Genomic DNA, 72,089 nt, shown 5'->3' on the forward strand with positions numbered 1-72,089 from the left:
GCGAAGTGTGCCTTGAAACAGTTCCGGCGGAAAACACAAAGCAGCTAGGATGCGGGCACTCTTTCTGCGCGGACTGCCTCAGGGACTCGTTCGCCGAGAACGTCGAGTGCAGAAAGGTCAACATCACCTGCCCGGGAGAATCCTGCGAGTATCTTCTGTCCTCGGAAGTCATCGTCGAGATGCTCCAGAATGAAGACTCCCGTTCCAAATACCTGCGCTTGCTGAGCCAGTCCTACGTGGACAACAACGAGAGCACGGTGTGGTGCCCCGGTACCGACTGCGACCTGGCCATCAGGGGCTTGAACTTTAAAGGCGACCGCAACGTCGAGTGCTCGAAAGGCCACCAGAGCTGCTTCGGGTGCAAGAACGCGTGGCACGACCCGCTAAACTGCACCCAGCTGAAGAAGTGGCACACGAAGAACCAGGACACGAGCGAGACGGAGAACTGGGTGGCGGCCAACACCAAGGAGTGCCCCAAGTGCACGGTGCCCACATTCAAGGACGGCGGGTGCAACCACGTGAAGTGCACGCAGTGCGGCAAGCACTGGTGCTGGATCTGCTTCACCGAGTGGGGAGAGCACGACTGTAGCGTGCCGGATGAGGGGAGGAACGTCTCGGATGAGAGGTCGGCCCTGGACAGGTAAATTGAATAAAGATAAATTAAAAGTTATTTATAAGTTTTCAATAAAATAATTACGAAAGTAAATACTAAGTGTTTAATCATACTTTAGTTTTAATGTCAGACTAATATTTCAGAAGTAAATAACACATTATGCTTATCATACTACCTCTTACAGGAACATTTATCAGCGTTTATAATCTTGTATAAAACAATTAGCAAAGTTCTATTCAAATTTACATATGATTACTAATTTCATATTCAGGTACTTGAAATACTTTGAGATGTACCACGCGCACAAGCAAAGCATGGACTTGGAGAGCAGGATCACGATGGAGAGCGTCTACGAGAGGTTTCAGAAGAAACCCAAAAAAGAAGGTGGCGAGGAGGGCAAGAGCGAGCAGCCTGGTGGTGACCAGGAAGAAGGAAACAGCGAACAGAAACAAGAAGCTGAAGAAAAAATCTCCGAAGCTAACGAAAGAACTGCTGGCTGGGAAAAAAGGAGCTGCATCAAGCAGGCGTGCGAGGCTCTGAAGCAGGGCCGCAATACGCTGATGTACTCCTACGTGTTCTGCTACTACGCCCGAGACAACATCGCCAAAGAAAACTTCGAGGACTGCCAGAAGTACCTGCAGTCGGAGGTGGAGAGGCTGAGCGAGTTTTTGGAGAGGGAAGTGCACACGCTGGTCGACCAGGAGAACTTCCAACGCTTGAGCTCCATCGTCAAGTTCTGCAGGGAGCAGTGCGCCAAAACGGTTGGCATCGTGAAAGAAAACGAGTGGGAGTTTCTCGACTTGTAGACTTTGAGAGTTGATGAGGCCGGGTTGCTTTGTAAGCTGCTCAACTAGCTTTATAGTCACTAGACCAGTTGACAGGTCTTTGTTTTGAGCGTCAACTTTTTACTTTTTATGTTGTGTCCAGTAGGTACTTTTTTTTTTATATAACAATAAATCCACTTCACAGAAAATTTTATTGTAATAATATTTCTAGTTGTGTAAGTACGCTTTAAATTTTTCCTAAATTTGATTTTTTATTATGGATCCGAGTCTAATTTTGAGAAAATAGTGAATAGTCCACACTTATTTTAATATTTCTTTAAAAGAAAATAGATAGTAAGAGTAAAATAGTAAAATGAACCTGCACATTTTCTGCTACTAAAATTTACGTAGATTATCCTAAAACACCTATTAAAATACTACTGAACGTCAGCAAATATTATTTGTGATACTTAGTAAAGTTCTTCAAAAATACTATGCTTTTTCTATTTATAGGTTTGAGCTATTTATTTTAAGCTTAGTATGAAGAATACTATTGATTTTGTAAATATACTTATATTTTATCTAAGTAATAAACTATTAACGATTTTCCAAATAAAATATTAATCTATTATTTTGGAAGCTGTTTACTCAAGATCAGGGGTCGGCAGGCAGTTGGTGCTCGCGGGCCGAAGTTTTAGTTTTATCGGCATTAAAATAATTAATATTAGTTTTAGTTTTAGTCAAACAGAAGGAAATTTTACTTTTATTCAGTGTATTATTTTTAATGACTTTTAGCTACACAAAAATGCCTACTAAATTAAACATAATTATCGGAACAAAACTTAAATTGACCGAAATACTTTGTACTATCTTAATCACTTTAAAGTTAACTTAATGCTTTAATTATTGTATTTAAAACCTATCTCTCTTTTAAAACAGAGCTTGGAAACCATTTATGGGTCACTTACATTGTAAGCCTTATTTTTACGTTATGAGCCACTATTTCATATTTTTCAATTATTAACTTTTAAAAGAAATTTATGCGTTTTAAGTAATTTGCACTATTTTAAAAAATTCACTACTTAGTAAAAAAAAGTAAAAAAAAAAATAAAAGAAAGTTTATGCTCAAGTACTTTAATAAAATAGCTTACTAGTAATTTATAAGACTTTTATACGATTGCCACTTTAAAAGCAAAAATGTCTGAGTTATATTAAACCAGTCTAAGTTTATTAAAAGTTGAAAATGCTAAAAGCTTGCTGTTAATCAAGCAAAAATACCTTACCAGAATATCATCATTACAAAAAAAAGTAAACTATATTTAAGTATACTAGAAAAAATTACAATCAATAAACTACACTATAGTCACAAAAACTATTCTGGAAATTAGAAGATTTATCAAAATTGTTTGAAATAAAAGTTACACACACCTGAGTTTTTGAAAATGTCTTAAATAGGTCTAACCTAGTCTGATTTTTTCAGTTTTTTAAACTAGCCTGTTTGATTGACAAGCTTTTTAAAATAAATTTCACAAAATAAAGAAAAAACGAAGTTTATTAACCGTGAATTGGTAGTATAGCAAAAAGAAAATATTATAATTCAGCCTGAATGGACAATTAAGTTTTTTAATACTTTTAACGGAAGTATAAAAATAGTTAAGCCATTAATGATCCATAAAAACTTTTTTTTTATTGAGCATTATAACAATTCTTTATCTATGATAAAAGTTTTGCATTTAAAAAGAGTAAATGTAAAATTAAAAAACCTTAATTAGAAGTTATTCCAAGAAACAAAAAAAAATTGCTTAAATGAATTTCAACAAAGCACATAATCATTTTCAGTAACTACAGACTGACCAGAAGTTTTTTTAAGGAAACTTATAAAGTAGCAAAAGTAATTACTGTGCATTACTATAATTCCTATTATAACCTCTGTATAAGGTTCTACATACAATAAAAGAAGATTATACTGCGAAACCATATAAATCTGATTACCTACAAGGGGTTTTAAAGATAAGAAAACTAAATTAGTTAGTCGTTATACTTAAAACTTCCATTGTTACCTATTTAAAAAAATGTTTTTTCTGTGTTTTATAAACATGAAGTATGTCAAACAAAAGAGTATGTGCTATTTTTAATTCTTAGAAAGAATGTAAACAACCGTTCCAGGGTTGCCAAAGGTTTCTAAGAAAATATTTCAGGTTTTCTGATTTCTTCCATATTTTTGAAAGTAAAAGTTTTAGGGTCTATTTTTTATACAAAGTTGAATTTAAGATAAAAAACTACCTTGAATCGTTAAGCAAAACTAAAAAGATACTTTTAAGCTACTTTAAATGTTTCTTATAAAAAAAAAAGATGATAACAAAAAAAAATATTTATATGATAGATATTTTACAACAAATCGAAATTTCTTTACTTTACATGTAAAAATTATGAAAAATTCCAGATTTTTCAAATATTCTAGATTTCCAGGGTTTTCCAGATTTTTTTAACACAAATTGTCAAACTTTAAGCTTTTTAAGAACTCAAGGTTTTTTAGCAACACTGATTGTTCACTTATATGTAAACAATTAATATAAATAACATTTTATATTATAGCAGCTGCAAGACTTAAAATTCAACATACATTATAGTTCAAACCGACACTGTGAGTTGAACAAAACACCAGCATAAGTTTACTTTGCCGCTCTTTAAAGCAAAAAAGCCAGCGTGAGTGATCAATAACTAAGGGTATTTTAGAATAAACAAAGCAATTCAAGCCAAAAACTGAAAAAATGCCTAAATTGGCATGAGATTTGAAAAGTCTCCAAACTAACCTTAATTACTGTGAGTGTGTAGCAACGTTTACTTGTTAGTTTGCTTAAATTTAAACTATTTTGTTTAATTATATATATTATTTATTGTACGGTAAAAAGGGCGCTTAAAAAATTCGGTCCTACGACCTGGTATACAAAAGAACCTATCGTTTATCGAGTCGTACACCACAACTATACAAGTTTGATAAATTTACCATCCCTAAATCTAGTTTGTATGCAAAATTAAATGTGTATTAAATATGCCAAAAAAAAACACCTATGTATATTAGTATGTAAAGTATAGAAATATGTTTAATTTTCCAAAATATATTTTTTAAATAGTTGAAATTTATACCCAACAAAAACTGTTTTAATTTAAGTAATATACAGTGTTTTAAATGTGTCTGTACGCACTGAGATATTACATATATAAACAATAATTATAGAAACATGATCTTAACCTAACTAAATTTTAAACAAAATAATGGTTCAAAAAATTAGCATCTGTGTACATTGGTGTGACTAGAAAATGACTTAAAGTGCACAGAAAAATTCAAAAAAAAAAAATAGGTGTTCCAAAATAAAATAAGCTTTACTTCTTACCATTATGTTATTTTAAATGTTTTTGTGCACACTCAAACTTAACTTATAGTGATAAAAATATAAAAAATTTATATCTAAAATACATGTTAAACAAAATACCTAAATTGTTAAAAATAACATTTAGGTTAATAACTGTGTAGTACTTTTTTTACAAAACTGAAAATATGTGCATTTAGTTTATTTACTAAGTATGTATAATATAAATATCTTACTAAATCCAAGCACTCTTTTTTTTCATATAATAACTTGCTGTTGTAAAAAGAAAGTTATTACGAAACTGAGAAAAAAAAAAAACACTGGTCGAATGCTTATTTGTCTTTTAAAAATTTTAAAGCTAAAGCAGAAAAGTCTTTTGATTGTCTTAAAACTTTATACTAGGACTTAAAACGAAATTTATCAAATTAAACCAAGTTACCGTAAAAATTTTGAATTAAAATATATTTTTCTCAGCGGCCACATTTACCTGTTCGCGGGCCGCAGAATTTTCAAAAATTAAACGTGCTCGCGGACCGCAGTTTTACGACCCCTGCTCTAGATGAATGAAAAAATCCTATGGAAGTAGATGATTTATTTAATGTCAAATAAATTTATTTATTGAAATATAACTTTGTTTCACTATTAAAAAAAAACGAAAAAAAAACTGTAATTAGATACATTAGATAAGTTTTTGTTTTTTGAAAACTACTTGAGCACTAACATTTTATACTTCAGAGTAAAAATTATTATAGTTGTAGTGACCATTTTTTAGTAAATTAAATAATTGGCTTTAAGCATGAGATTTTAAAGCACAAATTTTTCAGTATTTTGTATATCCTTAGCTTTTGTTTTACTTAGTTTTGTATACGATAAATCCATTTATTTGATCAAAAACTTTTTCAGGATTATCAAACAACTGAATATTTAGAAGATAAAAAGTAATTTTCATGTCGAAATATGTCGTTTCTCCGATATCTAATTGGTAAAGAGCAAAAAAAATGATTAAAGTTCAGCATATAAAATTTCAAACTACTCATAAAACTAATTTAAACAAAATTTAATTAGAATCCTTATAAGATAACAAAATATTAAAATATTTAGTTTTTAAAGTCTTAAATAATTTCCTATCTCTTTTTATGCATAAAATATAAGATTTATATTAGTATGTTTAAGTTAGAAAAAAATCTATAACAAGTTAGTATAAATTGGTTTTAAGTTTTAAATATTTGCATAAAAAATAAAGTATAATATTGTTTACTTAACTTAATGCTTGAATAAGTTTTCGATAAATAAAACTTTCAATGATGTGATGTTAATTTTTCATATTTTTCAATTAACTCTTAAAAGAAGATAAACGCTAACCTTTGTTTTTAAAGAATTCAGCTAACTATTTTTTGTAAAAAAAGAGCAATAAACTATCTTTTTTTAAAATTATTTTTATTAAAACTAAACATACACTAAACAGAGCATATTAATAAAAAAAGTATAAATAAAAAATTTATTAAAACTAGCACTAGTAAGCATTTAAAAAGGCACTACTCACAACATAAAATATGAGCCTACCAAGCAGTTAGGTACTTAGTTAAATAAAAAAAATTATTCATATCTCAGATGGCTCTTTGTTAATCATAACAGTTTATACCTGGTTGGTCAGTTAAATTTTCACACAGCGGATTCAGTATTGCTGGATTGACTCGTCATTTGTTGGTAGTTGAGCAAAAAATGAAAGTTTTAAATCCAGCACAGCAACCAGCAGAAGTCTATGCTCAACAATCCGTCAAAAAGCTAAATTTGTTTTACACTTAGCCCGACCCTGCTATAATTAACATTAGGATGTTTTTTAATGACTTAAAAATTATAAAAATATAAAAATTCCTTAAAAATATCGTTAATAAAATGAAACAGTACATTATCATTGACCATCTTTTTATTGAAACAAAAATGTTCAAACTGTACCACATATTTGGTAAGTTAATCATACAAAAATAATAAAATTATTCAAAATGAAAATTAACAAAAAAGTTTGAACAGTTTTATTATGACGCATTTATGGTAGAACTTGAATTAACAACTAAAAGCGATCGAGTAAGATTGTTTTAAGCAACTAAGTATTTTCAAAACAAATTTGTAAATGTCAGATTCGGGTTATTCATCCTACGACGACGACGGCGTATCAAATTTTAAAGTGATTGGAGGAATTGTTGTGGTTCTTTTGATTGGCGCAGGATTAGCCTATCATTTTGGAGTATTCGGAAGATTTTTCGGCAACGCCTCAAGTATGTCTACTAGTATGTCTACAAGTATGTATTTTCAAGTTTTGAAGGCTTCCTATTTTACTATGCAAGGCACTTTAATAAGCTTACGTTTAACAAGTAGGTATATAAGTTTAACTGCACTTTAATAAAGCAGAACATTTTTGTTAAAAAAACTCACTTCTTGTAAAAAGTTTTAATTAAGTTTCTTAAGTTAAACCAATTGCTACACAACTCATTATCTTGCAGGTTTTTATTAGAAATCAATTTAACATCTTTTATATAGTATTTTGTATTTTTTGTAATTTATTGAAAGTAAAAAAAAACTTTAACTTAACATTTTGTGACGGGCAATAGGCTTATATTTTACATTACTATGTCAGTATTTAGATTAAATCCGTATTCTGGTAGAACGTGAAAAAATTATTTTCAAATAATTACTATTTCTTTTATGGTAAACTGTTTTTGAAATTGCATTTTTGTAGTCTCTCGCAGAAACACTGTCAGTATTTTTGTTTTTACAATCAAATCAAACATATGGCTTCCTTTTTTAGTATCATTACTTATAAAACTAACGGTGGCATTGAAAGTTTAATATTTGATTTGTGGAAACTGTCGATTTTAAGCAACCTATATAAGTTCGTTTTACAAAACAACAGTTATATATTATATTGTTATTTCAGTTCTTATATGTTTTTGTTAAAGTTATAAACTTTAATACTGTTCAAAGGTGACGGAAAATGTTACAAATTTGAAAAAGCAGCAGAAAATGTGAATAAAGAAGAAGCAGAAAAAGCCTGTGAAGCGATTGAAGGTGGTCAGTTGATAGGGGAAAGTTCGATGGAAAAAATAAATACTGAGTGAGACATTTTAATTTTTTAAAATTTTAGGTTTTCGATAAACTTTAACAGGTTGACTCGTAGTTTATCAATATTTCAGCTTAGGCACAAAAATTTGCATTAACAAACTTTAAATGTCAGAAAAAATTACAACTGTATTTAGGCTTGGTTCAAATTTGTATCATACCGGTTCAAGATAGTTTGAAATTTTAAAAATGGTCAAAGTTGAAAAAATATAAAATTTTGTTTTTATATATCACCTATAGTATGTGTAATAAAATTTTGTACTCGACTGGCCTGAATTATAAGAAACGTTTTTGCGGGTCAGTTATATCAAAAAACAAACTTTGGGGACTGTACTTAAAATATTGATAGTATAAGCATTTTTAGAGTTTAAAAACAAAACTTTGCTGGAAAAATAGTTTAATCATCACTTCTGTGTAAAATGAACAAAATTTATTATTTGTTTAAATCCTTAATTACAAAAACACTAAGTTTTAGCTTACTTTTAAAGTTGTTTTCAAGCTGAATAAAACATCGGATGATATTGATTTCTGCATGCGGGTTAGGTCCGGCCCACGTAATATTACCTATTTCTAATCTATGACTATGCTCCAGTTAATAATTAAATTATGTTTGATATAAAACATCTGTTTTATAGATTTTTAGTTCAATCAATTTTGTCATAAAATAGACCATAAAACATACCATTTGCAAGTAAGACCTAATATTAAGAAGTAAATCTAGTACTTAATTTTCTCCTATAAAGCTTTTAAAGCAACTTGGTTAAGATGTTTTATTATTTATATTTTTAACTAGATCATTTTACAATAAAAACACGTGCTCACCATACAGTTTAGTAAGGGTTATAGACAAAGTTAAAATTTTCCTTTATCTTTAGGGAAACCCCTAAGTCAAGGCAGTCAGCCCATCTGATGACTGGTAATTACAAAAAAAAGAATCCCTATAACCTTCAATAGCATCAATTTGTTTAACTTGATGATTTACTTGTGTATTTTGAGGGAACAAAACATACAGAAGTTGTTGTTTCTAAAATAAAATATGACATTTGCTCTTTTAGATTGTATCTTGATCTATTTTGAAAATCAAGCTCCAACCGGACTCAGTAGATTTATAGTTAAAACCAAAAATCAAATTAAGTATTTAAATAATAATACTACTAAGTAGTAATTGTTTGAATAACTTGATGGTACAGATCCTAGATTTTTTAAGAACCCACGCCCATTAACCCTATTGTTTTTTGGCTAACAAACCAATTGTTTTGGCAGGAGCTTAGCTGAAGTGCTGGGGGTGGGCATCACTTGGACCACTCTGTACGACAAATCGGAGACAAGATCCCGCAACGCAAAGGACCGGATCTTTGCGTGGTTTCCCAGCGGCAACATCTACGACGAGACCAAGAGCGAGTACACATGGTGCATCAAGGTATTTAACTCTAAGTGGGGAAACCCCTAAGCCAAGACGGTCAGCCCGTCTGATGGCAGGCAATGGCAAAGAGGGGATTCTTAATTTTTTAATATTATTGGTTTGTATTTTTTTTCAAACACAGACATTTTGTCGCTAAAAAGAAATAATATTTGAAGGAGCCAAACAACGCTAACAAATGGAACAACGAATGGTGCACGGCACTGTCGGGAGGCAGGGACGAGAAAGTGTCGGGGGGAAAACCCTGTTTTGACGACCGGGCGTGCGAAGGGAAAATCGACACGGTGAACGGGGGCAAGATGCAGGCGATTTGCGCGGTGGAAGTGGGCTGTTGATGAAAACAAGTGTTGTGATTTGTAAACAAATGATTTGTGTTCACTGTTCCGCAATAAAACTCTGCATGTTAGTGCGGGTAGTTTTTTTGCCTGTGTATGTGTGATTTTTTACGTTTTTTAAAAGTTTTTATTTTATTTTGTTTGTTTTCTTTTACTATTTGAAAATACAATTTGGACTGTTGACGGGGGGAAATAAATGTTGTCATCTGTTAAATTTAGAACCCTTAAACTGGTATTTGTCTGGAAACCATTAACACTTGGTAAAAATATAAAAGTGTAAATGGTAAACGTTGTGGTGCTCAAGCATCAATGTTCCCACGTGTTGAAACTTAATTGAAACACGTGTTAAAACTACTGTACTATACCAGCCATCAACGAAGGTGTTTTCCTCTGCATACCAAAAACTTTTAAATTGCTGGCGAAAATTCTATCCGTCCCTAGAAACCTTACTCTTATCGCGTAGGTATTAGTGATTTAAAAACAGTTTCTAAAGTTTAAAAGTATAATTAGTATTTTGTGATATATTTTTTTTTCATAAGTATATTATTTATTATTTATCCTTTAAGTAGTTTATAAGTTATTGCTTGTTTACTATTGTTGTTTTTAAATTTAATTTTAAATTAACAGTGTTCAAATTTATATTTACTTTACATAACTTGGTTTCAATGAGCTTTGAGTATTTTGTTTGTTTCAAAGTTTTTGCATGCCTTTTAATCATACACATAAATCTTTACAGACTTGGTAGAACTGTTCGCATTTCAGAGGTAGTGAAACGCCTTTAGTCTGTTATGTTATTTGTGTAGAAAAACAGATGTTTAAGAAAACAATTTTAATTCTGAAACTAATAGCGAGTAATTTAAGTTTTCTTTTGTAGGAGTTTTCTAATGGCTTATCAACTTGATATTAGTACAAAATAAAAAGTTATTATTGTTGACCTGACTAAATATATATTTCACTTAAACACAAGTAAGTGTTTGCATAAGGTTCTCTATTTTTCACGCAATCTTTGAAAGGCTTGAAAAATTTTAATGTTGTTCAAGTTAACGTGTTAAATAAATAAAATTAATTTGAAATTTTAAATAAACCATATACTTCAAATCAACTTTTATTGTGAAAATTTAACCTATATGTAATGTTGGTATATAGATTATTTGAAGTTCTGCTACATATATAAACTTATTTGTGTCTGCAGTTGTAAAAATATTTTAACATAGTTAAAAAGTTTTTTGGTTTTGAGCAAACTTAAACTTTCAAACTCAAAACACTTACTGTACAAGCAAAGTTTGTTTTATTTAAAAATTCCAAAACCTACGTTCGTAAAATAAAAGTTATTATGTTAAATTTTATATTATTGTAATGAAATCAACATTTCATTTTATAATTTTAAAGCGTGTGGATAAATATGGGATTTTTTTGTAAAAACATTAAAAAACGATATGTTTTTTCAATTCCCAAAACAACATTGTTTATTCGATGGAGTTAATTTCATTTCGATGCGCATATATCGGCGTTATGTATTTCAAATACGCCTTAGTTAGTTGATAGTATGTGCTGTAAGCCGTTTGTGGCTGAGTCACAATAAATTAACGTTCGTATGACCAACAAGTTAAGCTCAAACATAAAAAGTATATTCTACGTTGAAGAAAGTTTACGTTGCCTAGTGAAAAATAAATTATACTTTATCAAAGTTGTAATTATTTTGCAGTTTCTTTCTTGAGTTTTAAAAATAACTATTTTAAAATAAACATTAATTTAAAGTGTTTTTTGTTCATAACTTAATAATAAGTTATTTTAAGTAAGACCAATATTAACTTTAGTACTGTAAGCTATTCGTTAGTAAAGCAGTCAGTTTAGTAAGCACATGGAGATCACATATTTAAGACCATAAACATAACAAGTATCATAAATATACCACTATGGTTATATTATCAATCTTAAACACTAAAGCATTAATACAAGAGTAGTTATTTTTAAAGTTTATCTAAAACTGAAGAAGAAGCAACAATTAGGTTTTACTTCATATATTTTTACTCTTTTTATTTGTTTACAACTAGATGGTATTAAACTTTAAAGCAAGTTTCAAGGCAAATTTTTAGTTTTTTTTTATCTTAAATTACCAAGTTTGTGCTCTTTAAGCAAATCAATCAAATAGAAATATTCAAAGTGTAAGTTATTTTTTAAGATTAACTCAATGTTTTTTTTTAGTTTTAACTTATAGTTATTGTTTAAAAACAGTATTTATTTTATTACTTCTTTAGCTTGAAACAGTACAACTGCCCTTTTTAAAAAGCGCAAAATAAATTTTCATGTAAATTGGGAGAGAATATTTAAAAGCGCAAATACAAAAGTTTCTAAAACGTAGACCGCATATAAGGGCATTGAACTTAAATTTTGCGGTTTTTTTAAATATTTCCAGCGGTTTTTTAAGTGTTTATTGAAGTTTATTTAAATGCTTTCAGTGGTTGTTATAGTGGTTTCAGTAAATTTAATTTAATTTTCACTTGCCAATTTAGAAATTATTAATTCTTTTTTTGGTTAGTTCAACTTCATTAGTTCAATTTCTTAGGCTAATTCTAAACAAATATATCTAAATCGACATTCGACAAAATACAATAAACCTAAACATAAAGAAATTAAAAGTTTATTAAATAACAAAAAATAAAATCCTCATAACTTCTAGGGAGAAAAACCATTTAATTTTTGCTGTTTTAATTTGCTTCTTCCTTAAAACACCAGTTAAATTTTTCAATTTCAATTGTTCATATCTTAAAAACAAGACAGTCTGCAATAACCGTCAAAAATAACTTATAACTTGGATAAAATTTTGAATCATAAAACTAACTTGTGAAAAGAAAGAAAATAACCCCCATATACTTAGAATACTTATAAAAGTACCAATAAAAGTTAAATAATCAGCTTGATTATACCAATTTAGGTAAAAGCTAGGAAGCTAATTTTTTTTTTCTGCTTTTTAACATGCTTTTCAACAATTGAGATGGCTTTCTCCGCGAAACTTTACGTTCACCGCACCATACCAGATTCACTCTAATATACTATAAACCTAACTTTTTTAATAAATATTTATTACGGCCATGATCAACAAAGTTGAGATGCTTCGCGCCATCAATAATAAGTAATTAACTTTAACACACCGGTCGTAGGTTGTCTTGGACGCTGTTGTTAACGGTCGTTTTTTTAAATTGTTTTTTTTTTATTTCAAGAATTTTACTTTATAATTAATTGTTTTCTAAAAGTTAAAAGAACACAAATTAAAAAATAGTTTGTTTTAATGTACAAGTCTTACAATTACAATATTTTGAACGAGAAATTTAATAAGTGAATTTCCACATGCATAACATATGATACTAGTTGAATAATGGAGGCCCGCTACTAGCGTAAATCGGCAATGTGTATTGTAAAAAATACAAAATACGCTGCAGTAAAAGTCAAGATATAAGAAAAGAAAAGATATGATAAGAGATAAGAACTATATAAATTGACGTTAAAGGGTTTTAAATGGGCTTAAGATTGAAACACTAAAACAGGTAAAATTACATTATCACAATCGTTAAAGCAATGAATGAAAAACAAATGTCTTAAAATTTTCTTAAGATATTAGCAGTTTATCTACCAAAGTTTAAGTGTTTTCTAAAACAATGTTAAAAATAAGCTTCTACCTTAAATTGTAAAATAACTCTAAACAAAAAGTTGCTAAATTTTACCAGAATTAAAATATGAAGTCGTACTTAATAAAACAAAGCATAATAAACGTAAATTAAGCTGAAATCACAAAACGGCGAAATGGTAAGAAAATAATAAAAATTGCAAGTGTAAAAAGTGTCGTCTCAAAACAACTTCATGATCAACTAATCTTGCATGATTTTTTAACGAGTAATTAATTATAAACTTGACCTGTTAACAAAGATTGTTATAGTTTAGGTAAATGTTTTTAACATAAAAACTTTGATAACTAATTGGTAGGTAAATTATAAAGAGTTTTGTATAGAACTTCAGTTTATAATTATACAAGGTTTTAAAAGTTTACCAAATTTGATTGGATAAAATAATAGCATAACATAACACCATACTGAGCAGGTACTGAATACATATTTGTAGATTTTAACTAAGTTGAATATTTACTCGGCTTAAATAGAAGAATGTTTTATATACACTTTTAAAAAATTTCTATCTTGATATTTACAGTAGAGCTATATTTACTAATTATGTTTCAATTTAAATAGTTTTGAAAACGATACACAAACTGTTTTAGTTTTAAACATTTATAACAATAAATCATAAATTGATAGAGTTTTAGTATTTTCTTTTGTTACCAGTTTTAGCTAAAAGCTTGATTTTTTATTAAACTCAATTTTTTTGTTAGTTTAAAAACCAAACAAATTTTATGGTAAACCAGTATTATAAAAAATTTTTTATAAAAAACGCTCGTTAAAAAGCTTTTTGTTTTATTTGTAGCTGAAATTGAATTAAATTTTAAGATTCAATCATTCTGCAACATAAGCTGGATTACAGTTTTCGTTTCCGATGCAGGTTTTAGTTTTATTCCATTTCTGTTCATCGCCAGAACCAAACAAAATAAATGTTATTGATCCGAAGGCGTATATTGCCGCTGAAATGAAGAATATAACTCGCCATTGTTCCTTGGTGTTCTGTTGTGTAAAACAAATGTAAATGTTTTGTTCATTTTTAATGATCTGACTACTAACATGAATTTTAATCACTTGTCATATTTTTTAATTAAACACTTAATTTCAAACGTAATCTATAATAAGCTATATGTATTTAATCATTATTTTATCTTATTATGACATAATTAAAAAATAAATGGAACAAAGTGTTTAAAAGCTGAGGTTTTAAAAAATGTCTATGCAAAAAAGAAACAGATCAAAACTCTCAAAAAACAAAAAAACTAAGCATTTCAAAACAATTTTTAAATCTTAACACATTACTGCTTCAAAATATCACAAAACAATTTATTTTATCAAAAAATAACTCACAGCTTTGTCTGTCATTATTCCAACCGTAATCGGCGCCACAAACCCAGATATATTGGAAAATGTGTTCGCAATTCCCAAAACTATTCCACAATACCTTTTTTTAATTCGGTATTTTTGAACTCAGTTTCAGCATAAGTAGATAAGAAAACAGATGTTAAACCACTAATAAAAACTACATTAAATACATACTTTACAAAAAAAAATGTTTCAAGTTTTGATGCAATGCAATCCGTTTTGTGTTGACAAGAAAACTTTATACAAAACTTGTTAGAGCTGTACTATACTTGATAATGTTAAATTTAAAATTTATTGTCTACAACTAGCATTACATATAATACATTTAAAATTCTTCAGCTGCTATGTTAAAAACATTATATTAATATAAAATAACTTTGAAGACAAATCAACAGCGTTGACGAAACATCCGGAAAAGCACATTGTGTTGACTCCAAGAGATAAACAGAGCATCATTACAGCTATTGAAGGGTTGCAATCCACATATCCAGTGATTACCAAAAATACTCCTGCTCCTACTTGACCTGAGTGTTTGTTACGAGTGTTTTGAATGAATATCAGCAATTTAAAGTAAAGTAATACATGTTATACGAAAAAAATAAATGAGAGGCTTGTATACTTTAAAATTTCTTAACAGTCATAAAAGTCATTGCTGGTAATTATTAGTGTTAAAAATAGTAGTCTAGGGCAGGGTTTCTTAAAAATTGCACGGTATCGCACTCTTTAGAGATACTTTGGCTATCAGGAGACAATAATTAGGAAGGGGTAAAAAAACTTACTAGTGGAGGACAATATTTAAAAAAGATAGGCGATTATTTCTCAAACCTTTGCCGAGCGGACGATTATAAAAATGAGATTAAGAAGCCCTGGTCTTGGAAATTTCGAGTATACAGTATCATACCTGATTTGGTTTGAAGTAAAACAAACTATGGAATAAAATCCCTTTAATATTTCATTTATAAGTTCGTTTTTTATTAAACTCTTTATTTACACTGTTACCGAAATACGAGCACTAGTAGCAATAGAGTAACTACTTGTGTAACATATAAAACTTAAAAAAAAAAAAGCTAAAAACAGTACAAGAGAGTGGTACCAAAAAGACAAGTTTTGATTAGTTGCTATCTTTATGTGTTTGTTAATCAGTAAATCTTATCAAAATGTTTGTAAAGTTGAATAACCAACGTACTATTTTATAAAAATTATAAGCCTACAACAATCTCACTATAAATCTAAACGATTTGTTAAAAATTCACCAGTCGTGTTGAAAACCTTTCTAGCTTGATTTGTTGTCAAGTATTTTTTCGCTCGCAAATAATCAGCAATGTATGAAAAGAGATTTGATAAAATAAGCATTACTAAGTAAGGAAGTGAAGCAATAAATCCAGTCTGTAAACATATTATCTGTAGCTTTGTGTAAAAAATAGCTTAATAATTTCAATACTTATGCAAACATGTGTAGAATATTAAACTAAGTTTGGAGTAAAGTTTTTAGAATAAAATTAAAATTTATTTTATTTTAATATCAAATTATGGCTTTAATGTTTATATTGGTTTTGAAATTGATTATAGTTCTTAAAACTTATCAATAGACTGTTGACTGACAAGATTTTGTTTACAGCAATCTACACTTTAAGAATCTGTTAAGCCAGTAGAATTAACTTATATGTAAACACTTTATAAGGTTATTCGATAATGCAAAAACTAGCTTGTTAAACATCGAAAATAAATAAAAGCTACAAAGTAAAATGATTTATCAAAAAACTTAAGCAAACAAAAGTTTTTTGTAAACAATCTGTTAAAACATTCAAAAAACACAAAAAACTTAAACAATAAACTTGTGAAATATTGAATCCAAGTATATCTTTAAGAAAAGTTGGAAGAAAGGTTAAAAGCATTTCCCCTCCCCATGAGTGCGCTACGTGAGCTGCTACTAAAGCCCAAACAGGCTGACTTGTCAATATATCTTTCCATGGACTTTTATCATTTTGTGTCACCTGATTTAATAACAGCTATTAATGTGCAAAAAAACTAAACGATTGTTATGAAAATTTACGATTAACCATAAACATAAGTTGTTAAAATATATCATAAATACTCATAGTTTTAACACATAAAATCAAAATATATGTACTTTATAACTTTACCTGTGGCACAGTCAACTTGATGAATTCTAGCTCCTCTTTTGAAATCTTAGGATGTTTTTCTGGATGGTTGTGAGAATATTTTTGCCAAAAAAGTCCCCAAATCACTCCAAAAACACCTAAAGTTAAATTAACTTAACGAGTTGTTTTAGTACTACTTCAAGCTAATTAAAACCATGAATAATTAGCAAACATAAACAGATTGGCTGAAGATCTAGTGAAACCCGAGCTCAAGTAATATAACCAAAATTTCAGCGAACACATTCCACTGTGTAACATAAAGGTGATCGACTAATCTTCAATCAATCTACTTACAGATCAACTTAATATAAACTTCTCTTTTACCAACCGAAAACGTAGAACACCGAAGGCCACCCTCCAAAACGATCCGATGAGCAAATCACTCCCGAAAGAGGCTGAGAGAACATTTTTCCAAATGTACCTCCTACGAAGGATATGGTCATTAGGAGACTTCTCTCAACCGGAGGCGCCCACCTACCCCACATTGTATTTAATCCTGGCCAGTACACTCCCTTTGATGGTAACAAAAATATATTAATATGTAACTAAAAGAAGTTGTCAATGTAAGAACCTTTAAACAGCAAACATACTTTGTAAGCTCAGTTTCATACATGCCTTGTAGTAGGTATGTAAGACATAATACATTTGCTTCAAAGAGTTGAAATAGACATTATATGCCCTAAAGAGAAATTATGTAAAAAAGTATCCTCAGCTTTTATATTTACGCTAGTGTATTGTTTTTTTTTAACGCTGACTTGTAGTAAGTCAATATACTATTTTGTATAAAGTTTTTTTGTTAATGATATAATACCACATTAATAATCGTGTTCTTAGATAAAGACTGTACAAATAGTAGAAAAACAGCAAATACAATTTAAGCTGAGCTTCATTTAAACATACAACTTTTACTTACTTGAGCTAACCCTTGTACGATTCTTACAACTACAAAGAACTCAAAACTGGTTCTAGCAGCTACAGGAGATATTAGGGTCATTGCTGTAGATATTAAATTACCAACACCAAGTACTACCTTCATACCATACCTATATAAAACTTTTTTATTAAGAACAAAATAACATGTTTAAAAACATATATATAAGTTTGCCATACTTTATTCTTATATTTTAACTTAACATTTTATATGATTACAGTATAGGTGTTTTAAATAGTGTGATAAACTTAAAACACCCTACTGGGATGCAAAAGTAACAAAAATATAATTCTACCCCTGATATAAAACAAACCTTCCAGCTAAATATCCTCCTGGCAGTTGAGATGCCATGTAACCGTAATAAAAAGCCCCTAAAACCAAACCTTCTTGGGTTTTGGACCAATTGAACTCACCTTCATTATCCTTAAAAATATAGGTTTTTTTTCTAAACCATCGATAAAATATTTGTCTTTGCATTCAAAATGTTGATGGCTTATAATGTTTATCGAAACTAAGTTTAATAAAACAAAAATCTGATATTTGTTTGTAAGCAGTAAGTTTTACTTTAATTTTTAATTAGTACTCCTAAAGTTTAATATGTTTAGAAAACTACTTAAACAAATTTAGTATACAACATTACATAAAATACTATTACCAATTTTAAGTATTGTTTAGCTTATGAAAAAAAAAAGTTTTTTCTTTAGTAAGTGTTTTGATATATTTTAAGTATTTAGTGTCAATAAAAGTTCAACTTGTTTAGTTTTGCAAAGAGCTAGGCATATGTAATAAACACGCAAAAACTTTAAGAACACAAACCTCCTGTCTTGAGATATCAACTTCAGCTAGACCACAGGAATTATTTGATACAGTATTTTTCTCTTGTATATGGTTTGTTGAGTTCACCATTGATAATATTGCTACACTGAGTGCTATTCTTTGAGCGTAAACGTTCGCAAGACCAAAAAAGGCCAAGTAAGCGAGACAGAACCTTGTAGAAGCCCATTTCCCAGCTAAAAAACAAATCTTTTTTTAAACAGCTCGACAAAAAGTACGATTGTGCATACAAATTAGGTAAAATGCTTAAATATATCATTTTTCAAAATAAAAATATATCGAAGTTGTAATAATTTAGAAAGAATAAATAAACGAATTATATGCTAATTATAAATAAATGTATACAATTACTTGAGACATACACTTTTAGACTATAGGTTAAAATTATAAAAAAAATACTTCTAGTTTTCAATTTTGAGTTTACACTTTTTACATAATTAACATTGTCTATTATAAAGCGAAACATTTTTAGTTTATACGTTAAGCTTGAAAGATTTATACTAAATGAACTTCTATCTTATACAAAACTGTTTTTTTTTTCTTTCCATTTCACAGTTACTATTTGCATAGATTACAGTAAGGATTTTTGTATTTTATTCAAACTGTTTAAAAAATCAATAACAGAGAGTCTATCAAAAATTTTACTGTATGTCTTTCTAAACAGTACTACAAAACAGTATATATTGTTATTTACTTAACTAGACTTGAAAAACAAATTTATACTGAACAATATAAAACAGATCTCAAAAGCCAGTTTATAAGTTAAAAAAAAACGTCAGTTTAAGTAGTATCTAAAAAAATTGGAAACAATAATTCAATAACAAAACTCGGATATCTGATATAAAAATAGATTTAAAACTAGTAAATTTTTAATAACTGTAAAATCTAATTATTAACTATTTAATAAAAACGTCAAATTCATTACTGATAAAATAAATAAAATAGCAATGCGGTAAAAATCAAGATAATCTATGTTTAAAAAAATAAATAAACAAATAAACATTGATTTTTATCAATTATACCTTCTTTAGGAGGTTTTTGTAGAAATTCTTTTCTACTACTTGACTTTTTTTGAAATGAAATAGTAGTATCAGTCATACCACAACTTTTAAAATAATTAAAAAAAGTTAAGACCTAAAAGTTTAAAAAAAAAAAGAATGATAATGATTATCCTGAAAACTCTCTAGTTAACTATTTTTTAGGTTTATTATAGCAGTTTTCTAAAAACTTTAACAATTTAAGTATTAAAAAGTACAAATAAATAATGAAAAGAAAATATTTTACAGTTTGTGTAATATTAATGTGCTCTGTTCTTTTTACAGTACACTTTTGTACATTATTAAATTTTAAATCACATAGAAACATTTATTAAATAAAAAATATTAAAATATATTAAAGTTAGAAAGTAGCCTTTTAGTTTCACTTGTAAGTAATTTAATTTTTTAAGTTGTAATAAAATAACTTTATAGTTCATTCGTAACTGTGGTAAGGTTATTTTAATAAATATAAAACTATTTTCCACTGACCTCTTAATTAAAATAACTAACTAAAACTAATTTTTTTTTTTTCAAATCGAAAAATAAAGCTACTTTTTCTTTTTTGTTTATAAGTTGTAACTGGTGATGTTAATAATCTTCATCTATACTTAAAATTAAGTTTTTATAAACGATTCTTAACGAACAATAGCAAACAATTCTGAGTTTAAGTAAACTAGAATTACTGCAAAAGCATTTAACATTATTTTAAACTAATAACATCTGAACACAAATATGTACAGATTGCTTTAGTTATGCCTTAGGGTACAAATCAACTTAAGATTTCAAATTGTCAGGTAAACTTTTGTGCATTAGACATTTATTTGGAAGTTATGATCAATTGATTATTTTAAAGTGTTTCTTGCTGTGTCGTAATCATTTCTCGATTTTCAAATTCGTAATTTTTACATTCTTCCGCTAGTTAGCGCTACAATCAGCTGAAATTACTTATTTCAAGGCAACGTTAAGCTTAATAGCGGTCAGCTTGCGCGCTAAGCGCGGCTCAAGTCTGTTAATACTTATCTTTTAATTAGTTTTTCTTGTACTATTAATTGCTGTTTTTGTACAATGTTTATTCATTATTAAAGTTCTTTAACCTCGCAAACGTCTTATTAATATAATCATAATTTTTTTTTAAACAAGTAAGTTGTATTAGATTTATAAGGCTCATATTCTTTAGTTTTAGTTGATCTAGTAACAAAGTATTAGTTATGTGTAGGCTTCAAGATAATGTAGAACGTTATCGTCAGTTATAAACCAGGCCGATATTATTTATTTATTACTTATATTGTTTAGTAAATTGATTACCCGGCAAGAGAACTTTAAAGTTTCCAGCAAAGCGTAAATCCCTACAGTTTAAGTATTATTTAAAGTTTTGAAAAATAACTTTTTTTTGTGATTTTTTGAAAAACAATAAACTCAAATACAAATTTTACTTAAAAATACTATTATTCAGTCCTACCTTAATATAAGCTTATTACAGATAAAATATTTCAACTTTAAGTTCAAACAACGTTGAGAAATGTAAAGCTTTTATTTCTTTTGCTGTTAAACTTTTTCCGCAAATAACTTTTTATCAAATATAAGCGTTGCAGTTTGCAATTTGATTTTTTTTCTAAACCTTTCAAAAACATATGTTAAATTTGATCTTAGCTAAAGTTTTACGACCATAAATAATAAAGCATTTCAAAATGATTTTGAATATCAAATTGGCAAAATTAACAAGTAATATTTTTGGTAAAATAGCTTTTTCGTCTTATAATAAGCTCGTGAATTGCCGTTAAATTAACTAAATTAAATGAAAATATATTATGTTATAAAACGGCATGTTTTCTGTGCTATGAACTCAGCACTAAAGCGCATAAGGATTTGGTCTAAAACCTTTTGGTTATCGAGTCGTACACCACATGCTTTTACAATTTCTAACAAGCGAATATAAATTAGTTGTTAATATCTTAAGTTTTGAACCTTAAGAAATAAAACAAACAACAATGTAAAAGAAAAAAAAACGAAAATTAACTAAGTAAAGTATTAACTTGGAGAAGTTTAACTAAATAAGTACTCAAAAATTTGTCAAATAAAACAAAAACCTTAGCTTAAAATAAAAAACTTAAAAAAAAGAAAAGCAAATGTTTTTAATAGTAGAAGATTAACTTCAACTTAACATATAAAACAAAACAAAAAGCCCTAATAGTTAAATAGAAATACTAAAATAATCGGTGTCAACATATTTATAGAAGGTTAAAATTAAACAAGCTGAAATATGCTAATAATTTATTTGTTCATTTTTTGTTAAATACAGTGATTGAAACAGTAAAAATGAAAAAAAAAATTATTAATATGCTTAAAAAACTTTTTTTTACATTTTAAAGACAAAACCATAAACTAAACTTAACTTTTTTTTATAAAAAACTAATAATAAGTACTGTAACATTTACACACTATGTACTTTATTATTTAAAAAATGTTAATAATAAATATTAATAATAGCAACAGAAACTTTTATTATATTTTAAAACTCTGTATTTTATATAATTATTTTCAACCCTTAAAATGTAACTATAAAAAAGCAAACCATATTGTAAAACATAAAAAAACTTTTTAGATTTTTTCAGAATAATCGATTAAGCTATACAACTAAGTTTATATGAAACAGTAATCTCAGCTTACTATACCTACATATTTAACTATCTGTAAAAATTATTACTCTTGTTAACAAGTTCATTTATGTAAAAAACATATTAAGTTAACAAGTTCAAGACCTTAGAAACATGTTTATTAAAAGGCTATTGTACACAACATTAGCTTTTGACGTATAAAACTATTTTGTTTCTATAGCAAAACAAGTATGTATAAGACTTTTTTACACCATGAGTTTGCTTATCAATTAACAAATTCTGTATTCTAAAATATTAATATTTAAGAAGTAATGTTTAAACTAAACTTTAGTCTCGGTTTCGGTATAATCTTACATGTTAAAAAAAAAATTAAATGTTATTTTTTGTAATGATTGTTCATTTTTCGTTTAAAGACAAAGCTTATTTTTTATGCAAAATTTATTTTAATAACTACTGTACTATTTGATCAGTAATAGCTGTATAAGATTATTTTACCAATTAAAAGTTAACTATCTAACACTGTAGATTTGATTCTATTAAAATTACTAATTTTATTGTATTAAAATACTACGTTGTACTTCATAAGGTGTCTAATTAACTAAACGAACTTTGTAAGATTTTATGTGTATTGGACAAGACGTTAAAAGGTATCCTTGGTGTGCGAGCCGATAACCGAAAGGTTCTTCGTGCACCAGGTCCTAGGAACAAGTATTTTGAGCTCCTTTTTTATCGTTCAATAAAGTAAAATATTATGAAATAACTTATATTTAAGTCAAAAAATTAAAATTAAAAGAAGCCTGCAACAAAACACTTTATAAAAATATTTATTACAAATAACAGTTTGCACTTCAGAAGACAACTTGTTAACACAAAACATCAGTTTTCAAATCGTAAAAACAATCCAAATCCCTCAAAATATATTCCTGTGAAGATGTCATTATAAAGCACATTACTTATAACTAAAAATGCTACTCAATAAAAAATTTATAGAAAAATTTATTACAAAACACACTTGCACTTATAAACTAAAGCAAAACATTTCAAATCAAAAACGAGTTCCTGCGAGATCCCTTGACGCGTTCCTGCGAGAAAACTCAAAATCTCTTTGCTCTCCTCCTCCTCCTCTCCTTGATGATCTTGGCGATGTCGTAGACGAACGAGAGGAAGTCGGCCTTCTCCAGGTGGCGCGCTATGTGCACGAACCCCGCTCCCCGGTGGCACGACGGGACCTTTGAAACAATTTCAAATAACCAGAAATAAATTCAAAAAGAGGCTTTAATAATTTTGCTTAAATTTATAAAGTTTCAAACGCGTTACATATTTATTTTCGTGAGCGAAAGTGTTGACAAAATTTAACGATATACACTCTTTATTGAAGTAGGCATTAGTTCGGTGAACAAATAAGTTTTTACAACTATAATCAAATGAAAAAAACAAGACCACATTTATTTCTGTTGTATTTTTGTTAACAATACCTCATTGTGCGTGACGTAGATCAACTCGTCTCCCTCTTGCATGTAGTTCTGCACTCTACTGGTACCCCAGCCCTCTCCTTTGAAATAGAATGCATAAGTTTGAAGTGTTTTTGAAATAAACAATTTTGTGCGCGAACACGTACTGCTTTGTGATAGCATAATGCATTAAAATAGTTTAAATTAAGATTTTTAGACTAGCTGTTGATTAATTAATACGAGGAAAATTTTAAACTCAGGTTGTTTTATATTTAAATTGTCGGTATTTAAATACATAATTTTTAATTTTAAATACATACAGTTTTTTTATATGAGTTTAGAATTTTTTAAAGCTGCTAAAGTAGCGAATAACTTAAAATAAAGAATTTAATTTCATAGCTAACTACGGTTGTGTAATATATTTCAAAGCAACTTGTGGACCTGTGCTGACAAACTTATTAATTTCTCAAGTTTTTGCTGCAACTAATACTTTTTGATAAACACTTACAATATTTAGAAACAGTTTAAGCACTAAAAAACCTATAAAAACCATTTTATATAAAGAACTAACAGAATAGTGCACAACCTTTCTGATTTTAAAACTTGTATTATATTAATTTAAAGAAACTTTTGTACTTGAGCAGAAAATATTTACTTAAATCTCAAAATTTTGATAGTACCTAAATTTTGAAAACCGTTAAACATCTAAAAAACTTTTAAAACTAAACTCTATATATAGTTTTATTATGGTGCATGCTATTTACACCTTAAAGTCAATACAGCACTCATTCAAAACAACTTTAGTACCTGCGCGAAAGAATACGAAAAATAAACGTATTTATATCTGACCAATTATTGCTTTCGCTTGAGAATTCTTATCAAAAAAACCTTCAATTATTAATAGATTTAATAAGTGAGCTTATTTGTTTTGTTCATTAAATTTTTATTTTTTATCAAAAAAAAGTTTTACTTCCGCAGAAGAGCACGAATATCCTCTTTTCTCCATGGTACCTCTGTTCCTTGCAACTGTGGAAATACCAACACCTCATATTTCCAATGCAAGTGTTCACATTGTTGTCCTTACAATGCAAGATAGTGTCCAGGTACTGGCGAATGGGGTCCATGATGCCGTCCGACTCACCATCATTCGTCGTGTCCTCGAAATACACCTCGAATTTTTTGGTCATTACGGATTTGAACATTGACATTGTGGAGGTTTAAGTGAGTGTTGTTAAATAAAGTTAAAAAAATCTGTCAGTGAAAAATTTCGATGGCTTTTTTGAAAAAAGGTCTTTGGATTGTATAGAAAATAACAAATTAATTTTGTTATGCAATGACTTTTGTCATAAAAATGTTCTAGCCTTATCTAGTACTAAACAGGTTTCTTACTATTTTCTAGAATTCATTTACTTTTGCTTAAAAGTTACAATTTCAAAAAGATTAAAAATTTTCGGTGTTGTTTATTTAGAATAGTCACTAACAGTTATGTTACTTACTCTATCTAAAATATATGTAATTATAAAAACACAAAATCTTGTAAAAAGATAACGCTAAAATAAAATTAGCTGAATGTTAATGCACCAAGTTTTTATTGTAATAATGAATACTCAGTACATGAATCATTTCAAGTAAGTAATAAAAAGTTTCTTAATTATTCATAGAAATTATAGTTATTATTTTATATGGTAAATAAAATCTTAATAATATCAAAAGTACACTGATTCAAGAATTATATTTGTATTTAATATATCCTTAACTGATTCGTATAACGATTATCTTTACTATAGAGTATAGATAACCTTTATACTAATCAGTTAAGGATATGTTGAGAACATAAATAATTCCTGCACTTTTGTATCAAATTTGAGTTTATTTTTAATAATAGTAATTCTGAATAAATCAAACACATTAAAGAATACTGTAGATAAATAATATTAGATGCTTGAATAGTTTTATCTAACATCTAATAAGTGATCCTTAATTAATAAGCTATTAGCATTGTTAATTTTCTGTAACTAATTTCAAACAGAAAATTAAAATATTATCTCTATGTTGGAGAAAAAAACACCGAAATAAAACTTTTTAAACTAATTTTTAAACTCTATAAGTTTGAGCAAAGTAGAAGGCGTTAAAGTTTTTATCAATAATGTTAAGATTAGAAATAATAACATAACTTGCATTTTTGTCATTATTTTAATGCAAACTTTGTACATACGTTATTAAAAGCTTATATATTGTATTACAATTAAGTTTCAATTTATATTTGGAAACTAATGCTTCACATGTTATATGCTGAATTTAATTGTTAATATTACTTAAAAATAGGCAAAGTTTAAGTTGTAGTTTTATTTTCTTTAAAGTATTTTAAAACATAATACACAGGGTTGCTAAACTTTTTTAGCAAGTTTTCTCCACGTTTTCAAATTTCTTCCAGGTTCTTAAAATTACACGTCTTAGGGTATATTTGAAGTTTTAAATAAAGTGTAAGGTAAAAAACTGTGTCAAGTAGTATAACACCATTAAAAAGATACTGTAAAGCTACTTTAAGTGTGTATTTATATATATATATATATAATTTGATGATCACAAACAAAATTATCTATTGACAGATTTTTTGTTTCAAATCAAAATTTTACTACTTAGCATGTAAAAGTTGTTTATTTTTCCAGGTATTTTGTATTTTAATTGTTTTTAGCCTAAATTGTCAAATTCCAGGTTTTTTGAGAACTCCAGTTTTTTTTTTGCAACTCTGTACCTCTATATTTTATTACTTTTTAACATTTTATTATAAGTCTACTTCAAAGAAAAGTATAAAGTTCTTTATATTCATGAAAACTTTATTTAAAACAAAATTAATCAAATTAAAAATAATTTTTGAAGCTTGTTTAAGACTTTTACTGTGTTGGAAAAATCTTCAAAGTGAATGAACAATTAAGTACTCACCACCTATAACAAACTACGACACAAAATTTAAACTTTAAAAGTAGCAAGCCAAAAACAAACAAAACATCTGTAAGCAGTTTGGGTGTAATAAAAACTTAGTTTTAGCATATTTCCCAAATAACCACATAAAAAATAAAAAACTAGAAAAAATAATTAAAATCAAGTTATAAAGCATATCATACACATATATTTATTTAATTGGTTCGATTTTTATTTATTCTAATTTTAAAGTGAGCTCTATTAATATTAAAAATAAAAGTTTACCATGAAACATTTATTTAAAATATCAAAAAGTTTATTTAAAACTTTTTTGATGTTAAAACTTGCTCTATTAGTAAACTTCTAAAAAAAGATAATTCATACAAATGAAAATAGATCAATTTAAATTGGAAAACATTTAGTTTTCATAGGGTTTAAGTCTACGGAAATTTACCATTACCAGCACTTCAACGTCTTTAACTAGTTTTATAAGATTTGTAACATGCTTGCTACAAGGATAAAACATTTCTAAATGTGAATTATAAAACACTTTATTCTATATAATTAACGTTTCTGAAACTTTTATGGGTTTTTAAAAATTGCCACTTAAATCAGGTCTGCACAAAATTTTATAAAGAAAACTTTAAATTAGAAAGAACAAAAATCAGTTTAGCTATGTAAGAAAACTTAACTGAGAATTTTAAAACACTAAAGGTCAGTTTATTCTTACTGCCCTCTAAAAAGCAGTAGTATTCTATAATATTTCAGGTTCTTAATCATTAATAAAATTCTTTAAAACTATTTACATTTATTCTAAAATAATAAAAACAATAACATTTGAAAAATAATTTAGTTGTATTATAACACATCTAACAAAAAAAATTCTTATTTCAAAAGGTTTGTAAAAATGTACTTTTTTTGCTCCTTAAATCCGACTTAAAAACTCTAACTGTTGAACCAAAAATTTACACTTTCAATGTTTATTATGAAAATTAGCTTTTATATACAGGTAACAATTTTCTTTAGCATAAATAAGAATTGTCACTTACTTAGTTTTAAAGTTAACTATCACTTAGTTCAAGGTACGGATTAAATGTAGTGTTTAAAAAAACATTGTGTATTATCAATCATAATAATTATTACAAAACCACTTCAACTCAAGATTCATAATATATTAAAAGACTCAAGCATCATATTTTATTTATAGATTAACTTAAATTTATAAAATAAAGTAAAACAATTAAGGTTAACTACTAGTGTAAAGATTAATTGTTTAACAATACTTTGAATCGTTAAAAAAAAAATTATCTAAAGTAACAAATTATTATTTTTTTTACACTTTAACAATGTCTGTTTAAAGTAAAACTATTGTTATTTTTAATCAATTTTTTGTAGCACAACATATAAAATTATTTATAGTTATGAAAAATATACGTTTTCTGTTAGGGGTAGTATTGAACAGTTGTTTGTACTCAATCTAGAAGCTACAGTTGTAAACTATTATTAGTTTAATTTAAAGCAAATTTTGATTGCTTAGATATTTTTATTTTTATTTACAGTAGCTATAACACTTTTTAGAGATTATTTTTGTATGTATGTAATAGTTAGTTTGAAATTTAAAAATTCAGGTTATAAATATTCTAATATAGTTGTACTACAATTCTATAATTATTATTTAACTATAATCATACTAAACAATTCAGAAACAAAATATAACACTTTTTAAAATTTTGTGATATATAATGAAGATTGTTTGAAAAAATTTAAAGTACTATCTACTGGCAATTTCAATTGAGTTTAAACAATTTTTTTACTTTATAACATTAAATTACTTAAAAACAAATTAGAGCTTTTGTATAATCTGATTATTTTTTACAACTACAGACTAAAAGATTGTATATATAACGTAAAAATACTTATTTAATTTTTTTCAGTTATAAAAGTTCTATGCACAATAAGTTCAAAACTTCTACTTATTTTAATAATACTTTGTGAAAGTAGTTAACTTTGTTATTTATTTTTACTTTTGTGCTTATGTTTAGTTATTTCTTAGTTTCTGAAATACTTCATTTTAATAATATTCTGTGGAAATATTTAACTTTATTATAATAAAAATATATAGTTGTGATTTTTGTGCACAGTACTTATTATTTTATTACTCTATACACTTAAAAAATGTTCTACTAACATTTTTTAATTAAAACATCAAAACTTAAGATATATTTCAAAATGATTCTATCTTAAAACTAAATGCCTTAGATCTAGAAGTACTGTTAATAAAAATTAGTTTCTATAATAAACTAGCTTTATGTTATTAAAAAATTCAAGAAAAAATTATATATTTTGTACACGTTTCCAAAGTTTGCCAAGAACAAAGGCAAACTGGTATATTAAAATTTTGATTTAATCAAACTGTGATCAATAATACCATAGTTCAAAAATTCTCTCGTGTATAAATCCACTTTAATGTTTGTATACAAAACATGAAGCGTCATACTCGGGTAACTTTGTACTTTAGGCTCATTTCCTTATTGTCAACTGTGTACTCAAGTATATTTCATTGTCAGATCAACTACGGTATTAAACTCGTTTAGTTACGCGTATTTGTCGAGAACTCAATGTGCGCTGACTCGCGAGAGGTTAATGTACTAAATAAACAATTGTTTGTTTAAACTTTATAAAGTTTCATAAGTTTGCTCACAAAATATTTGTAGCTATGCTTTGAAAGTGCTTTTAAACTTTTTATAAAAACAGTAGCCCATCTTGAATCAATTTACATTGCGCTCACTGCAAATGTACGTAATTAAACATGAGGTAGCAGACTACTGCTAAATATCTTGAAAATTGAAATTTATGGTACATTGAGGTACAATTAAATGTTTATCCATCAATTAAGAAACATACTTTTACAAAGGCTGTTTTAAGCATGCAAGTTTAAGTTTGTTTGGTTACAACTCATATTTAAATGAAAAATGATTTTTTTTTGTATGATTCAATCGTAAACCATGGTTTCCCAAACTTTGTTTCAAAAGGACCCCTTTAGAGAAACTAAAAAGCTATGGGCCTCTCCGAAAAGATTTTTCAAATAACTACCATTATAGACTGTCTATGACTATTTTTTGCTCTTTATCATTAGTTCCAGAGTATTTAGTGTAAGTTTCAATTTACATCATTGTGGCTTCCCCTTATCGGGTTTGTGTCCCCTAAATTAACTAAATTTTTTTCATATTCTAAGTTTAAAAACTCCTACTAAGAACGCCTAAGACCATTTTTATTTATTTTTTGCTCCTCATCATCAACTCCAGAATATCTAATGTAAGTTTCAATTTATAACATCATGGCCTCCCCTTTGGCCTCTTTGCTGCTCATGGCCCTCTAAGTTTCTATAATGGCTCCAGAGGGGGCCATTTAGCCAAGTTTGGGACACTTCGTTCTAAACAATGAAAGTCAAATATAACTGTAAGTTGATAAATTGTAAGAATGTCTTAATGAGGTTAACACCGTCTGTAAAACTGTTAATTATTTTTAAGTCTCTGATAATAGTGTTTTAAATTATTTAAAAAACTAAGATTATTATAAAAGCACGTGATAAGTTTAGTTTACCTTTAAATGAACAATTCTTAAAACTGCATAGAAACTAATAACAAGCTAATTTTCGTAGTTTTAGTGAATGACTCACTTACGAATAGTTTTTTTTGTCATAACTTTTAAGTGATTATATAAGAACTTGTAGACTAGTTGACAAATGTAACAATAACCAACATTTTTATGTTAAGATACTTAATAAAAATGTTGAAAACAAAATAACTCTGTACTTAGAAATAGCAGATTAAAATTTACATTTCCATTTAAATATGAAGAAAGTTTAGTCAAAGCACTGTTCAGACTAGTAAAAGTTAGATAAAGTTCTAAATATTTACCAAAATATTATTTCAAATAAGCTGCAAATTGTTTTAAGGATACAAAATGTGTTAACATATTTATACACATATATATAAAACTGTAATTTGTTATGAAATGTTATTTCAATTTAATAGTAGGATGTACGACTATTCAAATTCTGAAAATTAAAAAGTTATTGTTAGTAATCTCAATTAATGAAGGTTTTTCAAACTTTTCTTTAACCGTTATAATTTCATTGATGAAACCTTATTACTTCTTTTAAAAATATTTTTTAAATTTGTTTTTTGATGTAACATTATTAATTTTTTTTAATAATTTTTTTTTATAATTTTTAATATTTGTTTAAACTTAAAATGTCATGTAGTACGAAAAACTGATAATAAGTGGAAAAATCATATGTCACTTTTTAAGATCAATTGTAGTTTTACAATGTTATAACAAGAGCCTTCTAAAGCCTTTATTTTCTTTGCTTGTTAAAGTTCATGTTTGTACATATATAATATGTATTAAATAGTACACAAAAAATCAACAATTTGTAAGCAAAAAATATGCATCAAAAACTATAATGTACTAGATTTAAAAACAAACTTAATTTTAGCATGAAAAACATATAATAGTTTATAAATAAAATCACTACAAACTGTATATAAACTTATAATAGCAATGTACTAACTTGAGTTTGTTTCGCAATTAATTCAGATTAACTTGTTGAAATCCTATTAAAAAATCATCTCAACCATTACAAAAAACTTGTTACTAAATACTTTATTAGTTTTTACTTTATGAAAACTAAAAGCTGTTTAAACACAGCTTTTAATAGTTATTAAAATTTACTGTGTTTATAGATTATCTACCAGTAAGCAAAGTGGTTATTATTGAACATAATTAATTTTGGTTAAGTTTTAAATATCACTGTTATAGTTGGAGTTTTTTAATTAAAACAAATAGTAGCTGATTATCTCAAGTGTTTCATATGCACAAAAGTGTATAAACCGGTTATAATACGTGCATAAAACGTGCATAATACTTTAATAATTGAAAGTATTTACATTATTTGTAGTTTAACAGAAATAAACGCTTAACTTTAAATACTAATAATAGTAAAAATTAAAAATAAATTTAGAATTTATAATTAGAAAAAACAATCTATTTATAAATAAATAACTAAACTAAAATGTTTATATTTCAACCTTATTAAATTTTTACTTGTTATCATAACTTAGTCTAAAGTTACCTGAAATATTTTTACTTCACAAAAACACTACTATCAAATATTGCGTCAATTTAGTCAATATAATACATATGATAAAAATAGTTGTTCAACTTTTACGGGTTTTTGTTTTTTATTATACAGCTGATTTTGTTTCTATCTTTAGGTTTATTTTAAGTTGTAAGTTAAGATTGTACCAAATTTATGTATTTGTAAATAAAAGTATAGTTAACAGTATTTATTTTAACTTAGTATTTTGTTTATTAAGTTATGTTATTTACTACAATAAATTATTCACTAATGTAATAAGTAAATGCTTATTATTGTTGTTTCATAACAAATTTGGTGATTTTTTTAATTAATAAAAATGTTTATATGTTAATGTTGTATGTTGTTTATACTACATTAATTTATTTATGAAAATTGAAATAGTTATTACAAAATTAAACATTTTACTTAAATCATAAGTAAATTATTCTATACAGTTCTACAATTTAATGTAAACATTTTTATGTTATATACTAAACTTATGTAGATATAACATTGAACAACAAAATTTGAATTAACCTGTAAATACTATTATACAGTGAACCATTTATATCTTTTATTATTTTGATTTGTTGAAATCAAATTTAAATTTGAATCATATTAAATGCACACTTTGTGCAATTGTTTTTATGTAAATACATAATTTAAAAAACGTAAATCGAATTAAGTCAAGAATAAGTAACTCTAGCTAGACACGTAAGTTATTAGTAACTTTAATAAAGTTGTAATGTCAAATAATAAAAGCAAAAACAGAGGCTTGTTTTACAGAAGTTTAAACTTAAAGAACTCTTCAAAACAATAAATAAAACTATGAATTGAGCACGTAACATTTTTTTATAAAAAGAATTTCATTGAACAACTTAATGTTTACTAAATTTTTGTTTTACATACATAAGTTTTCATTTAAAAATTGTAAAAGTTAATTAGTAGAAGTTAAAAAACTTAAAACCTACTTGTTTGAAATACAATAATTATTAAAATGATATATATTTTTTTCTTTTTACAGTTGAATAACATTAAACCTAAACTAAATTTATGAAAACTAGATTTTAAGCTGCCTAACTACTTATACAAATAAGATTGTTGTACTTAAGCTGCAGGAAAATGGAAGTAATAACTTTAAAAGATTAACATACAATAATTATTACTTGGCAACTTAGATTTTCTCAAACTTAAAAACAGATAAATAATAACAAGGTTTTATTCCTGATTGAGAAAAAAAGTCGTTAGTTAGAAAACAATACGTTTATTCTTCGGAGGGGATCGCACCTGCGAACTTTTGCACAAATATTGAAAGTCGTCCTTTAACTGTTTATTATGTTTCCAGGTAATAGAAGATAATGAATATATTGATGTATGTATTTGAATAATTAGATGTCTTTGAAACAATCTAAATTAAATTTGTCAAACTTCAGAATCTTTATTATTGTTATGAACACTAGTACTTTTATGTTAACATACTTACAACTCGAAAAAAAAAACACCATAACAATAAGTTTTGAAATATATATATACATACCGAAAAAACAACTGTGTTGCAACATAGATCTGTTCCGCTACTTTCCGAAGCTTTTTCAAAACATTGTAGAATTTATTAAATTAAAATGACTAAAAGAAAAAAGTTGCTCGAACCATATGGTGTAAATAAACCTTAAGTACACCTTAGCAAAAAGGAGTAAACTGTAAATTAAAAACATTAATTTTTCGGTAAATCTTCACCAAACAAATAAAAAAAACTTTTACTTAATTTAAAACGTACAAAACTTTAGATCATATGCTGTCATTTTATTTGAAAACCTAGACATACTTTTAAGTTAATTTGTTGTTTGTTGTATTTAAAATGGATGTGCATTCTTCTTTATATATAAACAAAATATCTAACTTAAAAATTATTTCAGTAATGTAGAAGCTTATAATATAAGAATTAAAAAAAATAATAATAAAAATATCATCAATAACTAAAAACTTATCTATCTAAAAAGCTAAAGTTTTATATAATCTGGCGAGTCTTAAAGGTTTTGAAAAAATTGTGGAGCTTTGGAACTACTGTAAAAAAGAAAAGATGTTAAATGTATAAGTTTAAAATTTAATACTTACTTCAGATCTTTTTACATGAAAAAACACACAGATCTAGATCAAGTTGTAGAAAAAAAAAACCTGTGTTTTATAAAAAACACCAAAAAAAATTAGAAGTAGAAAAATATTTTGAATACCAGTTTTATACGTTGTCGTCAAGTAAAAAAAAATAATTTAAAAAATCAATTAAACACTAGACAAACAAAATAAAGTTTAGGTATTTTAAATACCAGCTTAACTGTAAGTATTACTTTTTTAAGATTTTGTTGTAGGTTACTTTAGTCTAGACTAGGGTTTCCCAAAGTGGGCGGTACCGCCCCTCTGGGGCGATTTTAGCAAATTGGAGGGTAAAAGAGGGGGGGGGCAATTTTAAAATTTTGAAATTTACACTAGATATATTTGAGTTGCAGACGAAGAGCAGAAAAAAAAGGTCTTAGGTGTCTTTATTATAGTTTTGAAACTTAAACTAGATGTTCTTGAGTTGCTGATGAAGAGCGAAAAAAAGGTCTAAGGTTTTTAAATGGTAGTTTCGTCGGAGGAGGTAATAGCCTTTTTAATATCTTCAAAGGGGGCAGTTTGAAAAAAAAGTTTTGGAAACCCTTGTTTAGACCTAATAATTTCAGCTCAACGGTCTAATATAACTACTACTTAGTATATTTTATTCTAGAGTGGAAAAATTTTGTTGTATATATTTTGCAGGCAAGATTTATCATAAGATTCTCAGGAGGCCGCGTTATTAAATGATAAACATTAAATTAAAGTGTTTCTAAAAGAATATTTATCTGTACTGAAAATATTATAAAAAGTACAGCTAAATTTATTTGTTTTGTACAATTTGTTTTCAAACTTTCAGTTACATGTTGGGTTAAAGATTTCTGCCCAACGGTCTGAATCTGGTCCGCTAACCTTAAGTCGTTCACTCGTACTCCAAATAATAACAACAGACAGGAAAATAATTTTGCTTACTAAAAACACAAAACTGTCAAGTTATGACAATAAAACAAACACAAAACAGGTTGATAAATTTTTAGAATGCTTCATTTTTATATATCAAACGACAAATTAAATGGTAGAAATTTATTTATAAAGTTATGTAGTTTAAGATTGTCAGTGTAGCAAAACATCTTATAAGTATATTAGTGTTATTAATTTTTTTGGGCCTAAAGTGTAAAAAAGGGTTAGTTTAATATCTAATGCCTTGTACTTTATTTTTTAGGTTAATGAACTTGTTCTTATTATGTTGTGTTAAACTTCATGTCAATTTTATGAAAAGGCAATGCTTTATATACTCAAGTGTAAAGTTTTTATCTTAAAAATACTTTTCAGTGCAATTGACAAAACAACTATTAACATTTCGACAGCTCTGTTTAATATAAATAATTGACATTTGAATATTTATTACTCAACTAACATTTTCTTTTGCCAAAAATTACTAAAACTGTTTAATTCTTTTAACTATGATGTACAAGATCCACCCTATGAATCTTAATTTCAAAAATATATCTCGATCCGGATCCGGCCCAAATTTAGCTAGGATCCAACTAATTAAAAAAATATTTTATTTTCCTATTGAAGAAGCTGTCTATATGTTGATATTACAACGATCAAACTATATTTGTAACAAAATTTGTTTCTAAAAAAACGCAATTTGCTGTCAAGTATAAAACTATAGCAAATATATGTCCCTGTACAAGTTTTAATTGATGTATAATATAGATTTATTATGCCTTATCTCGTAGCTTAAAAAAGAAAAAAGTTAAAGAAATTCCAAAAAGTAAGTTTAGTATTTGCTTTTTGTTTGACTTGCTAACTTCTTTTCATGAAAAAACAACAATTTATTGTATAAGGTTTAAAATAAACGCGTGTACCTTATATTAATGTTGTGTTTTAAGTTTTAATTATTGTTTAATACCTAATTAAATCACTTTTCAACATTTATTTAGTATTATACATCAGAGTCTTATCTTGTTGTTTTGCTGGAGGGCTAGTTGTTGCAGCAGCATTTTCACATAGCAGCTTCAACATGTTTGACATAAACTTTAACAACTCGCTTTATTTTTGTTTAACTGATAAAAATATTTGTTGCTACAGATAAAACTATGAAAAAGAAGGCATAAGTTTATAAAATACAATTATTACACTGAAATTTTATTAAAACACACAATACTTCATGCTGAACTCAAGTTTTAAAAGCAGGAAAAGAATTTATAAATCTTAATTACTAACACAGCTTGTACTAATAGGATACTTGTTAAACCACAATCGCAGCAATAGCAAGTACTAAAAATAACGTCAGGTAAAAGTTGACATGATGTAATCAGCGATCAAAAAATCACAAATAGTTTACCTGACTTGATTTCATTGTTCTCAAAAGAAACTGATAGGTTAGATAATGGCGAAGTACGGTCCGTGTATTGAATCTATCAGAAACGTCAGGTGTGCGACGTATTTACTAATTTAGAAATACCTATCAAGCATCTACCTTTTTCATAAAAAATTTGCTATCAATTCAATTTACCGTACACCGTTGTACTTAAAAACTATTAATTTAATACAATTGTGCGTAAAAACTTTAAAAAAATATTTTGTTCAGTTTTCCAAAATTGTGCGATGTTTGTTTTTTAAAATACCCGGCTTGTAAAAAGCTTTAAAGTAAATCTAGCCCATCGACTAGAAAGATTTCTACTAACTATTATACATATGAAACTTATGTCCTCGACAGGACGTTTTAACGTATCAAAGTATTTAAACTGAAAATTATTTTTTGTACACTAGGTACTAAGACCGAATAAGTTGAGATCTTTCTTGTCGTTGAATAAACATTAGCTACTAATAAAAAAAGATATTATTGAGGTTTAATTTAGTATCAAATTTTTGAACATTTTAAAGTAACTAGATCGGGATCTGCGGGACCTTAATTAAAAAAAAACTCAGATCGGATCCGGATTCAAATATTGAATATTTGGTGGGCTACTACTTTCAAACCTTTTAAAATAAGTAATTCTTAAATACTTCACTTTTAAGGCAAGTGTAACTTTGACTTTAAAAGTTTGTGTATCTATAAAGGTAAAGTTTTTAGGTGAATTAAAAGTTAAGTTTATTCAACGCTAATAAAAAATATTCCATTTGATGTATGTAAAAAAATCAGAGGTAAAACCTTTTTAGTAGCTTGAATTTTTATTGTAAAAAAATAGGGTGAAGTTAACTTTGTATGAAGACCTATAAATTTCAAAAAAAAACTGTGTATCTTCTGAATTAATTTGTCTTGACATTAAGCACCTTAACCAATAGTTTTGCTGAATAAAAAATTGATTTGCAAAGTTTAATTGTTTAATAATATTTTTAACGAAAAAAATATTGTTTTAAATAAAGTGAAATATGAAATTTTAAACTTTATAAATTCACGAGGAATAGAAGTTTAAAATAAAAATAGCTTTAAAAAAAATAAAATATGTAAATAAGATTGTCGTTTTTTAGACACTAACTTGTAGTGTTAGTACTTAAACACACAATGTCTTTAATTCAAATACTTTTCAAAATCACCGAAATACAATTCTATAATGTGCTTAATACAACTTTTAAGTTTGATTTAATAGTTAAAAATATGTTTTTAATTTTATCAAACTTTGTATTGTTATAGAATAGAGTGTGTTTACAAAATACCTTATTAATTTAAGTAAGCTAAAAACTGCATAAATTTAAATATATATTTCTAAAATCAGTACATAAATTTATGTAATAAAACTTTTTTATTACTTATTAGTTTAAAATAACTTGTAGGATTTTTTTTATACTAAAATTATCAGACGTTAATAAAAAAAAAAACGATTTTAAGCTTAATATTTGTTACAATGGTTTTTACTGTTATTTACATTTTTTTAAAGATATCATACATAAATGTTACCGTTAACAGTTTTAATTTTAAATATTTTTAAACTAGATCCTCGTTAAATCATTAAAACTTTTTAAACTTCTAAAAAAGATGTTCAAAATATTCGGTGTTAGGACTTGGTTTACAAAAAAACCTTTTGATTGCTTGTAATTATTTTAATCTCACAGCTTTTCATACAAATAATTTTTTTTTAAATACTTGTAATAATTCGAATCTAAATGTTGATCTTAATAATGTTTAATTTGTTGTTTTTTTACCAGTTCTATTTATAATCGCCAATTTGTGTACAAAACAGCTGTCTTTTAACATAGAGTACCAAATTGTATATAAACTTTATAAATGTAATAGTATAATGATATTTAAAATAACTAGAAAGTGGTTTATTAGTTTTATAGTAGTTTTTAAGCAACGTATTACTACTTTAAAAAGCATAATGTATAAAAAATAATTAACGGTTTTTAATTTACTGAAATTAAATTATTTGTTGTAGTTGTAATATTTTTTTCTTAGTTAAAAAAAATCTATTTAAGGGGTGTTTCAAACACTTGATAGTTTCCCACAACCATAGAAAAATATACTATCTGTACCACTGGTTATAACTTTTAAAATAAGCTACAGTTAGTAACAAAAAACTAATTTTTATAGATATTTGAAAAAAAGTACTAACATTAAATATAAAACTTAAAATAAAACTTGTACTGCAGCTGTGAAATCAATTTTACTTGTATGCAAACACTTTTTAAAAAACTAATTAATACAAATAAACTTCAAAGGTAAAAAATTATACTATTTTGCTAATTGTATTTCTTTATTTTTCAGACCTAAAAGGACTGTTATAACGTCCTGAAAGGACGTCTTGTTAAGTATTAACTGATATAACCAATGTTAGTTCTTAATTTAATAAGTTAAGAATTTTATTGCACTTTTAATAAAATGAAATTTGAAAAATTTCTGTAGTAGTAGGATAAGTTAATTCTAACATTGCATAAATATTCCAGTGACATGCAAAAAATTGTTTTTTAAAGTAGGGTATTTTAATTTATATAATATTGTAAGCACTAAATCTAGCTGTTTAGTTCAGCTATAAAACTACAATAGTTACAAGTTTTAATTTATCAAAAAACATCATACTTCTATTTCAAGTTAACTTTTTAATTTTAAATAATGCTTTAAAAACTTTTTTTCGATGCGTTTGCTTATAAGTTAAATATTTTTATTTTATAAGTTTTATTTTTAAATTGTAATTTAGAAATTAATGTTTTGTAGATTTTTTTGATGTACATATATATGACATTTGTTTTAACTAGAACTTATGGTTTAAAAATTATTTTTAAATATGTTATCATAAAAACAAAACCAATGTTTGTAATCACTATGATGTTTACAGATTTATAAAATTGATATTGTTTAATGGATTTTAGGGCTAAGATTTAAAAGTTATACTAAAAAAGTACTTGTTTAGGTTAAATTAAGATATTAAAAAGCCCTCAGATGTTGTTTTCATATTTTGTAGAAACATTTTTGTAATTACTTTATCTTTGAGGCTGTTTACTACTGGTTATAGTTTAGGCATAGGGGATAAAGAAATATTTTTACCATATTCAAAAATATTTTCTATAGGAAAACTCAAAGCTAAAACTATAATCAAGATTTGTGCATATTAGGCTAAATCAGAATATATCAGTTTTGTTGAAAAAAAAAGAATATCAGTTTTTTTCAATTTTTAGTTTATTTCATTTCAAATGCTTGACCACTTCTGAACTAAAAAAAAGAGAACTGCTTTTATTTTTCTTGAGTAAATCTTATTAAGGTGTGAGTTTATTTCTAAATATAAGTTTAATTATTAAGGGCATAGGGGGGAGCGTCCACCTTGATTTTTACAAATTGATCTTATTTTATAGAGTTTTATCTGAGCTATCAGAAATTTCTAACCGCTTGAAAAAACTCAAAGTAATTTTTGAGATATGTGCAATCAAAGTTGGTGACCTCAATAGGTTCCTAATGGAAGGTGCAAACTAAAAACACAAAAAAAGACCATTTAACTAAAAATCTATCTCCTCCTTCATTTTCTAAGCAATCTTCTTAGAATTTTCACAGGAAATGTATTATTAAATTTTTAAACGATTGCACAGGAATTTTTTTAATTTTTAAAAATAAAATTTATATTAAAAAAAATAAAAACAAGTTGTATAGTAATCTTCCTTTATTATTAGACAATATATGTTTCATATGGTTTTACAGAACCCAGTTGAAGTATGTTGATTCGTTAACACACAGAGACATATGTTGGTATAATAAAGGAAGATTACAGTACAATTTATTTATATTTATATTCCAGTGAAGTTACTTCACTAGGATCTTTTGTTAGCAAACGATTAAACCTATATTTTGTACAGTTATTAAAAAAAAACACTTTTTTTTTTAATCAAAATTTTTTGTTATAAAATATTTCTAAGTTTTATAAACTATTAAAGGAACGTTTCCTAAAAGTTTGAGGTCTCTAGCTCAAAAAAAAAGATTTTAGTGATTTATTAAAATTCCATGAAAATTGACCCCAAAAAATTTGCAGCTTATATGTTTGTATTCGAAACTCTTTATAAAAATGACAATATTTCAAAAGTTAAATAAGGTTTTTTAATTTTATAACAACTGGCTTGTAGTTTGTACTTCAAGCTTTCATATGAAATCCAATGCTATTTTTAGTAAAAAAAAATGTTGATTCCCCCTATGCCCTTTAAGGCAAAATTAGTCTGTATTTCTAAAAATAAATGTTTAAAACCTTTTGTTAAATCTCTAAAAGATTTTTAAGAACCATTATTATTTTAATTTGACTATATATGTCATAATTATGAAAATTCAAAAAAATAAACAGTTTAACATTGTAGTTTAATTCAACAACAAAGCTGTCTGTTTATATCACTATGTTTTTCAGAGCTTAGTCGGTTTAACTTTTTTAATTTATAATTTAGAAGCTTTATACCAAATACTTTTTAGATAAAAACTCTTAGCAGTTTATTCATATAGTTTACTGTTTGTTTATTTAAAGTTATTAGAGACATTTAAAAGACTGAAACTTAGCTTAAACAACTCATTAAAGCAGAAATTACAATGACCAGTCAAAAATATTCAAGTAGTTAGGTAAGCAATTCATAGGTGTAGGAAAACAACCTTGTTAACTTTTTATTTTGTTTAAAATATAGTGTTTGTTAATATTTTTAATTTGTTAACTTACTAATTAAGCCTCCCTGATACCTAAAATGTATTTTAAAAGGGATATTTCTTACTTTAAAAGAACATCAGGTTAAATTGGTCAAAATCATGCTAAAAGATAAATATCGTGCACAAATCCTGTATAATTCAGGTTTGATAGTCTGTTTTGTTTAACTTGGACTAAAATTTTATTATTTTCAATTTTCTCAGAAACTAAAAAAATTACAACTTATTTTTAGCTAGACACCACAAATAATCAAAAAAACAATCCTTAGATAGTTTAAAAAAATTAAAAACTTAATTTTTTAAACAATGAAAGTATAAGCATTTTAATTAATAATAAAATAAAACAAAAGGTTATATATGAGTTGTTTAAGAAAATTAGGAGGCTTTTTAACTCTTTCATATCACAAAATTTAGTTGTAAAACAGTCTTATAATTAAGATAATTTTATAATAAACAACGTTGATAGATTAAATAAAACTTTGATCAATTTAAGTTTAAACAAGTAGATGTAATAGTAAATTTCTTATAACCAAAACAAGACTTAAAATAAAAACTTAGGTATCTTACTTCTGATCAAAATCCTCCTTTAGAGCACACAATTACAAATCTTTTTACTCTTTACTGTGCTGGTTTAATTATTTTTGAAAAAAAAGCCATTTACTATTTTTATCAATCCAAAAACACATAAACTCTAAATCAGTATTTGTAATAAAATTAATTATATTTAACAATTCAAACTTTTTAATTTCATATTTTTTTATTATGGTTTTATTATTACTTTTTAGTTCAAAAAAGGTTTAACCTTTGTATAACCTAAGTATATGTGGTTAAACCTTTTTATAAGTGTGTATATTTTTTAACTATTTGCTGCTATCATGTGTGTAAAATTGTGAGATTTTTAAATTTTTTTGATTGTTATGTTTAATTATTTTGTAGTTTCAGGTTTTAACAAATGTTTTTATTTAAATTGCTAGTTTTTCCTTTACGTATATAAGAAATTTTCACATAATCAAAAATAAAGTTTGATTTATGAAAAAGCATACAAATATTTAAAAAATCTATTTTAACTTTTTACTTTTTAGTAAGTTTATGTTTGTGTGAGGAGAATATTTTTATGTTTCAATTGTTTTAACTAGTTTCTTTTACTTTTTAATTTCAAAGTGTCTTATAGAAAGTTAACTATATTAATTTACTATAAAACAAAGTTATTGCTATAATTGAATTCAAAACAACATAACTTAACTCAAAACCTAACCAGCAAAAAACTCATTTTTCAAAATCAAAACTAAGAAAACAGCATGTCTAGAAGGCAGCACCAAGTTGCAAAGGGAGGGATATTTGGAACTACTAGTCCACAAGGTGGCATCAGCAAGGACACTCAGGAACTGCTGAAAGTCATGATGAAGGAGTCAAGGCTTACTAATTTCCAGCAGAGAAAACTGAAGGAGTCTGTCAGTAGCAGCAAGCCTCTGCCTACTAAAGTTCCACCAACAAATTCTTACAAGTACTTTTAATTTTTTTTGTTACTTGTACCTGATTTTTTCTATTTATGTTTATTTTAATGTTGTGTTTTTGAATAATTATATTGTGTTTTAATTTTGCACCTTTATTGGGACTTTGTAAACTAGAAAAAAATAAGTATTGCACAGGGTTCTAATTTCACTAGATTTCTTTACTTGATTGCAATTTTATGCTTAAAAACTGATAATGTTAAGAAAAATCATAAACTGAGTTTTACTGTTTACTTGTTAGACAGAGTTGCCACACACTCAGAAAACTCAGGCTGTTTCAGGCTAATTTGAAAAAAAAAAAAACTCAGGCAACTAATTTTTTCTAAAAAATGCAGGATAGCTTTAAAATGTATTGAAAATCTCAGTCGGGTTTGTTTTAGTTTTTGAATGAGATGTAGTTGTTACAGTATTTTGATGCTGAGCTTGAGAGCTTTTTTTAGGAACTTTATTAAAATGTCCCAACTTAAGACCAAATTATTTTCCTTATCTTAATAGCTAATTAAAAAAAAAAAATCATTCTAGAGAACGTTCCTTTGTTTTTGATTAAGAAAAATCCATTGAATTGGGGTTTGACTTTTTGAGTGTGGCCCCTTTAAAAACTTAGTATTTTTTTCTATTTTTTTATTTATACAACCTTTTCTCCAAAAATAGTAATTTTTTTTTCAAATTTCTTTATTCTAAACATACTTATTAAAATAAGTTTAATGATGTTGTAAATTTTATTTTTCAATTTTTTTTTATACCATAAGCGTCAATAAACTTTTCAGAAAAATTCCAATTTTGCATGATTTTTCGTTTTTCAGATATACAATTATTTATGCAAAAATAAAATATTTTTTTAATGATTTTTATTTTTAACAGACTTTTATATTTATGTTTTATGATGTTGTGATATTTTTTCCCAGTTTATTATTGCTTTTAAAATATATGACCCAAACAAGTTTTACCTAAACTCTTAGCACTGGAGCAAGAAATCCCTCAAATAGCGTTGCTAAGAATTTAGGTAAAACTTGTATGGGTCATATATTTTAAAAGCAATAATAAACTGGGAAAAAGTATCACAGCATCATAAAACATAACTATAAAAGTCTGTTATTATTAAAAAAATTATTAAAAAAATGTTTTATTTTTGCATAAAAGGTTGTATATCTGAAAAACGGAAAATCATGCAAAATTGGAATTTTTCTGAAAAGTTTATTCAGGCTTACAGTACAAAAAATTAAAAAAAAAAAAAAAAAATAATTACAACATTATTAAACTCATCTTAATAAGTATGTTTAAAAAAAAAGTTTGAAAAAATAAATTTTGGAGAAAAGGTTATATAAATAAAAAAAAGTACAAAAACTTTAAACAAGCCACATTCAAAAAATTAAACCCCAATTCAATGGATTTAAAAAAAAACTAAAGACAAAGGACTGTTCTCTAGAATAAGAAAAAAAAATTTAGTTAGCTATTAAGATAAGGAAAAAAAAATGGTTCAAGTTTGGACATTTTCATAAAATTCCTAAAAAACTAAGTTCACGATATTTTTTTGATGTTATATAACCAATTTTTTTTAAAACTTCATTTTTATTGATTTTTGAATTTGTTTAGGTTTTTTTAAAGAATTTCAAAATACAAAGGATGACTCAGGTCAGTTTTTTTTTGTTAGTCCAGGATAATTGTTTGTCTCAAAGAGTGGCAAACGTGTCAGGGCAAGACTGTATTTAGTTATATATATACAACTGTTTTTGATAAATTATATTTATTATGTGGAAAAGTATACTAATATTAAGCTGATGAATTTAAAAACAAAACAATTACAAAACATAGTTATAATAAATTAAAGTAGATTGTATATGTACAATTTTTTTTTAAGCTTGAAATTGTATTAAGTTTCACTTAGAGGGCTCATCAGCTTTAAAAATGTTTTACTTAAATAAATTTGAAAGTTTATCCATGAAAAAGCAATACTTCTAAATTTCATAAGTTTCTTAGTAGTTTTTGTGCATTTAACAAAAATATTTAAATCAAGCAGTTGAAGAAAAGTACAGTATTTTAGATGAAAAGTGGCTACATGTTACTTAGTAAACCGGAATGGGTCAAAATTCCACGAGTTTACAAAATTGCCCATGGTGACTAAATTGCACAAAGACAAAATTACACAAGGGCACAAAATTGCACAAAGATACTTCTGCACTAAGACAATTTTGCACCAAGGGTCAATTTTGCACAAGAGTGAAAAAAAAAGAATAAATAAAAACAAATTAACTGAGGGTAAGGGTTAGGGATAACATTCAAAGTAAAGAACAAAAAAAAAATAATAAATTATTTTAATTAAACAAAAAAAAGTTACCCACCCGGGTACGGGTTAGGGGTAACAGTGAAAGAAAAAAATAAAATAAAAAAATAAATATCCTGTGCAAAAGTGACCCTTTGTGCAAAAATGACTCTTTGTGCAATTTTATCCCCTTGTGAAAAAGTATCATTTGCAATTTTGTGCCCTTGCTCAATTTTGTATGCTTGTGCAAATTTGACTGCTACCCTTGTAAACAATTGTTTAAGTTATAATTTTAATTAGATATTGTTCTAGATTAGAAATATAAGCATGCTTTATGAAAATTTAAACATATTTTTATTTCAAGTTCAGCTAATATTATTTTTACATTCAAGTGTTCTATTTATTTTTTTTATGTTTAAATTTAAAAGTAACATAAAACATAATTGTTCATGCCTAAATTCCAATCATTTACCACATATCTAATCACAGGCCTAAAGTGACTCAAACTGACTTGCCAGCCCGAAAAACGTTCACCATGAGGGGTCAGCCGGTCAAGAACATAAAAACAAAGGAGATGATCGAGGATAGCGGCGCTTACAAGCGAGACAAGTTCATCAGCAGGCCGACGGTGTCAATGGAGAAGGAGAAGAGCAAACTGTCCAACATAATGGCCTTTGGCAAGGACATAGAGCCGCTGACAAAGAATCAGATTTTGAAGAAGCACAGAGAAGAAATGGAGCGGACTTTTGTTGAAACTCAACAAGTGGACAGGTATAACAACGTTAGATTGTTTTAAATACTAGCAACAGTATAAGTATCAATATACATATTAGCAAGCTTATATATAGATACTTAAAAATAAATGCAACATACTTGGTATTAGAACTATAACAAGGAAAACGTACTTTCAGACTTTATATTACAACCCAAAGTTAAACTGTTGAATATTCTGTTTAACGACAATATGTTTTACTTTCATATGTACAAAATTCATGCATTCCTCAGGTTCGATGAGATCCAGCGGGAAATTGAGGAGAGGAGACAGTTCCTCCGACTGATGATCAGAGCAGGTAAGGGTGACGAGGTCACATCGCTGATCGACTCGCAAATTTCCAAACTGGTGAGGGAAATGGAGGTGATCGACAGGAGTAGGAACGAGGAGTTGGAACGACTGGAAGAGAGTCTGAAGTGAGAAATTTGATGGGGGCTCAGTGAAAGGCTTGAGTAATTCAAAGATGACTCACGGTGTTTTGTGTGCATAAGTTATTGTTTTTGTGGTTTGTGTTTTTAAGTTTTCTAATTAGTTTGATTTTTTTAAGTTTGACTATCAAAAAAAATATATTAAAATAAGTATTAAAACTACTTGCTTAGCTTTTGAGAAAATTCTAAGTAAATAGAAATGACTATACTGTGCACTGTGCTTTTTGTTTTTGTTTATTTGCTGTGACTTAATAATTAACTTTATATCTTAAGTTGCTTCCAAAGTTTTTATAAATTTTAAAACTGTGTTAGTAAAAGCTGTAAAACTTCAACTGCGTTAGTTGTTTGTATAAAATCATAACTGTTTTTAAAGCTTTTATTTTTGCATACTAATTTGTTTATATACTAATTTTCATTTAAGTTAACTCTTTAGAATATTGTGTGACCGTTTTAAAGTTAAAACAAATGAGTTTATACTTACACGTTTATGCTTTATGTTTTTAATAAAGTTGTTATTAAATCTTTTTTAAAAGCTGTATGTAATTTTTAGTAGTGGATAAATAATTTTTATTGTTCTTTTGTTATGAACTGTGCTACGCGTAAGACTTTAACTTGGTCATTAAATCACAGTTATGAAAAGTTGCTTAAATAATGAAAAACAAACATTTTTTTTTGAAGTTTAGCCTTAAAACAAAATCAATCGAACGAATTTTATTAACTTTTTAAAAACACTTCTGTTGAGGTTTTAGTATTAGTCATTAAATCATATTGGTCTAATAGATTAGTTCAAAAACAGATTAAACATTATTATTAAGCAAACAATATAATTAACAAAGAAAGAAATGAAAGGTAACGTTGACTTACATATTATGATACTTATTAATAGTGACTAAAACTTTAATTACACCGACTTTTAAACAAAGTTGTTTTGGAGTTTTAGTTTTAATCAGTACATCATTGTTGGTTTATAAATGATTTATATTAAAATTAGAGCAATCTGCTAAACAAAAGTTGATTTTTTTTAGTAATTAGCAAAGAAATTTAAATGAAAATTTTAACAAAGTATTTCAATATATGATAAATGAGTTTGTTTTTTGGTGCAGTATTTGCTTTAAGTAATTCTAAATAATTAAATAGTTGTTTAAAGTTGTTAAAAGAGTGAATTTTAAATATTTAGTTGTTGTGCATAGAATTTTTTTTTTTTGTATTTTCATAATATAATTTTCAAGTAATTTTTAGTTACTTTACAACAAACTTAATAAAATTTATATAACAATTACCTTCTTCATTGACAAAAACAAACCAAACAAGCATATCAGAAAAACGCATCATACAGCGTATATATTTTATTCAAAGCTTTGTTGATTAAATGTTTGTAATTTTTTGTTGAAAAATTACACGTTTATTTTTGAACAATATTACATACTTGAACTTTAAAATCTTCTGCAACGATTTTAATTACATAATACAGAGTCGCTATTTTGTAGTTAATTTTGGGTAAAATAGAATCAATAATAGAAATAAATCTAAGCTCTGCTATGTTGTTTTTGTATGAAAAAGTAATTTCTAACAATAAAAAAAAAAAAAGTTAACCAAATGATTTTAAAAATACTTTTTATAATGTTTTATTTACTTTATTTTTCAAGTCCTCAAGAAAAATATCAATTTAAACACTGTTTTTTTAGTTGTCAACTAAAGAAACTTTTCAATACAACAAACTTTGAAAATCAAATATTTAATTGCACTATTAATTGTAATATTTGAATCGAAAATCAAAAAACTGAATAATACTGAAAATTAAGAACAGTACAAGTAAAATCTGAGAGTTTTGCATACATTCAAAGAATTCAACTAGTTTTAAACTTGTATGCTTGAAAGCTTAGTTGAAAGTAGTTTGAAACAAAAAGTTATCAGCGTTAAAGAAGTATTCTTAACTTTCAAAAAGAAGAATATTAAAACAATAGAAATATGATAGATAAAAATGAAATCGTTGTTTTCGAACATTAAATAAAATAAATTAAAAAAAAAAAGAGTTTAAAAATAAGTTTGCAACTAAACTTAACAATTTTTACTTTAAAAAAATCATGATTTACGTCCAAAAACAAGCCGACAATAAATCAGACAACGTTGGTTTCAAAAATATAAACATTAAATTAAACTTATAACAACAAAGTGATATAAAAAGTTATAGCATTTAATGTATTTTAAAAAAGCAACAGTATTAAAGTTTTTAACAACAAGTAGATATCAAATCGTTAATGAACAAAAACAAACCTTACTGATTATTATTTAATAAATCAGTAAAATAGTTATAGTTAGTGGAAAATTTATTTAAGTTTTGTCAGTATTTAGTTTTGTATATGTTAAAAGTTTATTCTTTTTTTTTTTTGATTAATTAATTTATTTTATAGATTCTTCTAATGATAGATAATTTAAACTAAGTAAAATATATTTAGTTGGGTTGTTGCACAAGCGTAAAATAGTATTATACAAATAAAAATTGTTTTTAATGAATGATAACTGTTACCTTAGTAAAAAAATAATAAACTACTATTCAAACCATGCAGGTTTTTACGTTTTACGTATTCTATAAGTATATATAATACAATTATTGAAATTTTTAGTGGATAATGCTAGCTGCAATTCAAACCTGTTTATTTTTCCTGGTTACTTTACTGCAAAAAACCTAGGCAGTTAGTAGAGGTAGCAGTTAACTGTAAAATTGAAAAACAAAAATACTAAAAAAAAATAATTACAAGTACTAAAACAAAAAACCCAAGCATTTTTTATCCTGATTTTTGTTTTTATGTTATTCTTATTGTTTGTTGAACGACATAAAAAACGCTCAAAATATTTGGTCCTATGACCTGGAGCACCGAAAAACTTATATATTAAAAGGTATAAACTTGGATACCTTTTGACGTCTTTTCCAGGACTGTTTTACATATATCAATGGTACTGGTTTTATCAATATTTTTAAACAACCGTGTATATTGTATTATTAAAACAATTCAATAAACTTTTTAATTATTTATATTTTTAAAGTGGTTTTGTTTAACTAACTGTTCATAAATATTTTAGTAATAATATATAAACCTTTTATACCTTCGAAATGTATTAATTTTATTTGGCCTAAAATGTTGAGTCAGAAAAAATAAAAACAAAGATATGCAAATTGTAAGCAAACAGTTTTAATTATTTGAACATACATACAATTCTGAGAACATTTCACTTTACAGCCTTTAAACCTATTTTGCTTTTTTTGACCTTTAGCTATCATGTTAACCTTAATTCAAAATAAATAAAAGCTTTTAAAGAAGTTTATTTCACTATTTTTTAATGTTCTTAACATTGTTATTTCCTTTAATAAAAAGTTATAAATAATGAACTTTATCGCACGATCAACAACAACAGCATCCGAGTCAACCTACGACCGGTTATTTGGATTATGTTGTTAATGGTCGTGAGGTGAAGTTCAATATTTATTATTGATGGCGCGAAGCACCTCAACTTTGTTGATGATGGCCGTAATGAATACTGGTTAAAAAATATATATACTAAACCCAATAATTTACATAGCAATTGTAAATAATTTTAGTGAAAAAATCTAAACAAAATATTTTTATATCTAAAAACCACATACAACAGTTTTGTTTTACAGAAAGAATTTAATAAACTTTTTTTCTTATTACTGTATAAGAATATATTGTTAAAATGAATAAACATTACTGAAATATAGTAATAATTTTTAAATCAGTTACTAAATTGTAGTTTGTATAATTGAATTGTTCACAAACATAAAGTAAATAACTTTTACAATATTATTTTACTAGTGGTATTTAACTTGACAAATAGATACAAGAACTTTATTGAAGTAACGTAATATTGAAAGAAAATATACTACTACACTTTCTTTGATATTTGTTTAGTTCAATTAAATCCACATATAGTCGAATACTTTCTTTTTAGATCTAAACTTAAATGAAAGTTTACTCAACTTAAAATAAAACATAACAAATATTTATATCAATACAAAAAAAAATACTAACGACATTTTTCAAAGAAAAAATCAAATATCAAATGTAATCAAAAATAGACACATTTTACAGAAAACATCAAATTATATATTTATTCCAAAAGTGTAAAAGATAAATTTACTCAACAAATAAAGTAAAACTACTTTTTTGTTTGAAAAGTCTTAACCATACTTTTATTTATTATAAAAAAGCAAACAACTCTATAAAAGTGAAAGTAATGAATTTACTTAGAAAAAACATCAAATGGTTTTCTGTAACACAAGAAACTAAACATTTTTTATTTTTATATAAACAAAGAACAATTGTTTTCTCCACATAAGATATCAACAACAAAACATAAATAACATTTCTATTTTACCACGCAAACTAACTAACGACAACTCAACAGAATGACCCTCGGGATGACTTTGATTATCAGGTTGAAGCAAGTGGTTTTCAGATGGGAATCAGAAGATGTGTAAAATTTCTCCGTTCCTCCATGGTCGCGTCCTCGGAGGTTTTGTATCATGCCATGGAGAGCATTCACATGCATGTGTCTTGCCAGGTTTGTGTGATTTCAAAGTTAATTAGAAAATACAACTTTTGAAGTGTAGTTCTACAACCTAAACAAATACTATGACCCGCAGTGTTGACTGTTGGTGTTATCGTAAATTACTCAATTTTTCAAAGAAACCTTCTCTTATAGATTCTATATAGTTTAATATAATATATTTCTGTTTGAGTAGTTGTTGTACACATTCACTTTCTTTTTTTTTTTTGAGGAGAAATTTACTTTGTTTGATAGTTTTATTTTTATTGCTAAAAAACACTTTTAATTTTGTGTTTTTTGCAACCCTAAATTTTCTACCTTAATCAAAAAGCAAAAAATCTTAAATTTATTGATAAGGTGATAATATGAACATTGTTACAAAATATGTTTTAATGACACGTTACCAAAAGCCTATGCTGGATATTATGATTAATTATTTTGTTCTGTATATCATACTGTCATTACAACAAATTTTTCTAACAGTTTTAATCTTGATATGCTTTTAATTGTAAGGATAACATAGTTTTGCTGTTATGATACACTATGAACAAAAAAAAAGTACAAAAGTTCTACGTAAGATTTTATACTGTTTTAAACTAGAAAAATTGTATTATCTTTTTTAAACAAAGCTGGTTTTTTCTACTATAATAAAGTAGTTTTACTAAAATAGTCTTAATGCTACATATGTAAGTTAGTTTTGAAAAGCTACTTAAACTTATCAAATAGGGTTTTACAGATACGTCGTTTAACGAATTTTCTTCTGGCACTATTATCAATGTTTGTGCTGATATTAAGCTTGCTCGCTGCTATTGTCATCATGCGTAACAAAAAGCCTTAGATAGTCATTTTTGTTCAAGGTGTTAATGCCTTTAAGCAACATACTGGTTGGAGTTTCAATCTTACCAACACAAATAACCGCAAAAAAAGTTACCCTTCATATTTCATTCAAAAAACAATATTTAGCCTGACGCCTACTAAAGCTGATTATAACTCACAAAAGGTTTACAGATATCTCCATCTGAAATAATTTATATGGCATATTTATTTGAGAAGACCTTACAAATGAAAACAAAAATAACTTTTTTACAAAATGACCGTTTGCGTAGAAAAGTAAAAAAACATTTTTGAATGACATTTCAGGGATATTTCAGGGATATATGCATTATTTATACAAAATAAAAACTACTCCGTATATAAGAACGAAATAACGAAATTTATAACAAGATAATGTAATAACAATTTAAAAAATATTAATATAAAATTGGATTGTTTCAAAGACAATACCTTTAATAGTTTTAGTTTATTGAACAAAAACAAAAGTTTAGTTTATTGTACAAAAACGAAAGTTTAGGTTATTAAATAAAAACAAAAAAAAAAATTGCTCAAAAACTTTTTGGTTCAATGACCTGGATAGCAAAAAGACTTCTCGGTCATCGAGTTGCATAACCAAGCTTAATCAAAATTATAATGAGCTAAAAATTAAAAAGAAGAAAAATTTAAACTCTTAATACATTTAGTTAGTTATTTTATTACATCTAAACTTATAAGTACCTTGTCCATTAATAATGCTTAATGCTTCAGAAGTTTTAGATTAAATCCAGTTTGTTAATTCAGAAAAAGAAAGCATGACCGAATTCGACACTTTTTTCAAAAACTGTCAGATCTGGCAGCAAAACTCTCCACAACCCAACACGTTGCTGGCCATCAAAGACGGCGTCGTCAAGGATTACGACAGCAGCGAAAACCTGCCCGCGGACGGCAGCGTGACGAAAGTGGTGGACGCTGAAAACATGTGGCTGTTTCCCGGCTTCCACGACTGCCACATGCACGGCGACCTGTGCGGGCTGAAGACCAACCCGCTCAAGTTCCTCAACCACCCCGAGTCGATTGACGAGCTGCAGAAGAAACTCGCGACGTAATGAGCGGCAAGTGGATGAAGGGGTACGGCTGGGACGACGAGGTCATGGACCGGCAGCCCGACAGGTTCGACGTCGACCGGGTGTGTGGCGACAGGCCGCCTCTACAGGACCACGTCCTCGTGGTCAACTCGAAGGCGCTGGAGATGGCATGGTGGAACCGGACGGTGTCCTCGACGTCTTTCCCGAGGGTCACGCGAACGAGGGCGAGCTGACGGGAGTGCTGAAGGAGTACCAGCAGCACGCGCTGGTAAGCACATGCCGGAGATGACGGCCGAAGACAAGAAGGCGGACATGATGGCAACTCTGAACGAGCTGGTCAAGTGCGGGGTGACGTCCGTCCACGTGCAAGACGCCAGGACATTGAAGGAAACTTTCCCGACGCGCCGGTGAAGAAGCTGGGCAAGCTTCAGTGCGACACGGTGAAGGTGTTCATCGACGGGGCGCTGCGAGCTCAGACGGCGGCGCTGTCGCTTCCCTACGTCAACACCGACAAGGAGGGCAACCGCGGCATGCTGCAGGGCAACCGAGGAGGAGCTGTGCGAGTTCATCGACAGGATCAACAGCAAGGGGTTCAGGCTGCCGAGCAGTATCGGCGACCGGGCCGCCGACATCACTCTCGACTGCCTCGAAAAGGCGAACGGGTTATGGTCGGTTTAAGGGCGCGTATTTTACTTAATAAATTAATCTTTTTTAGAGGTACTTTTTGACATTATATTCAATTTTTTATCTTAGCAGAGCGTAGCCCTGCTAATATTTACATTTATTATCAAAGTTGCTACAGTACTAAACTATATTTACTTTGAGGACAGGTCAAAATTGCATTACGACAAAATTGCACGAGATGACAAAGTTTGCACGAGATGACAAAATTTAACAAACAAAATTTTTCACAAAGGGTCAATTTTGAACGAAGATACTTTTGCTCACAGACAAATTTGCACGAGAGGACAAAATTTCACGAAGACAAATTTGCACGAAAGGACATTTTTGCACAAAGACAATTTTGCATTAAGGGTCAATTTTGCATGAAAACAAATTTCCACAAAGGGTCAATTTGCACGAAGATACTTTTGCACCTAGACAAATTTGCACGAAGGGATACTATTGCACTAAGACAATTTTACTTCAAAAGTCAATTTTGCACGAATTTTAAAAAAACTAAAAGATAACTTGATAAAAAACAAAAAAAAGTCACTTACGATGGTAAGGGTAAGAGGTAAAAGTGATAGTAAAAATAATAAATAGTTTATAAAAATTGTCTTAAAGAAAACAAGAAAATGAATAAATAAACATAAATTAATTAAAAAGAAAAAGTCTACCGACTGAGGGTAAGAGTTAGGGGTAATAGTGTAAAAAAATTATAAAAAAAATTTTTAAGAAAAAATAAAACAAGTTACCGACCGAGGGTAAGGATTAGGGGTAACAGTGATAGTAAAATATCTAAATAAAGTAAATCAGTAAAAACAATTACACGAAGATTTAATTGTTGATAATCTTAATTTTTTTTTATTAAAGCTGTAAAGTAATTTTAAAACGTATTATAAAGTTAACATTGTTATTACATTCAAAGTTTTTTTTTTGCACTTCATTTTAAGTCGAGAAATAAACCTTACAACAGTAATTAAAACATTTCGGGATTAAATAAAATTAAGTAAAGTTTATAAAGTAGACTAACTAGAAGAAATTTTATTGCTATCTGAACTGTTATATAAATAAACAAGTCTGTTTAACTTTTAGTGACTTTTTGCTCTAGGTATAAAAGAAACTTAGTTAAGTACAATTACAACTATTATCATTATTGTAAACTTAACTATCATAAAAATAGTTAAATAGAGCTACTTGTATAAGCTTATTTCTTAAAAAGTGACAAAACTTTTTAGTTTAAAAACATTCTTCTTCATGTAATCTAAGATGATGCAAGTGAAACACTTCAAAATAGTTTTTATATCCATATAAAGTGGTCGTTTCAAACCACGTGATGAGTATTATTAAGAACTTTAGAAGTTTTTTATGCTGATGTAATTTTAAACTGTATAGTTATTGCTAACAGTTCATTTTTAGTAACAGTTGCTAACAGCTGTTATTAATAAGGGTCAGATAGATTATTTTTTACATGTGTTTTCTTAATAAGCATTTTATAACTGTATCTCGTTGATTATAATAATTTCTTTTATAATTTTTTTTACTTCTACCCCTAACCTAGCTTTTTTTTATCAATTGATTTATATTATTTTAATTACTTTTTTTTTATAAAAATACTTATAAATTATTATTTATTTAATTTACTATAACTGTTACCTTTAACTCTTACCCTCGGTCAGTTACTTTTTTGTTTAGTTAGTTATTTATTATTTTGTTTTAATTTATACCATTTTTCTGTTTTTTTGAATTATTGAGCAAAATTGCCCCTTTGTGCAAAAATTTCTTCTTGAAATTTTGACCAATCGTGCAAATTTGTCTTCGTGCAAAAGTGTCCCATCGTACAAATTTGAACCTTGATGCAAAATTAACCCCTCGTGTAATTTAGTCCCTTAGTGCAAATTTGTCTTCGTGCAAAACTGACCCTTAATGCAAAATTGTCTTTGTGCAAAATTGTCCTTTCGTGCAGATTTGTCTTCGTAAGTTTTAGTCCCCTCGTGCAATTTTGTCTGTGAGCAAAAGTATCTTCGTTCAAAATTGACTCTTTGTGAAAAATTTTGATTGTTAAATTTTGTCATCTCGTGCAAATTTGTCTTCGTGCAATTTTGACCTGTCCTCAAAGTAAATATAGTTTAGTACTGTAGCAACTTTGATAATAAATGTAAATATTAGCAGGGCTACGCCCTGCTAAGATAAAAAATTGAATATAATGTCAAAAAGTACCTCTAAAAAAGATGAATTTATTAAGTAAAATACGCGCCCTTAAAACCGACCATAACCGGCGAACGTTCCGGAGATGAGACCCATTTTCGTCCACTGTCAGATACTTAGAGACGACCTGATTGAAAGGTTCAATAAAAGCTTTTCTCTACTATTCATACAAACTTTTAATTTCGTTTGTTTATCTGACTACACAAAGATTAAACTTCTTCAAGATATAGTTTTATTTTAGTTTTCTTAAAACTACAACTTGTAGTTTAGTTAATGAAATGAAAATAAAATACTTAAGGATGATAAAGCAGGGAGCGTGTACGAGCATCCAGCCAAGTTTCGCCCCGCATGATTATAACTTTGTCAAAAACCACCTGAAGAACTTCACAAATATGCTTACACCTGGAAGACCTTCGCTGAAAGAGGTATTCAAATAATTATTTATAACGACTATTATTTTTGTATTTTTATTTCATGAACATGAAAAAAAAAACTAATATCAGTAGCTTCTATTAACCCTTTTTCTTTAAGCAATGATTAGGCTGTAAATATAAAGATATTAAAAAACTATATGGACTGCATATAAAACTAACGTTGTACAACACATACTAGACAAAAAAAGAGATCTACAATGTTAGATTCTATATCATCAGAGTTTACTCCAGTTTCAATTTTTTTTAGCAAACATCAACATGAAGAACTATAAAAAAAAATTTCAACTTCAAAAGCATATTTTAAAATCTCTGATTAGTTGTAAAAAAGTTTCCAAAAAACATTCAGGAGTGCGCATCGGAGGCAGCAGCGACGCGCCAACAGAAGGCATCGACCCGCTCACCAGCATGTATGACGTCACAATGAGGCGGACCGAAGCGGGTGAGGTGTTCAACAGTGACGAGGCGGTCGAGCTGTACACCGCCAAATCGGCGTACGTCGACGGCGTCGAACATTTCAGGGGCAAGATCGAAAGGGGCTTCGACGCGGATCTGGTCGTCATGGCGACTCCTGCTGACGACGAAACGGGGATTCCCGTGAAATTGAACGAGAACGCAGAGCTAATCAAAATTTCGAAAGTGCAATTGACTTACGTGAAAGGAGAACTCGCTTATGAAGCCTGAGTTGTTTTGTTTTTTATTTTGATAATTCCACAACTTTATACAATTGACTTTAGATAATTTTAGCTGTTAAACTCGTGTGCTTTTTTCTTTTAATGCTCCTGTGTTATTGTGTTTTGTATCGTCATTGATTTGATTGGTTGCTAAATAAATTTTAATAAAAAAATAGTAGTGTAATATAATAGTATATGTACATATTGCTAACGAATCTTAAGCTCTAATTTATAAATATCCAGTTACTTCAAGAATATTTAACCTTAATTGAACGAAAAAAAATGCGCTCAGAATATTTGGTTCTTAGACCTGGTACACGAAAAAACCCTTGAACTGTTTATCATGTATGCACTTGATAAACATGCGCTGTAGCTTTACGTCGCAATCTAAAAGTTTTGAGTTTTGTAAAAAAACTGCGTACTTTTAATTTTATTTAAAGTTTCTTTTTAGGATCCTAAAAAGCTATTAGAATTTAGTTTTGAATTTATTTGCAATGTTTTGCATATTTACCTTTCGAGGTCCAATACATCTTATTTCAGAATTCTTCTTACTATATACTGTAAAGTAGTGGTCTTCAGGCTTAAATAACTCTTTGCACTTTAAACTTAATAAAAAAACTGTGCACTTTAGTAGTAGTTTAGTGATAGGAACACGTAAAACCTTTTATTTGTTACTGTAACTTTTTGAAGTTTTCAACTGGTCAGTAGAAACAGTTTAACTTATTCAAGTTTTACTAACTTCTATAAGTAGAAGATAGAACTCATAAATTCAGTTAGTTGTTTTTCTAACCGAAATTTTTATTTAAGTTGTCTATTTTAATAATAACTTATTGCTTATATTGTTTACATACTAAAAAAAGAACTTTCCATAAACTCTACTAAAATTCAGTATTCTTATAAACCCATAACCGAAGGTTCTTCGTGCACCAGGTCATAGGATTTAATGTTTTGAGCGTTTTTTTTCGTTCAACAAACTATAATAACATTTTACATCTATGTAGGTAAAATGTCAGATTCTAGTTGATAAAAGTTGAATTAGTTTAGAAAAGAAATTTAATTGAGTCATTGTAACATTTTAAAACTAAGTCTAAGAAACTTTGCTTAGGGTTGCTACTGCTTGAAGCAACTTTTTTGAAGCAACGAAAACTAAGAAAATAATATTGTTAGAACAATATTGTAAATATTGTTCCGAATACTTGAAGAATTTTAGTTTTAATAATTGTTTATTGAACGATAAAAAACACTCAAAAAATTTGGTCTAAGGACCTGATGTAAAAAAAACCTTTCGGTTATCGAGTCGTACATCTCATGCTTACAAAATTTTTTAAGAGCTGTTACACATATCTTTTAATCAGCTAAGTATTAAAATGTTTACTAATAAAACAACCAGTTAAACAAAATGAAAGAAAAAAAAGCTAACCGAAATTAATTGAATTTTGTGTAAAAAAATGTACTTAGAAACTTATCTAATAACATAAGAACTAAAAAAAATATATATAACTTCAAATTAACCTATAAAAGGAGATAAACAATACTAATAGCAAATATGTGTATACTTGAATGGTAAGTTACAACTTCTCTAAAAAAGGTTATAATGTAGTACGTTAAAACAGTTTTTACGTTAAATTTTATCAGTATTCTGTGCTAATAGTGTAATTTTCTAGTTATTTAAGAACTTTACTTGTACAGTAAAAGTAATTCTAAATTTGAATAGATAAATAAACTATTGTATAGTTTTTTTTATAATTTCAAAGAAGTGAGTTCTACTATAACTGAACTTAACTTTTATAAACGAATATATTGTAACACTTACGCGGTAATTGTCTCTTTTTTATTTTCTTCTTTTCTCTCAAGCGAGTATAAATTAAGAATATCGCGCGTAATTTAGACTTTTTAGTTTCTGCTTCGTTGCAGCGGACTGAAGTCAATGCAGCTCTTCGCTGCACTTAAGTTTTAATGGCTTCAATCTTGTTGTCGAGTTTATTTCGATCTTAGAACACTTTTTGAGTTTGATTTAGACGTTTAGGTTTTAGTTTCTTTGATTCGAGTATTGTCGTCTTTTAAAAGAATTGATAATTTGATTTATTAGTGTAATATTGTGCAGTATTTTATCATCTTTTCGTTTTGCAAATTCATTGCAAATATAATCATTATCACAGATTCGAACTAAGTTTAAATTAGTATAAGTAACTGATTTATTAAACCTTTAGTAAATAGTAAGTAAGTCATATTAGTTTATTTAAGTCAACTATAATTTAAGCGTTATCTTGGGGCATCTACTATACAAGTTAGAGCGCACGTTGCATTATAAATCAGGCCAATAATAGTTGTATAAGTAGAACCTCGAGATAGCGTCAATATAAAGACAAGTACTGTAACATTTGTGCACGTAATTAGAACAAAATACAACAAAAATGAACAATAATAATAACAACAACAAATTTCCTTTTATTTTAAAATATACTTTTTTGTATTATGAATACTTGTCTAAGTCTTAAATTGTCATAAAAAAAAGCAAACAGTAGTTGCAAACATAAAAAAAGGAAAAAGTTTGTAAGAATTCTTAACTTCATTCAAAATAGTAATCTTAAAAAGTAATTTAAGGTATAACCAGATAGAAAATACTACAATCTAGACTAAACCACTGCTACTGTAACCAAACAAATCGACCTTTGAATAAAAAAAAATGGGTATTTAACAGTGGCGCCGCGTGGTATTTTTGTGAGAGGGTGCTGAGAATTAAAAAAAAAAACCTCAAACTAAAAATTTTATTTTAAACTAGTCCAGGCCTTTTTTAATACAACTACATTAGTTTGTAAATGTAACAAAACATTTGTTTGTTAAAAAATCAAAGCGACTATATAATATATAATCATGTAAGGGAAAAAATTAGAATTTCTTATGAATTCTCACTACTTTTATCAGATAAAATCTATTCTAATCCTGCTGCAGTTGCCCCTGCTTGAGTTTTTCCTGCTCGAGTTGCTCCTGATCGAGTTGCTCCTTCTCGAGTTTTCCCTCCTCAAGTTTCTTCTGCTCGAGTTCAACTTGTCTTATTGTTCTCGCGTTGTAGTGAATTTTCAACTACGATCATGATTTAATTCACATAGTGCTGAAAACTCATGCAGCTACGGAATTCAACTGTAAAAAACTTTTTTGTATTGAAAACTTTAAACATTTAAGATGCAGCTGACACAGATTGAGCTTGCAGCTCTATTTTTACGAACATTTTGAACATCAAATATAAAAAAATGAAAAAAGTATTTTAGCAGGGAAATTAAGGACGTTGATGTACACACTTAGCTGTATTTTTGTACGACTTCATAATAATATAACTTTCTTATTTTTTAAACTAATATAAAAAAATTTATATCAATTTAAAGCTAACTTTAAATTCCTCAACTTTAAAATAAAGTTACTTTGATGTAGTTCCGGGTTGTACAGCTGAAGCAGGGACTCATTTAAAGCAGTGTGTTTAAAGGCTTAAAATCTAAAATTAGAAAAAAAAAACTTGCATCATTTTTTTTAGGTGGAGCTACAGCTCCAGCGTTCCACCCTACGCGACGACACCTATTAAATTACAAATATTAAATCCTTCAACAAAAGTAAGTAGACGAGTTGCAAATATCTTTAATGACCTTGATAATCACTATTTAATAGATAGATTTTAAGTTCTTCCTGGAACTTTCTAAAATGACTTACATTTTTTAAACATAAACTATTATCTTGAAATTTGAATATTCATATAAACATATATATGTGCATTTTTGTACCTTGACCGAAAACCAGTTAAAATTCTATGAGACTAACATCAGTATATATATAATATTTGTTGCTACTTTAAAAACAGTAAGTATTTTTCCAATACTTAAAATGCTTAGCACCTTTTTACAAGTCGCCTCCTAAATGACAGTAGTCTTCTAGTCATCGGCAGACATAGTTTAAGTTATAATGTAATTTTTTACTCTTTCTAACAGGCCCTGGAATATCTAGTGTAAGTTTCAAATCTGCTGTCAATTGTACCTAAGACATTTTTTCATTTCAAACTCCAGTACATCTATTGTAGATTGAAATTTCTTTAGAGGGCCAAATTTAAATAATCGGAGTCCGCAGTTTTCCAATCCCTGCACTAACTTTTTGTACAATGCTTTTGATAAAAAGCCTGTCCAACAAACTTGAAATAGAAAATAATTATTGTTTACAAAAAACTTTTATAATGAAAATTTGTAATAATTTATTTTTCAAATAATATTAAAATTACTAGTAACAAATGACGTAACAAAGAAGTGTAGAATAGTTTGTCTTAAATAAAAAAAAAAACTTTCCAGCTAAAAGCCCAGTCAACAGAATTTAGTTAAAGGTTATAAATAATCCATGCGAAAATTCATGTAAGTATGTCCAAGAAAAGCAGAAGAGAACACAACGACTTCAAAGACTCTGATTCGTCTGACGGTAGCTCTGACAACTACGAAACTCCAAACAAACGTTTCAGGATAATCGAAACAGCAGCCGAGGAAAAACGATCAGGCCGAAGTGAAGAGAAAAATGATCTTTTTTTTTTGTCGCCGTTAGTAGTCGAAATCCAAGACGCGGAACACGAGTGGCCCAAAGTTATTAAGTCGCCAATTAAAAAGGAGCAATTGATAAGAAACGATAGGGTTAAAATGGAAGAAGAAAACATCGGAAGTGCTTCAGATGCTCACTGTGGTTATTACAGGAACCACAAGGATCATTTTGTATGGACCGACCATCTGGTAATAAGTTGTGACGGAATTCCCAGCAAGGGGATCTACGGTTTCAACCTAGGCGAGAGAAGCAAACTGGGCAGCTTTTTAAATGACGAGTTGGATGTGAGGTACCCAGAAAAATTTTTCGAAGTGAAAAAAGTCGACGGAATGGGAAACGGGCTGTTTGCGAAAAGAGAGATTTCAAAAAGTACATTTTAATCTGTGATTTTTCTTTAAAATTGTTATATAGTATATTTGTGTTAATTTACAAGTAAAGCAATTATTATTATGTTAGAATATCAAAAATATAGTTTAAAAGGCTTTGGAAATGAACTAAATAAGTCTTAATTAAAGTTTTTGTTTTCTAAAAAAAAGTTTTTTTAAGACAAAAAATGTAAAGAAAACTTTTATTATTTTATATAAAAGGAGCAAACTATAGAACTCAGAAAGTACTTTTCACTAACTGCATATAAACTTTCAACTTTATCTTTTGACGAATAAGATCAATTAATGTGTCTTTCAAATGAGTCAAAAAATAATCCTTTTCTATAAACTAAAAGCTTTAACATTTGACAATCGAGCTACTAACTCGATGCTAAATATAAGTAATACTTTTAATATATGTAAAATGCAGTTATCATAACTTGAGTTTTTGCAAATATGTGATGAAAACTCTGCTTTTAATCAATCTACTTACAAATTGTCACTAAATTTGGTGTGAAATTTTAAAATAGTAAAAATTAGTACTAGCAACAAGCATTTTTGTAATTTTTACAGTTATAATTACGTCATAAAAGTTGAAGATAGAAAAAATACATTTCTTTAATTTATATAATTTCATTCACTGATTTTCAATACTGTTTTTATTTACTTCTATATTTAAAATTTTGTTTTTAATAGTTTGGTTCTGTTGTACGGTTTTTGTCTAACTTAGTCAATGAAATAACACATATGGATATACAGTCTTGCAAAACAATTTCTAAAAAGTTCAAGCCGTTTCAGTAAATAACTTAGTTTGTGGTAATGCTGGAGTTATACATATTATTATACGTTAATTCTATTTTATGAAATTTTGAAAAAAGCTGATTAGTTCCTAGTGAGTTTTAAATATTCAGTAAACTTTTGAAACATTTAGTTGTATAAACTTTTATTTTCCTTTTAAAATTGTAAGTTTTTCATTATATTCCAAAAACTTAAATATTTAGTTTCAAATCAAAAAACCTCAAACAGACCAGCTGATAGGCGAGTACACTGGCGAGTTGATAACGACGGCGGAAAGAGTAAAAAGGGGAAAAACCTATTGTGAGAAAAAAGACTTTCCTACTACATATTTCAAACTTGCCACACAAACCTGGAAATTGACGCTCAAGCTATGGGTAATCACACCAGGTCAAACAAAAAATTAATACTTTATAAACTATATAATCTAATCAAGTAAAAGCTTCATACTATTTAGAATATATAACCAGGCCAAGTAAAAGCTTAATACTATTTAAAACGTCAGACCAAGTCAAATATAAACTTGATATTAGTTCGATGCAGTTGTGATTCTTAATAGACAAAAGCTAAATCTGTCGAGTTAAAATATTCACACCAATTTGATCAACCTCAGCTCTGTTGCTTACAATTTTGATAAATTACCCGTTCTTTTTGTTTTTATATTATTTTATATTAGCATTTAGCAAATTGATTTGTTTCATAAGTTTGTCAAAGCACGTTTAGTTTTTTTTTGCGCTTTTGCAGAACGATTCTTATAAACGCCTTACTTGTCATAATTGCAAACAACAAACACTACTGCAGGTTCATAAACCACAGCTGCGACCCGAACTGCAAAGTGAAGAAGGTCCAAATGTGCATAGGGTCGGAAGGCAGGAGCATCCCGAGAAACTTCATAACCACCAGGAAGAAGATCAACAAAGGCGACCAGATCACGCTGAGTTACGGCGGGAAGAGTTACTTTCAGAGGCTTGGGGCTCCGTGCAGGTTTCGGTTAAACGACTGATTCTGTTTTTAAACCAAACTATATCTTTAGGTTTATTCAGTAGTTTTATGTAGTAAAAGCGCAATAGGTAAAAAGCAGCATTGTTTAAAGTCTTACTTATTATATATTTTTTTTTGAACAATGAAAAGCTTTGTTTTTCAGTCTTTGTTTTCTTAGACAAAAACTTGTTTTCATCAAAAAACAGATCTAAAAAATGTTGTTCATTTCAACTTTAGTTGTATCGTTTTAACAATTTGTAAACATTTAAACGTTCCAAAACTTTATTCGAAAAATTCCGTTCAGGTGCAAGACCGTGAAGTGCTACAGGCTGAAGAGCGATCTGAAAGACGCGGCTTCGGACACGGATGAGGAGGACGAAGTCAGGGAGCTGATCAACAAAGAGAAGATGGGAGGACACGAGGACTTGGAAGATCTGCCAAAGCTGGAAAGAGACGACGGTTCGGACGATTCGGATGACGAAGACAGCTTGGAGGCGAACGACGGATCTTTTTGGTGATGAGAATGTGCAAAAAATAAATGTTGAAACAAAAGCGTGACTGCTGTGTGATAATATTTTTTTTTATGAAGTGCCGCACATAGATTTGACAGTTTGTGAACTGAGATACATATAAAATGATTTGTTTAATGTCGTACAGACTGCTTTTAAATGGATTTGGTTTATTTATTAAGATACATAACAAAAGTTATTCTTATGAAATCATATTTTTTAAATTTTTATCGGGTTTTAGTATAAATAAAAGGATACGTATAAAGTTTTGAGGTAACAAAGAAGTTTTAATGTTTTAAACAAAAAATTAGCTAGTAATGAACTTTATAAATACTACAAAATAAATATATACATTTGAATGTATGTAGTAGAAATTTTAACAAAATATTTTAAGCATGCCAAATTCTGTTACAAAACTCGAAAAATAAACTGTTAGGTAATACTTATTTTTTTCTATATACTATTTTTGTATAGTCATATTGTTTCGGTTTTGTATAACTTAAAAAATGTTAAGTAGATTTAAATCCAATTAAATGAAAAAATAAAGTTTGAATAAAATATATTATCTATACAATTAATTGTTTCTAAATATTAACGTCCAACTTGTTTCAACCTATATAAAAACAGCAAAAAAGTTTATATAATATAAAACAGCAAAAATAGAAAACTGAATACAAAATTATTTTTCAATAAAGCAAATATAGAAACCTCTCTTGTATATACTTGTTACCGTCTGCATGAATTGTTTTCCGTTAAAAGCTTCCTATTAAAAAAAAAATCTCATGGTTGTCTGCCAGCGTCTGTACAAAATTCTTAGCTTATTCAAAAAATAATTTCTTGCAAAACTTTGGTTTTTACGTAGAGATTAACTTCTTTTTTGACGAATTTAAACATACCATATCCACTTAAGTACTTAACGCAAGCTTTAGCAGTCTAGGTTTACAGGATAAGTTTAGAAATAAAAGATAAGAACATAAATTTTCTTATAAAAATCCTTTATTTGAATTAAAGTTCGAAGCATTTGTCAAGCTGAACATACTAATACTTGAAGTATTTTTATAGTTAAAAACATTTATCACAGTTTTCGGTTTCATCAAACCCTTTTTTTTTTGAATTAGCATGGTTAGTTTTTTAAATAATGGTTTGTCCATTTTGTTGTTATAAAATCAAAGATTTTTTAACCAGAATTAAAATGAAGCTACTAAATTTTTAAATATGCAACTTTTTTTTTGATTAGTTACGGTTTTACTATTTATGTAAAACAATAAAAGAGTAGTAGATTTATTTCAAGCTAAAAATTTCCTTTTGTCCGTTTTTTAATACATTACAAATTTTGATGTTGAATTACTTTAGCTTAGATTATTGAAGATATTTACGGAAATTAGAAAACAAACTAAAAAGGCACAACAAAAAACTTGCTCTAATAAGCAAGCTAGAGTAATTTTTATTTTAACTTCAAACTTGAAAACTTTATAATTTTATCTTAAACGTTTTTCTTAAAAATAAAAAAATAATGACATGTAATACAATTTGAACATTTTTAACCAAAGTTTTAAAGGCCGTACTTATTAAATTAACAAGTATTAGCTAATAATTAGTTTTCAAGTTTTGAAGTAGAATTCGGCATACTTTTGATTTAAAGCTATATAAATTTATTTTATATTTTCTATAGAATTTTTTCAGTAGCCAATTATATTTTCTTAAAATTTTCAAGTACTTAGTTTTCTTTATTTTTGCATATATACTTTTCAACTTCTTATTTTAGTTAACTTATTTTTTTGTATATATACCAAAACCCCAGAAGTGTTAATAAAAATGTTAGGTAATAATATATATTTTTTAATATTTTATAACTTAATAAAAAACTTCGCACATGAGTCCAAGCAAACAAATAATTAATTGAAAACAGTAACAGAGTAATTTTTTTTTGGCCAACCAAAGACTAAACTTTTCATCATTTGGTCTGCTGACTGAAAACGTTGCCGTATGTTATATGAACAGTATGCATTAAAATTGAGTGGTGATAGTTTTTAAAGTCAATTGAGCAGTAAAATTAGACATCTTACACTTTCTAAAATTGTTTTTTTGAATTGCTGAAAGCTATAGAAGTTCTTGGATGTTCGTGTGAGTACAAAAGTAATTATCAAATTAAAAAAAAGACCTCTATTTAAAAATACTAAGTTTGTATTAAACTTAAAATCGTTTTTTACTGTTGCTAAAAAGATACACTAAAACACTTATGGTTAGAAAAATGTCAACATAAATGCCTTCGTTAATTAAAAAAAAATAGTTAATAAAAATTTAAAATCAAGTTTGACTTAAGTTATTAAAAATAATTGCTCTTTCAAAAACTTTTATGAGCTTTTTTTTATCTAGCATTAATTTACACAAACCTTTGTGTTTTTATATAATAAAAGGCTAATTGGTTTTAGAGTGGTACAACTACTAAACGTTTACACTTTGTTAGCAATTTCTTAAATATTCTGACTTTATGTTCTATACTGAAGCTTTAACAATAAGTAACGAATGTGTCTGTGTAGCTTGTCTTAAAAATTAAAATAATATTTTTATAGTATTAAAAAACTTTAAAGGGTTTAACTTTAAAATTTAAAGATAAGTTATTTAACTCTTTATCATTGCAAAATGTGCTACTTTATAGGAGTTTAGCAGTTAAGCTTTTTTAATGAAACAAATTCGTTGAATAGCTTAAAATAAATAAACTAAAGTTTAACAAAATAAGATTATATCGTTACTTTGATATATCAAAATGTTTACACTTTTATTAAATAATCTGAAAGTTTTATTTAACTTTTTGAATGATTATATACAATAAGATATAACTATGAAAAGTAATATTGTATAACAAAGTATTTTTTATATATGAAAAAAAAGTTTAATTTTAAGCACAAGTTTTAAACAAGTTTTTTTTGATAAATTAAATAGCTGTGTTTTTACTGTTTAACTTCGCTACATTAATAATTGTAATCTAACTACTGAACATTATAGTTGCGATGTAAGTTATCCAAAATTATAAGTTTATTTGAATAGATTTTAGCATCAAATCACAAATGTAGAAAGTTTTTTTTTACAAAAATTGGTTTGTACTCATTTTGTTTGAAAACTTTTATTTGAAACGTAGTTTTGTACTTTTCTGTAATGTCAAAAAAAAGCTAAAATTTTTAATTTAGTGTTTTTGTTTCAGGTTTAAATTTATAAAGGTTTTGTTTTTTCTTATATAACTTAAAACACATACTAGTAATTGAAGAAGAATTTAAAAAATTTAAGATCGATTCGCAATTAATTAGCTACAATGTTTTTGAAATGCTAGTTTTATTTGAATTAGTATTTGAAATTTTCTTCAAGTTGTTTTCAGCAGCTACAAGCTTTCACGCCTACTATAAAAAAGGAAGAATTCAAAGTAATTAAGCCGCTAAAGACATATAAAAGCTGTAAAATTAAAAGTAATGCATTGTTTAAAAACTGCACTCAAGTAGAGTCAAGTCAAAGATGTTAAACTTTTAACATTAAAACGTTGTTTTAAATGAAGTTAAGAGCAATTATTTAGATTTTATTAGCTAAATGGATCGAAGTAGTCGAAAAAGCAGCAGAGCTGATTGTAAAAGCCGTCTATGACGACACAGAGAACTTGGAAGACATGTTTTCGCGCTACAATCACGAAAAAGTTATCGTGTTATAACTAAATCAGCGGCTGACGGCAGGTATTTCAAAAATCGTGTGTATCCTGACAGCTAAGTAAAAACTATCCTATCACGACGTAACAACTCTCGACTAAGTTTGCATTTTGTTCGAAAAACTAATTTAAATACGATGGTACTATAATAACACCTTATTCAGTTTCGATTTTGTATCAGGTTTTCGAACAAACTAGGGTTTGAACGTTTCGTATTTGGAATAAATATGTAGTATTATTTATCACTCGCTTGTTCTTTAAATTAGTATACTTCATAACAACTGATTGAATAACTGTATAGTAAATAGTAGCCTATTGGCTATGTTACTGTGTTTCATGTTCTATTTGATGTATTAACAGAACATGTTATTACTACGTGTAATACACACGTGATTAAAGTAGGCTAAAGGTATCACGTAATTAAGCTACTAAGGTCTACTAAAATGCACACATTTTTATATTTTACATCAGTTTATTTATAAAAACAAATCAGCTGTAATCTTGAAACTAAACGATGAACACAGAAACTAAGTATTATAGCAATTTAACAAAAACACAAAAGCATGGCTAATATATAATAACAAATACATCCGTAGAAAGATTTTCTTTTATATCAGAATTTTTCACAGGTTGCCGAATTTTTCATAAAGCACATTAGAAAGACTTGGAAAATGTTGTTCAGGGGTAAAGTGATCTTGTTTTGGTTCATCATTCACTCTTTGCTTCACTCTCTCAATGTCAAGTTCAAAGTCACGAATTCTTCGAGCTGCAGCCTTAAATTAAAGCATAAGTTAATAAATTTTATACGGCACTTTCTACTGATAACTTACAATGTGAGTATTTTCAACTTTCAAAAAGTTCATTATAAGATTCTCATAATAAAAGTGTTCGGGTTTTAAAATTTAGTTTCAAATATTTTAAAGTTTACTGAAAAAGAAAACAATTCTCAAATATTGAATATAATTAAAAGTTAATGTTTTTTACTACCAGTTGTTTGAGTTAATTGACTAGAGATTTTAAGAAGCCTTCAAAATATAGCAATATAAAACTAAACTGTTATGAAGTATTTATTATAAAGTTAATAAAAAGTTAATAAAAAAATAATTTAGTTTCAACAACTGAAGTTAAATTGTTTTAAATATAAATTTAATGTATTTTAATAAGTATTTTTAATTGATTAACAGTTTGTGAAAAAACAAACACTAACCAAATTATCAAAGACACTTTCTACTGCCAACTGACTGTCAAAGCAAACGAATCCGTAGTTGGGCCTGTTCTGCTTACGGACAACTTTAGCATACTTAACATTCCCATACTTTCTAAAATGGTGCATTAACATGTGTTTTCTAATAAAATCGGGCAGGTTGCCAACATATATTTTATAATTCTCATTGGTGATTGTGTTATCTTGAGCAGAGAAACTATTACTAGCTTTGTTTTTTGAGTACAAATAGCTATCCAAATTTTTAGATTTCTGTTATAAAATTTAAAACATATTTTAATTAGCTACTTAACAAAGTATTATACATAACCCAGTTTTAAAATAGTTAAAACAATTAATCTCAAAGTTAAGACAATTATATATTTAAATATCAAGAAAAATTTTAGTAATTTTTTTACTTTGTCTTTTTAAAAGTTAGAATCTTTTATGTTACAAGTAGGTTTGTCTTTAAATAGTTTATACCATTTAACTATGCTATTAATAGATATGCATTTGTTAAATCTTTGAAATTAATATAAGTAGCTACTAAAAATGTAAATATTTTGTTGATACCTTCGGAGTTCTAAACTTTGGTTTCTCAATGTTGATTTCAAAGTCATTAACCTTTCGAGATTCATCCTGTGCAGTTGAAATTAGTATAATATGTTTATAAATTTAGATAAACTCTTAATAAAACAAGATGTTGGTTAATTTATACAAATTTTTGTTAACAATTAAACGTTAAAGTTTCTGATTCTGAAGTTTTTATTGCTACAAAACGTTTCAACTTAAATAAAATGAGGTTTTAGTTAAAAACTTTAGCTTTCGTTAATTCTCATTTTATATTTCCATTTTCGTGAAAACCAGCACTTACCAAGGTATTAAAAACCCGTTCTAGAGCCTCATGGTCACAAAAGCAAACAAAACCATAGTTCAGCCTTTCCGGCTTGTGAACAATGCTCACACTCTTGACGTTGCCGTATTTGCTAAAATGTTGCGTTATTTGCTCTTTTGTAATACTGTGTGGCAGCTTGCCGATGAAAATTTTGTAATCTGGAGAAACTTCCTCTTTCTGGTACACGCTCGTTAGATTTTCTCCACTCTTTTTGGATATTGGGTTTTTTTGAGCAGAGAAAGTCTCACTAGCTTGAGTTACCGGGTCTGCGGGTGAGCTTATTTTCAATGGGTCTGATGCCTACAATAAAAGAGGTTATAAGGTAAAAAATTAAATATAAAAAAGTTTATCATCTCAATGTATTTAAACTAAAATGAAATATTTAATTTTACTTACTGTAAGATATTCCCTCATCAAGTTAGGTAGATTCTTGAATACACCTGGGATTTCTTCCTTCGGTTCTCTATTGCCAACTATGTCTGCCCAAGACCTTTTATCTGGAAGAGATGAAGCTTTTTTTTCATTTGTAAACGAGTTTTCAAGACTAAATGAGCTTTCAGGGAGTTTGTTTGTTTTTTTGCTTGGAAGTTCAGAAGTTCCAATAACATATTTTTCATTCTCTTTAATAACTAAAGGCACTTTCTTTTCAACATTTTTGACAAGATTATTGACCCTGACCACAGTTTTAACTGGTTTCTCCTCTTTATGCTCATTGAAAAAGATTTCATTTTTGAAATTACGACAAGTTTCTTTGTTAGCTTCAATTGTTAGATTTAAACTAACTAAGGCTGGTATTGACTTTTTAGCACCTTTTGAAAGCTCTACTTTGTTACCTACAGCTTCAAGTACAGAAGAGCTTTCAACTGTAGATTTTTCAACTTGGGCTTCAGTTTTTTTGGCAGGCCAGAGCAAGTCGACGTACCTGAACACGTCAGATACTACGTAATACATATCACTGTCAGCTCGAAGCGCTAGAACTAAACTCTGCGTGAACCCGCGGTAAGGTCCGTTGTTGTTGGATATTTTGCCACAAACTTGAAGGACAATTTGACCGTCGCAGTCCAACACACCAACCTGTGACACCACCACTCTCGCATTCTTGTAGTTTTCTTTTCTTATTTGTTTTATGATAGCCTGTCAGTTTAAATGTATAAATAATTACTGAATGAAATTAAGATACAATGCATTAAATTAGCTTTCCAGATAAGCAGTAAAATTAGCATAGTAATATGATAAGTTTAATAATATGTGAAAAACTGTATATTAACTTACAGCTTTTCCAGTAATTTTCTCAACAGCAGTTCCTTCTTGGTATACATTGTTGTGAGCATATGAAGAGTTTTCTCCGTAAAATCTGTATAAAACATAACATTTCATTCGAAGAAAATTATAGTAAAAGATTGTAAAAAAAAAACCTAAACATTGATATTACAGGCTGTCCTTTAAAATGTGTAGAAAGCTAAAATGTATGAATGAACAGATATTAAGATGGTAGTCAACTAAAGATGACTAAATGCATATAACTTACTTGTGTAAATTTTCAGGCTTGCTTAACAAAACTGCACAATATTGAGTAATAAAGTCGTTACCAATTTCCTTTGGGCTTTTTCTAATAGAAACTCCAAACATGACTAAACAAAAACACACCTAAGTTTTTATAAAAGATTAAGTTTATTTTTCCTAGAAGCTAGTAATATTAAAACAAACATTTATTAGACAAAAGCAATATGGACCAACTCAATTATATTATTAACAAGAGATTAAGACAATTTTAAAGATGTTTGTTTTTAGTGATTAGTATTTAAATGAACATTAGTATCACAAAATATTAAACACTATTTTGAATATGGACTTTTATTAAATTCATACTAAATATGGTAAACAATTTTAATTTGAAACTCAAAATAGATTTATTTTTAATAACTAAATGTTTTTAGCTCTTTAACTACTTGACTACTTAAATATGAAAGTCAGAAAAATCATTTAATGCTAGTTTTACCCAAAACATCAACTGTAAAAAACAACTTAAATTTAAGTTAGGTATTTATGTTTTAAATAAACTCAGTACTTCAAAGCTATCTAAAATATTTAGGCTAATTCTAAAATATAGGTTTTGTTCTTTTATTCTCATTATTGTATGCTTAAAATAAAATCTATATTATGAAACATTGACAGTAAACTAAATTTTGACATAATGTTAATTGCGTTTAGTTGAAATCACTCAATCAACTTTATGTTTACATTATGTTTTTATATGTGTTTTAACAAAATAAGAATGAAATAAAAACTAATTTTAATCATGATTTTTGAAGAAAACGGAATTAATTAATCATTTAATATTTAGCAACATAACATAGCTGTCAAAAGTTTTAATTAATATATCAATGTTTACAGCTGTAGGTCAAAAATTTTTCTCTAAACCATTATTTGTATTTGAAAATTCCAAACTAAAGTAAAAGAAAAAGTACATAATGTACTAAATTATTTAAAGAAAATTTCAAATTTCTTATAAAAAAGGTAAAACATATATGATACCTTATACTTTTATGATAAACTGTATCTGAGATATTTTTTCGAACAGTACTTAGTTTTAGAAACTATGAACTTTCTATAAAATGCAGTTAAAAGTAAATTTATAGAAACTTCTTAATTATTTTAAACTCAATTTTAAATTTTGAAACTTGGTGATATACTACACAAGAGATTAAATCACACCAGTAAAGTATAA

The 72,089-nt window shown here is 27.4% G+C and overlaps 3 protein-coding genes and 1 pseudogene across 3 annotated transcripts in view; 3 read left to right on the top strand and 1 right to left on the bottom strand.

Moving 5' to 3' along the window:
- LOC145833603 (E3 ubiquitin-protein ligase ariadne-1-like) overlaps nucleotides 1–1,419 on the top strand; it is a 1,732-nt gene extending 313 nt beyond the window's left edge. Inside the window, exons 1-2 of the mRNA XM_082940757.1 lie at nucleotides 1–640; nucleotides 885–1,419. The exon at nucleotides 1–640 is cut by the window's left edge and continues 313 nt beyond it. Of these exons, the coding sequence (XP_082796883.1) occupies nucleotides 1–640; nucleotides 885–1,419 (1,175 nt within the window). The remainder of the gene's footprint in view (nucleotides 641–884) is intronic.
- A 12,703-nt stretch (nucleotides 1,420–14,122) lies between these two features.
- LOC145833604 (sialin-like) lies at nucleotides 14,123–23,167 on the bottom strand. Its single transcript, XM_082940758.1, has 11 exons — nucleotides 23,128–23,167; nucleotides 18,560–18,753; nucleotides 18,057–18,166; nucleotides 17,726–17,855; nucleotides 17,141–17,324; nucleotides 16,795–16,910; nucleotides 16,486–16,644; nucleotides 15,904–16,036; nucleotides 15,027–15,174; nucleotides 14,636–14,729; nucleotides 14,123–14,287 (listed from the first exon to the last, which is right to left on the bottom strand). Exons 1-11 carry the CDS (start codon nucleotides 23,165–23,167, stop codon nucleotides 14,123–14,125), a joined length of 1,473 nt encoding a protein of 490 aa, XP_082796884.1.
- Nucleotides 23,168–42,212: 19,045 nt separating this feature from the next.
- Nucleotides 42,213–46,232, top strand: LOC145834557 (UPF0193 protein EVG1 homolog). Its single transcript, XM_082942010.1, has 3 exons — nucleotides 42,213–42,451; nucleotides 45,208–45,489; nucleotides 45,724–46,232. Exons 1-3 carry the CDS (start codon nucleotides 42,246–42,248, stop codon nucleotides 45,908–45,910), a joined length of 675 nt encoding a protein of 224 aa, XP_082798136.1. The 5' UTR covers nucleotides 42,213–42,245; the 3' UTR covers nucleotides 45,911–46,232.
- Nucleotides 46,233–52,402: 6,170 nt separating this feature from the next.
- Nucleotides 52,403–56,368, top strand: LOC145833605 (putative amidohydrolase YtcJ; annotated as a pseudogene).
- The last annotated feature ends 15,721 nt before the right edge of the window (nucleotides 56,369–72,089 follow it).

This window comes from Thalia democratica, chromosome 4, assembly GCF_965202585.1.
Source record: "Thalia democratica chromosome 4, ktThaDemo2.hap1.1, whole genome shotgun sequence".
Classification (NCBI taxonomy): domain Eukaryota; kingdom Metazoa; phylum Chordata; class Thaliacea; order Salpida; family Salpidae; genus Thalia; species Thalia democratica.

Bases quoted from the DNA above. Each gene is read 5' to 3' on its own strand.
- LOC145834557 (XM_082942010.1), top strand. From the start codon at position 42,246: ATGTCTAGAAGGCAGCACCAAGTTGCAAAGGGAGGGATATTTGGAACT. The intron at 42,452-45,207 runs GTACTTTTAATT...ATCTAATCACAG, and splicing joins CCACCAACAAATTCTTACAA to GCCTAAAGTGACTCAAACTG. The intron at 45,490-45,723 runs GTATAACAACGT...TGCATTCCTCAG, and splicing joins GAAACTCAACAAGTGGACAG to GTTCGATGAGATCCAGCGGG.
- LOC145833604 (XM_082940758.1), bottom strand. From the start codon at position 23,167: ATGACATCTTCACAGGAATATATTTTGAGGGATTTGGATT. The intron at 16,911-17,140 runs GTTGGTAAAAGA...ATTTAACTTTAG, and splicing joins TTCGGTGTTCTACGTTTTCG to GTGTTTTTGGAGTGATTTGG. The intron at 16,645-16,794 runs GTAAAGTTATAA...TTATTAAATCAG, and splicing joins TCAAGTTGACTGTGCCACAG to GTGACACAAAATGATAAAAG.